The sequence below is a fragment of the Camellia sinensis genome, chromosome 4 (assembly GCF_055761805.1).
Source record: "Camellia sinensis isolate YWXY chromosome 4, ASM5576180v1, whole genome shotgun sequence".
Lineage (NCBI taxonomy): Eukaryota > Viridiplantae > Streptophyta > Magnoliopsida > Ericales > Theaceae > Camellia > Camellia sinensis.
In genome coordinates, this window is record NC_138964.1 from 35973842 (window position 1) to 36045930 (window position 72089).

The window sequence follows — 72089 nt, forward strand, 5'->3', positions numbered from 1 at the left end:
CCTAATCATGTCTACAAGTTAGACAAGGCTTTGTATGGATTGAAACAAGCCCCTCGAGCTTGGTATGATAGACTTACTACATTTCTTCTTGACAATGATTTTCAAAGGGGTAGTGTGGATAAGACTTTATTTGTGAAACATACTAAGTCTCATATTCTTGTTGCTCAGATTTATGTTGATGATATTGTGTTTGGATCCACTGCTGAACATCTTGTGAAATATTTTTCGGATTGCATGACACATGAGTTTGAGATGAGCATGATGGGAGAGTTGTCTTATTTTTTGGGTCTTCAAATTAAACAGTCTCCTACGGGTATATTTGTTTCTCAGTCTAAGTATGCGAAAAATCTTGTGTCTAAGTTTGGTCTTGAGTCTGCCAAACATGCACGCACTCCCATGAGCACCAGTCTTCACCTCTCCAAAGATTCCTCTGGTATTGATGTTGATCCTACCCTTTATAGGAGTATGATAGGGAGTCTTTTGTATCTCACAGCCAGTCGTCCTGATATTTCTTTCAGTGTCGGTGTTTGTGCTCGTTACCAAGCCAGTCCTAAAGAGTCTCACCTTCTTGCGGTAAAACGCATCATCAAGTATGTTAATGGGACCTTGGGGTATGGGGTTTGGTTTTCCACTGATACTACAGCCGAAATTACTGGTTTTTCTGATGCCGACTGGGCAGGGTGTGCTGATGATAGGAAAAGTACCTCCGGGGGGTGTTTTTACCTTGGGAATAATTTGGTTTCTTGGCATAGTAAAAAGCAGAATGCCATCTCTCTTTCCACTGCTGAGGCTGAGTACATTGCTGCAGGAAGTTGTTGTGCACAAATGTTGTGGATGAAGCAAATGCTTCATGATTATGGAATAGAACTGAATACCCTCACTCTTTTTTGTGATAACACAAGTGCCATAAACATTTCAAAAAATCCAGTCCAACACTCTCGCACCAAACATATTGACATCCGTCATCATTTTATTCGAGAGTTAGTGGATGAAGGCCTTGTTGTTTTGGAACATATCCCTACTGAGTATCAAAAAGCTGATATTTTTACAAAACCCCTTGATCTTCTTCGATTTGAGTTTCTTAGAAAGACCTTGGGTGTAATGCTCAGTAACTAGATTGTTTCCTGTGGTCGTGAGGTGAGTGTGAGTGGGTGACTTACTATTCTTAGATATGTTAATCTCATTGTGATTGAGTCCTGGTATCTTTTGCATCAAAATTTTAAATGAACACTGCTCATGATTCTTACAAGATTTGTTTTACATCTTTGTTCATAGCTCATTCTGAATGCCCATACTCATTTACTTCGTGATCTCATTCTGTACACATTCTTGAGCTAAACTGTTGCAGGGGTTTCCGCATAAGTGATCAAAGTTCTCTATGGACCACTGACAGTGTTTCTTGAACTTTTGCGGAGAAATTGACCTATACTAGTATATCATGGGTGATGTTAAGTTTCTTAACCATCTACCACCTTAGTTCACTTCCATGGTTTCTCCCTCAGTACATGATTTCCGGGCATTAGGAAAAGGCTACCTCAGAGGCACCAACCAGGCCATCATTTTGAATTCATTCTTCTCTGGTTGGAATCCATACTCTTTAGCGTGCATGCCACCAGTGAGTGTACACACAAAAAAAAAAAAAAAAAAAAAAACCGTGTCTGAGGGGGAGCTTCCGCATTTACTTAACAAATACCCCGTGATTCCTCGTGGTTTGACTTTTCTCTGTGATAGTCAGTTACTCGTGTCGGAGGTCCAGCCATCCGATCACTACTAGGATTAACTCTAGCTTTGTGGCTCTCAAGGATAGCACACACACACTTTTTTTTACATGAGTTCTCATGTGTGTTTTTGAGTTATGCATTCTCATGATGCGTGTGGCTTTGATTTAGTACTATTTGTGTTTTTCATGAGCTGGTGTTTCATCTCTTTTCTCAAAATTAGCAGGACTCATAATTTGATGGATTTTCTTGTCTTTGTGGTTTAGTCTACACTTGCTCTTCTTGCTTTTTACAGGACTTTCTAGGTGTGTTTTGTTATTTAAAAAAAAAAAAAAAAGGTTTTTCCGCTCGAGCGGAAGGTTTTACGCTCGAGCGTGTTTTTTTCTCTTGCCGCAGTTTGTTCGCGGTTTGGCAGTTCTGAGAGATGGTTTTTTGAGCTTGAGCGGCCCTTTGCATGCTCGCGCGGGAGTCTGCTTGCATTGTGTTACGCTCGAGCGGTACTTTGTACGCTCGAGCGGACATGTTTCATACTTAACTCCCTCTCTCGACTCTTTGAGTTATTTTTTCTCTTCCTGTTTCATTCTCTCGATCTAGGGTTTGTCTTGTGGCTGTATTGTGGTCGATTTTTCCTCACATCCATCATCCTACCCACCGATTTGCTCCTTGGTACGTTTTCCCCTCTTTTATTTTCGTTGTTGTTTGTTCTATTTGGTTCTAATGGTTGTTGGGTTTGTGATTTTGTGGGTTGTGTGTCGTTTGTGATCCTCTCTTTCCCACACTTTTTCCTCGTCCTCTTGTCTATTTTTTTCTGGGTATTTTCTTTATTGTGTCTGTGGTCTGCGGTTTTATCTGTGTATCTGCTGTCTTGTCGCTGTATGGGTTGCTTTCATGTTTGTTTTTCTCTGTTAAGGTCACTGTGCGTGCGTCTGATCTGGTCTTGAATTCTTGGCATTAATTTTCTCATGATTCATACTTATACTTATCAATTTCTCTCATATTGAGTGTATTCGTTATGAGTTCTTCAATACCATGCTCCTATTTGTTCATGCTTGATTTTTTGCATTGTATACTGAGGATTTCATGCCCTGTTTTGTAATTTGATTATTGAACTAATGATTTGTTTTGGTTTTGTTTTGGTGTGGTTTTGGTTTTGGGTTTGTTGGTTTGTTGGTTGTCATAGTGTCCTCTTCGGTATGTCTGCACCTGCTTCTAAACGCCGAAAGGCCACCGTTTCTCGCCCTACCTTTAACCCTGATAGGTTTCAGTCAGCCACACAATCCAAGTCCTTCCACAAATCTTTTGTGACTCGCACAGTTCATTTAGAACGGAATGTTCAACCTGATACTTTTGAGTCCATCCAAATTCGTCCATTGTTCGACCCTCTAGGTGGTGACCTTGTTTTATTGTTCTCTGGGCGTCAGAATCTCGATTGGGTTCGAGAATTCTATTGTAATATGGAGGGTATTCGGGATTATGAGCCATCTTTCACTACATGGGTTAGGTCAAAATCCATTTCTGTCACCCCTGCTTTGATTCGCCAACTTCTACAGATTGAGCAAGTTTTTCCCCAATACTATCCGTTTCCTGTACCTGATCGTCCTACTTGTGACTTTGATGATGTGTCTTTGGAACTTTGTGGTGTTGCCCGTCATTGGCCTAAAGGCGGTTTGATTAAACAGTTTGAACTTCTTCCGGAGTTCAGACTGCTTAATTTGATTGTCTGCGCCAACATCATTGTCACCACACACTCATCCGAGGTCAAACAAGACCAAGGATTCATTTTGTCCTGTATTGCCAATCACCGGTCTATTGATCTCGCATCTCTTATTATAAGAAAGATGATCGGTGCTCATGGGCATAAAAAGCTTGGCCTTCCCTACGGTTGCTTGATCAACCGCATTTTGTCTGACCTTGGGACCACTATCCTAGATGATGATGAGTTTGCCTCTCCTTCTCGCCCTTTAACAAAGAAAACTGTCTCACAGAGTCGGGCTCATGTTAAGGGGGAGTCCTCTCGGGCTGATCCTTCTGCAGGTACCACTGCTGGCCTTGCTGAGGAGGCTGAATATGATGCTGCTGCCGCCGGGGGTGAGGCGGATCCTACTCCACCTGTTCCACCTAGCTCGTTTCCTGATCAGCTTCGGCATTTTGAGGCGGCTATGACCAGGCGGTTAGACTTTCTCGATGCGCGTTTTGATGCCTTTGATGGTCGTCTTGGTCAGCTGGAGCAGACTGCTGCTCACACTACTTCGCAACTGGATCACATCATTTCCTTACTAACGCTTCAGTCGTCCCCTCCTCCACCTGGTGCTTGATTTCTTGCTTTCTTCATTCCCGGTCAAAAAGGGGGAGAGTTTGGTTCCTGCTGTGTTATTGATGGTACATGGATATTTCCTGCTGTGTTATTGATGGTACATGGATATTGATGGTATATTTTGCTTTGTTTTGTTCTTTTGGTTATGACACATGGATATTTTGATATTTTTGTTCCTTTGGTTCTATTGAATGGATACATTTTGCTATATTCTTATATAGTTCCACAAGTTTTGGTTTTTCTGGTATGTTGCTAGTCTTTTCACAGGTGAATGTTGGATGATGAATTGGATTGATGGATCGAAATATGGCAAGATTGGAAAGCTTGTTTGTTTATAGAGCTGTTTTGAGTGTTTTAGTATTTGTTTTTTAATTTTGTCTAGTGCGTGTGTTTAAGGACATTTGTTTAGAATAGTTTTGTCCGGGAATTGACAAAGGGGGAGATTGTTAGGTCCCTATGTTGTCAAATCCGGAGACAAAACCTTGTGTTGATTCAAAAGTATTTTTTTTGTGTTTTTGTACTGTCCACTCGAGCGGAGACTTTTGCGCTCGAGCGTAGATTAGCAGGTCTCAGTATTTTGACAGGGCAAGCACAGATACTGGTGGGTGCGATTTTCCGCTCGAGCGGATCATCATACGCTCGAGCGCATCTCAGCTTATTCATACGCCGTTTTTGGTCAGTCCGCTCGAGCGGGCTGTTGTGAGCTCGAGCGGAGATCGCGGATCCAGATTTCTATTTAAAGCTGTTAAAGGTGTTTTTGTGAGAGAGGTTTTCCTAGATCTGATCTAAACAAACTAGGGTTGTGTTTAAAGTTTTCTTTGGAGATTTTTGATAGTTTTCCTTGATATTCTTGAGAGAGTTATGAACTTATATATTTAGATTCATACATCAAGGAGGTTGCTTCTTAAGTTTCAAGTGAGTTCCCTTAGGTGGATTCCGAAGATTAAAGCGTAGAATTCAAAAGGCGTTTGATTCTACGTAGTCGTTAATTCGACAAAGTGGAGTTGTGGTGTGGAATCAACTTCAGGATCAATTCCGTGACGAAGGTGTGGTGAAAAGAATTACAGAAGATTCAGAGACAAATTGACTGGGTTGGGTAATTTGTATTGTTTCTTTGTAATCTTTTTGTTCTTCAGTAGTGGATTGATAGTGGCGTTTCGCCCGTGGTTTGTGATTACAATTGAAGGTTCTTCAATTGTGGTTTTTTCCACGTAAAAAATCGTTTGTGTCGATTTATTGTTTATTCTCAAAAACAAACAAACTAAAATCACTCTCGTAAGTGTTTGATGATTTTAGGTTGAGAGTTTTTGAATTTTTTGGGTTTTGGAATAAGTTAATTTTGATCTAATCACAAATCACGTAGGATTTTCATATATATAGTATACTAAATGTTATACTCTTTTTGTAGTTTTAAGATGCACATGGTGAATGTGGCATCAGGTAACATAGGCATGCAAAGGTCTGGTGTAGTTCGTGATTGTAGCTTTAGTCTATTAAATATATTTTTATAATTGTATTTTAATCTTAAATTTAAATAGTATTGCGATTATAATTATATTATAATCCTAACATTATTTACACCGTGCCTTCAGGCACGGGCATACGCTAGTATATATATATGGTGAAATATATTTATATTTAATTCACATTTCACCAATCTTTTTTCTTTTTCTTTACAAATGTATGATCCTCACATAGCCTATTGATTTTTCATTTTGTTACACCAAATAAATAACATTTTGGTTAGGCCTATGTCTCTTCTATATTATATAAGGTCTAGACAACAACATATCAATGATATCCCAATGTTAGAATATTCAAATAAACCTTTCACTTGCTTTTTTTAAATATCAATAATGTTAAATTTGCTGTCATTTTATATTACATTTAGCATCATTATCACGAATCTCGCATCACATGAGCTCCACATTTTTGAATGTATCATATAAAATGATAAACTTAATGTTATTATCACTTTGTTCCTTCAATTTTTGGCTACAAATGCAACCCTTCGATTTTTAGTCATGAATGCATCCATGATATCAAAGAGTGCCAATGTAGTGTCGATTTTTAAAAAAATGTCCTCAATCAAATTTGAAGAATAATCTCTCCTTATTGGAAAAATCATATAAATTTTATACAATTTACTAGGCAAAACAAGGGCATATTAACATAATGAAAATGCTCACAACACATCAATAAAACTCTTGTTTTAGCGACTTGTTTCGGGCAAAGCAAGGTTTTACTGCAAGAATTCAAAGGTGAAAATCTTTTGTTTTCTTGAAGACAAATTTCCAATTGACATGTGTTGACACCATAAATTAATTTTCTGCCAATTGTGGTATGATAATAGCCAAATCTAATTTAGTTGATTATGTCATGTCAATTACAGTATTGACAAACAGTAAACCATCTTTAATTAATAAATTTGGCCACATTTATTACTATTATTATTAATATTATTTTTATCCACGTTCATTGTCTCACCTGGAACCAACCCTCAAGCAACCCTAATCATGTTAGGCTGGTGAGTTTGTTACTTTTTATCATATAGCAAGAAACATTTCATACAATAAAAATTTATCAAGTAACTATTTTGTGATTAGTATTTTTTTTTTTTTAAATTTAATTGCTCTTGTCGTGTGTTTTTTTGCACATATGTTGGCCTCAACAAGAGAGAAACACTTACGCTGTGTTTGGTTGAGGGATTTGGAAAGGGATTTAGAAAGGAAAAGGGAAAATGTGTGTGAAACTAGGCGAAATATAGGTATGTTTTATTCACATTTCACATACCTTTTCCATTTCCCTTTCCAAATCCCTCCTCAAATCTCCCAACCAAACACAGCATTAGTGGAAGAGTTGGGAAAGTAAGGGTTTTCTTCTATTTTCTCACTAAGGCCAAGTTTGGCATTTCTAAAAAAATCTAAAAAGTCAAAAAGTCACTATCCTATTTGAGTCACATCATCTTATTTAAGTCACATCACCTCCCTATCACATCACTTCAAACCCAACCCATATCCAACCCATATTTCATAAAAAGTCAAAAAGTACACTTATTTAAGACACCCAAACAACCCTTAAAATAGACACTTTTGATTTTATGTAATGAAAACTTGAAAAGGGCTCTAATGTACACAAATAGTACTTTTGAGGCTCTTGCACCCTCAACTTATGTATTGTACTAAACATAACTTTCTTTGAGTGACCATATTACTAATATAAACTCCTCAACGTATGTTAAAAAATTTATTCTGTAATGTGAAAGCATGACTAAATATGTAAAAGTGGCAAAGTGTAATTGTAATGCATTGACAATAACAAACTCTGTTGTTCTCCAGTAAAAAATAATTGGACACTAATTTTTCCATTCAACAAATTTAAATAAATTAATTCCAACATGATTAAATAGATAAAACAATCATATTTATAAATAATAATAAAAACAATCATAGAAACGGCATAGGTTTTAATATTTACATACCTGCCTAATCATAATCACTTTTCCAACAACACCATCCTTAAATTATGGAGCGATGAAAGCCTCATTTAGGAATATGTTATTTTAGTAATTTTTAATTTTTGTACGAAAAAATATACAGAAAAATAGAGAAAATGATGTGATAATTTATAATAACTTTTACACTTTTTAACTAAAATATATAATTGATAAACGAGACCTAAATCTTGTGCTTAAGTAACCATTGTTCTTATCAAAACTAATTTATCATATCCAACAAATGAGACCTTGCCTGTACTCCCCTCGAAACCTGAGCTCATCTATGGCGTGTGGACGTGCTTCATTGGTGCCTCGGTGGATCCCTTTCTTTGGATTGGGTTAAATCAGGCAACCGACTACCCCTAGGCCTGAGTCTATGGATGCAGTGATGACACCTCAGAATATCTATTATTCTAATTCAAAAAAAATAAAAAAATAACGAAGTCCATACTTCCATTCGGTCTTAATTTTGAAATTGGAAACTATATCAGTTCAACAATGGCGATAGAGAAATAGGACAAAAGTGAGAGAATGCTTGATAGCCATATAGTGGGCAATAGGGCAACATAATCGAAACTTGTTCTTCTTCATTGATTGTCAAGTTCTAGTCAAATGAATTGATGATCGGGGAAAGCTGCAAATTGGGATCACATCGGGCTTACTTCAAGCATTAGTAAATTGTTTACAGGGTTTAGATTTTACAACCAAAAAAAAAAGATGTAAATTTAGTAGGTAGATGGTACATTCTTCAAATCTTCAAACAAAAGCCGCGCTTTTTAGCCGTAGTTAATTTTGTAACTGGCTTATATTTCTCTATATATTATTATATTGTGTATATTTCCTCCAAAAAAGAATAATAATAAAAACACTCATTAACAAAAGACATTATTACTTATCATTGATAAGGTAATGCAAAGTGAAGATCCTTGTACATATACAACATTACAATGGAAAACACACCTCCTTAGTTTCCTTATAATATCTACAAAATACATGGTGTAAAGAGGTTATATTTCCATTGATGACTTAGTTAATAACTATAAAAGTGATAAATTCTATTGGGAATAAAAAGTACAACTAGAGGTTGAGAAGGTGAAGGTTTTCCTTGGTTTCACCAATGAGAGACAAAACAGTGGCAGCAATGTGCTTGGAAGTGAGTCCAGCCTCTTCAATTTGGTCTGCTTGAGATCCATGGTCTATGTATCTGTCTGGTAGAATCATAGCTCTCCACTGCAAAATCAAAACATTCCAAATATATCTCAGCTATTTCATACATATTATTGATAGTCTTCCAAGTAAATTTTGCATAGAGGGACTAGGTCAAGCTCCAAGGATTATTCTCAACTGCTATTATGTTGATAGAACAAAATGTTATGTACTCAAAAAAAAAAAATAAAAAAAATAAAAAATGTAATGTTAAACTTCATGTGATGTGGGTTATCTCCAAAATGAATCAGATCCGCATATTTTAATTTTGGATACTTCTTTTTTTTTTCTTTTTAATTTTTTTTTTCTTTTGGGGCTACCAACGATGCTGCTAATCCAAAACCAAAAAAAAAAAAAAAAGAATAAATAAACCTCAGAAAAATTGCCTAGAAATCAAAGTATAGTATATATTTCAACTTGGTGTATAGTCACACCCAAAATGAATATAATTTACACATTTTAAATTTTAGGCACTTTTTTTAAAATTTTTATTATTATTATTATTATTATTATTATTATTGGCTATCAGCAATGCTACCAATCCAAAAAAATATCTAAAAAAAGTTCTTAGAAATTGTAACATGGTATAATTTTTAAACTTTGTGTGAAGTGATTCACACCAAAATGAATTTGATCCAAACATTTCCAATTTTGGACACTTTATTTTTTTTTTTTACTACCAAAAATACTACAAACCCAAAAAAGTGCCTAGAAATTGTAATAATTGTTTTAATATGCTGTTGAGGGTTATGAAAAATGATTACCTTGAGGTTTCCATCTAGTAATCCATTCAAGCCCAAGAAATGGGAAACATGAGAGCTGAAGCCACCAATAGATCCTTCTTCAGCAGTGATCAAAACCTCATGGTCTTTTGCTAGCCTTCTAATCAAATTTCCATCAAGAGGCTTGCAGAATCTTGCATCAGCCACAGTGATTGAGATGCCAAGCATTTGAAGAAGTTTTGCTGCCTCCACACAGTTTTGCACTATTGTTCCATATCCCAAAATTGCCACCCTACTTCCTTCCCTTATCACTCTTCCCCTACCAACCTATTTTTCCAAATTTAAGTTAGCAAAAATAATAGAATATTCAAATATTGTGGTTGGGATCTTCTGTCCTTATTTTCTGTCCCAACCCTGTGTCGCACTCTCCCAATGCTGCCACATCGTCTAAATTTAAATCCAAAACTAACTTTTAAAAGTTTTTAATTATTAAACCAATTCTATATTGAATTCAAATTGTGACAGCATGGTAGCGTTAGGAAAGTGAGACCAAAAGTTGGAATAGAAAATGCAAAGCTAAAATTTTAGAATATATATAGTCCATAAAATTTGTCTCTGTGTCCATACAACACTGATTGCATCAAATTTCTCTTTTTAAATTTTTCACTTTGTGTGAATTTAAATGAATTGGTAATCCCATTTGGGAATTAGATTAAAATGGTCTATTCCATTTTGAATGAGCCATTTTTCACTCTTTATTTTTTTTGGGGTGCCGGGGGGGGGGGGGGGGGGGTTGTGTTTGAATCATAAATTTGGATTGGGATTTAGAAAGAGAAATGAAAAGATGAGAGAAATATTAATGAAATATAAGATAAAATATTTTTCTTCATTTCTCTCGCCTTTTCTTATTCCTTTCCAAATTCATACCAAAATTTATGATCAAATACAGTCTTAACACAAATATTATCAATTTAACTAAATTGACACCATATTTAAAATTAAAAGTAAAATTTATACAATTGAAACTACATAAAAATTAAATTGACACAATAAACAAATTATAAGAAACAGACACATAATTTATTATATATATATATATATATATGTGGAAGAATGGCAAGTAGAAATAATGTACCTCAAGAGGGGTGCCTTTGTTGTTTGGTGGAAGAATGGAGCCAATCCCATTCCCTCTAGGGTACCTAAAGCAGCTAGGCCTATCATCAATGGCTGCAGCAGTGGAAACCATGTGCATGAGCTCAGTCTCACAAGAAGGGGCCATGACCACCATGTTAGGCAAACAAGCCATGAAAGTTGTGTCAAAAGCCCCACAATGTGTAGGACCATCTGCACCAACAAGACCAGCCCTATCCAGTGCAAATCTCACTGGAAGCTTTTGAAGATCCACATCATGAGCCACCTGCACCGCCCATCAACAATACCAATAGATATATATAGTCAGATTTACTATAATTTTTCGACAGTTATATTTTTAAATTTTATATTTGAGTGACAAAAATTATTTCATATTTTTAGAGTAAGACGATGAGGTGTCTTGACTTAATTTTTATTGGTTAAAACAATAGAACTCATTACTTTTATTAACAGGAACTAAGATTTTGTTTTTTTAAAAGATTTTTACATAAAACATCAACAAAATCAACTTACTATATGCATCATATCAAAAACACATAAATTAGATTGAATTATCTTATAAAAACAACAAAATAAAAAAAATAAATAAACTGAAGGATAGTTAGTTCACCTGATCATAACCTCTCTGTAGAAAAGAAGAGTAAATAGTGCAAAAAGGCTTGAGACCTTCAGTGGCAAGACCAGCAGCAAAGGTGACAGCATGTTGTTCCGCAATCCCGACGTCGAAACATCTCTCTGGAAAACGTTTTTGGAACAGATTCAGTCCAGTTCCTCCCCCCATTGCTGCATGGATTGCTACTATTTTCTCATCTCTCTCAGCTTCAGCAATTAAGGACTCTGCAAAGTATTGGGTGTATGACTTTGTCTTTGATTTTGTCTTCAATTGTTTCCCTGACTTTGGTTCAAACTTCACCACACCTATGAAGAAAAAACAACACCAATTTATTAGCCCCATGCTACAACCATAATTTTTCACTTTTTTTGTCCTTTGTCCTATTTTCATCCTTGTAGTTTAAATTATTTTTAATTTTATCCTCAAAGTATTAAATGTGTGTTGAGAGAGAGAGAGAGAGAGAGAGAGAGAGAGGTGCACCATGCATCTTGTCAGCTGCAACCTCAGCAGGAGCATAGCCTTTGCCTTTCTCAGTTAAAATATGGATGAGAACGGGTCCAGGTGCAGGGAGGGACTTGACATCTTTCAAGATATGAACCAAGTCTTCCACATTATGACCATCCACAGGACCAATATAGTACAACCCAAGTTCTTCAAACAAGCTTGCTCCTGAACCACCCACCATCCCTCTCATGTATGAATCCATTTTTGCTGCTATTTCATGTCCTTGGCTTCCCATCAGCTGCTTGGTCATGCCCTGTTTTTGTTTCAAACACAATTTTGTTTTCCTTTTAGGCCAAATTATAAGGATAGCAATTAGCACAATCTTTGCCTGAATTTATAATTATGTCTGGATTTAGTGTAATTAATGAAAATCATAAATTATTTTTTTTAAATGAAAAATGTGCACGTGAGCAACATACATCATATTATAAACTTGCTCGACTCAATGAATTAATCAACTCAGTGACCATTTATCATATTATCAATTAGACTAATTAATACAAAATTCAAAATTAAGAAAAAAAATTAAGTTAATTGAAAATATAGGAACTATTTCAATTTATCCTTTTTTTTAGTTACTATTAATTTGTAGTAAACAATGAACAGGATAGAGGGTAATCATTTAGGCCCGACAACCCACGATCCAACCTAACCTTGAGTAGCCCTCGGGCCATTAGGCCTTCTTCCCAGCCCAGTGAACAAGGCCTGAACTCATATATTTGGTCGAGGCTCAACTGGCAAAAAAGCCCGCCAAACTAAGCGTAAGGGCAAACTTGGACATAGCCGGGCCACTCCTCTTCATCAAATATTTTTCTATTTTTATTTTATTTATTCTTAAAACATGTATGTGTACCAAACGTGTTATTATTTTAAATTTTTGTTAAAAAAAATGAAAAATGAAAAATGAAAAATGAAAACATGTTCCCTAATGATTGTGAGCTCGGAGGAATCATGAAAATGATCATGAAAAATTCTCTATATTTGGATTACACTTAAAATAAAATACTACATACTAATTAAGGGATGAAAAATCTTCATAATTGTATTTCATGATATTTTTTTCATGACTCCTACTATTATTCTTACTTTTGCGGCTTCACGAAGTTGGCGGAACTTTCTACTTGACTGTAATCTTGTGAGGGCTTTGCTAAGAGCTCCGACAGGCGAAGCAGGACCGTCCACGGTGGCTGTGGGGAGAGAAACTTGGGCATTGTCGTTTAAGATGATTATAAGGTTTGTGTCAAGATAGCCTGCATTGTTCATAGCCTCATATGCTTGTCCTGCAGTCATGGCTCCATCACCTATTACCGCAATTACATGATTGTTCTTCCTTACCAAGTCTCTACCAACCGCCATCCCTGAGAAAATGTAGAAAAATATTATCATAAGTGTTGCTTGAAATTTTAAATAATTCATAGTGTAATGTATTGAATTGTTGACATTCATTTAAAAGATTAAATTATTAAAAGATAAGAATAATTTTATTATTTTTATTATTTATATTGTTGACGTGTAAAACAATGCTATCTAAGCGAAGGGAATACCCGCACACCCTTTTCCTAGTTGGGCTGCTCATTGAGGCTTAAATTGCACCTAAGAAATTGTGATATAACAATGCTATCTTGTCACAAAAAATTATTTATAATTTAAATTTTATGATCATATTCATTTAGTTATTATGCATATCATACCAAATTTTAATCAATACTATATATCCAAAAAAAAGAAAAAATAAATTGGGTGCCTAATATTTTGTTTGTAATGTGCCTACTTTCATGATAAAGCCTAAATAAAAGAAAATACCAAACGAAAAAAAAGTAAATTACACTTATCTCCCTTAAAGTTAAAAAAAATAAAATAAAAGTAGCCTCATAGTTTTAGCATAATCATACTAATCTCTCTTTTAGTAAGATTAAAGTGGTCAAAATTAATGTAATAATGTGAAGTCACAAAAATAAATAAAGAAAAATATATATTTTTGTATAAAAGATATGAAAATACTATTTTTTTCATCCAAATGAATAACAAATTGTTGATAAAAATGTTACTAAGTGTTACATGAATTAAAACGTTAAGGAAGTCTAATTTAATTATGCTAAAACTATAAAATTTACTTATTTTTTTCAAATCTCATGAACATCGGTATAATTTATTATTTTTTTCAAAAAATAATGATTCACAAAAACACAAAATACATAGTACATAGGTGAAATGTGAACCACGCATACTCCACATGAAATTTTATTAAGAATAGAATTGTCAATGAAATGTACAATCACTTTCATTTCATGGTACCCTACCAACTTAAATTATTGAAGCTAGCAATCAATAAATAAATAAATATAAAACAAAGTTGGTTACAATGCAATATATTACGTGTACACGCAATTACTAGTAATACTAATAATAATTTGAACTCAAATTATAAAAAAAATTTAAAGTGAATCCAGCATCATGTGCTTTGTTTGACATATGGGAGAGCAATCATAAAACAGATTTTGAACTTTTAAGTTTTTTATTTTTCGTGCTTTATTATTTCCAATAATTTTTTTTTATTTTAGTCAAAATTTTATTTTTTTACATGTACTTAATTTGAATATATGCTTAAAAATAAATATTTACAAATAAATCTAAAAATAATTCAATAAGTAAACAAATACAACAATATTCTGAATTTATGTATTTAGTGAATTAAAAAAATTATAAATTTTATACTTTTTAAGTCGATCTAATTTTTTTTTTTAAATTGACTATAATATTAAAAAAATTTACTAAACCCTAAAAAAAAAAGATTGAAAATTTGATTTTTTTTTTTTTTTTGAAAACTCCGAAACCAAACAAAATTATTAATTCAAATCCAATTTTTTAGTTAGTTTTATTTATTTATTTATTGGATTTTTATTTTAAAAATCAAATTTTGGAAGTGAAAATGGAATTTACCTAAGCCAGCTGAAATGCTAGTAGAACTATGGCCAGCTCCAAAAGCATCATAAACACTCTCCTCCCTCTTGGGAAAACCGGCAAGCCCACAAGTTTGTCTAATTGTATGCATTCTCGATCTCCTTCCAGTCAATATTTTATGCGGATATGTCTGCAAAACGCACGCAAATATGCAATTCATAACACAAAATCATATCAAAATAGTTTCTTGATTAGAAAAATGAGTTACATTTAAGTAGGTGTCATTCAGCGACGAAGATAAAAATTTTGCTTAGAGAAAGCCAAGATAAGTCTAACATGAAGTTATGTTTTTTACTCACATAAGTATTGAGAGGGTAATTTTTGGGAAAATTGGGCCGAGCTTCAAGTTGGGTTTTGAGGCCCAAAGCGCAGAGGACTAGGTAAAAAGGCCGTACTGAATACTCCGGCCTAGAGGGCAAGGTTACTCCGGTCTTGGGGAGACAAAGTTACTTCGGCCCAAGGAGGTGAGTTTATTCCAGCTCAAGAAGAGATAGTTGCTTCGGCCCAAGGAAGAGTAATTCTACTCCGGTCCAGAGACAACTCGGAGTAGGGTCTTAGAGTTAGTCCGGTCGCAGTATGCTCTGGGAAGACCGGCTTCGGAGCTAGTCCGGTCATGACATACTCTGGCTAGGTCAGTCAGAACTTGCTACTTGGAAGTTTGATCTAAACGCACCAAGGTTGAACAAGGGCAGCCGAAGTAATGAGTTAGTAGAGAAGACCGAGCTAAGGATAGTTCGACCTTCTATATGGCTCAGCATAGCCAGTGTTATTTCGGTCATGTGGTAGTTCGGCCATGGAGAAAACCATCCCACCTGGTTTAAGCAGTGGGGGAGGGTGTAAAAGGATAAGCATTATCCTTGGGAGTATGAATCCTAGGAGGACTCTGCATGGAGAAATACAAGTCCTACCAGGATTGTGCCACGGGAAACTTATAAAAGCCTACAAGCATCACCTTGGAGGAGGTAATTGAACATAATCTTTCTGAGAACTTAGAGCTTTGTCTACTTGTCAAGTTTTCTGACTTAGGCATCGGAGAGGTTTCCGGCACACACCCGCCGGCTAGCTCACGTTTGTGTTTTCAGGTGACAAAGCGACGTCGTACGGAGGAGCGTGGACTTGGTCAACAGGATTATACGAGGAGAATTATTTCCTCCCCGTACAAGTATTATTAAAAAAGAAATTAGTAAGAAAAATCAATAAATCTGTATATAATTTATTAATAGTTATCTGGTTATTTTATATAAGTTTTGAGCTTATAATTAGATTGTCACTATATAATTTATTAGACTTTCATTTTCAGGTGTTTTATTGATAAATATAATTTACATAAATAGAAGTATCACTATAATTTTTATAATTGAAAAAAAAAATGATATTTACGTATCAAATTAATCGAATTGGTGCTATTACATAATATGTGAAATAATTTGAGATCATGCCAATGCCACAACTAATGTTGTACAAATATTTAGGGTCAACAATAGAATTTTTACAAATTTAAGGGACCATTTTACATTCATTAATCACTAGTCCCACTAGTCCCAACAAAAGAATTGTCACTAGTCTCAATTTTTTGTGATTGATTTCTGTATAAATAAAATAACTGTATGTAGATATTATTATTATTATTACCTGGTGTCCAACATCCCAAATGATTTTATCTTCTGGTGTGTTGAAAACATGGTGAAGCGCAACAGTTAGCTCGGCCACTCCTAGGCTTGAGCTCAGGTGACCGCCGGTTTTAGACACCGTATAAACTATCTCTTCACGGAGTTCATCAGCCAACTTTTCAAGCTCCTGAAAATGGAAAACATAAATTTTACTAAAAACACATTTATAAAATCTCATTGGGTAATGCCCATTTCCATATCTTAGTTTTTTGTTTTCTCAGCTACCAAACATTGAAAAATCAAAAAAGGAAAAGAAAAATAGAAGTTTGACTACCTCAAGAGAAAGATTCTTCATGTGAATTGGGTAGTTAATGGTATCCAAGATTGGAGTGGAAGGCTTTTCCCCAGAGAAATTGAGGGTTCTTCTTGTTGTCAAGTGTCCATTGTGTATTGTTTGTTGATCACTCTTGACTATGATGTTGCTGTATTCATCACTTGTATTATTGTCCCCTGTAGCTGCTCTCACCCTACCAAACTGTAAATACCCAACAAAATATTTTTTTAAAAATATTTAAAATCCAATAATGACATTATCTGTGCGGGTCACCCCACTGCCATAGCTCGCACTAAGATATTGTCCGTTTTGTATCACAGAGCACACATGATTTTTGTTCTTCCTTCACTAGAAAAGACCTCTTGAAGGTTTGCGGGCATAATACACTTATAAGGTGAGATTCTAACAAACTGACGTGACACGAATTCAACCCCCCACATTATCCAAAACACGACAAGAAATTATTTAATACTACTAAAGCAAGTACAAGTGGTTCAAATTAATAGTCAATGGTATAAATTATAAGATCCATCACTTTTATGTTCGAGTATTAAGAGACACCATGCAAAGTATAAAAATTTACTATAAAAAGTGATTCGCAAAAAATAGACAGATCATATAGAAGTGGGTTAATGATATTTTTAAAATTTATGATAACAATAATGTGTTTAAGGATAATAATAATGTGTATAAATTGTCTTATTTGTATATAGTTACTTTTTAAGCTGAAAAAGAAGAGACTCATGAGTGAATGAGTGAGAGACAGAGAGATGGAAGACCTTGTGCTTCTTGTTGAAAAGAGAAGTCATGGTTGCAGAGGATGAATACCCATCTTGAGAATGGAGCAATGTGAGGAAACTGCTCTTGATAACACCACAAGAACCCATTCTCTCTCTCTCTCTCTCTCTCTCTCTCTCTAGATGTGAAGTGGTAATAGAATGATGCAAGTAGCAGCAGAGGAGTTGGGGAGATTAACGAGGAGAGGAGAGTACATTTATAGAGCACAAATACGCGCATTATTATTATTATTATTATAAAAAGAAAAAAAAAGAAAAAGAAAAGGATAAGAAGAAGGGTAATTTACAAATATACCTTTTGAGATTTGTTTAAAATACGAATTGATTCTTGTTGTTTGGAATATTACAAATATCTTTTTATTAAAAAAAATTTATTTAATAGAATTAATTAAAAAAGTGAAATTTCTAACTATTCACCTATATAATAATAAAATTATATGAATTATTAATTGAAATAAAATTTTAACATTATTAAAAACTGTTAACTAACTTGATGATTTATTAATAAAATGATTTATTTGTTATGAAATTAAAAACTTTAGAGGCTTAATGTAATTTTTAAAATTACAAAGAGTAATTTATAATTTAAATAAATCTCTGATGATGTGTTCGGAATTTTCCAAAAAAAAAAAAATTGCCGTCGTCCACACACACGGAAATAAGGTAACGGTATTACTAATAAAAACATGTCAAAAACGAGTCGGATCTGTCCATCCTAATCCATCTATGTAAGTACACACCTTTCGCATGTTCTTGCGTGGGTAATTATTGAATCCTTCCGTTGCTTTCTCGGAAAATTATATAATAATTTTGGAATATTATGTGTCATGCTCCTGCACTAATCATCATTTATTATATTATATTATATTTCTCAATCACCCAACATAAATAATCGATACTCTACATTTTTCACTAATTATCCTATTATGGAGTACCACGTAACCATACTCTCAAACTACCAAATAATCCCCGAACATTATGCAGTGTTGTCTCGTCTAAGTGATTCATTCTTATTAGTTAGTTAGGAGATAAAGGAAAATGCCCCAGACCCCTTTTCTCCCCCAGCCCCACCTCCACGTGGGAGATGGTGATTAGAGGGAAAAAAAAAAATTTCTTGACCAATGGGGTGCCAATGGGGGTCGTGGGGGTCTTTATCTGCGTCGGGAGATAAAATATAACTCATTTATTGTGAATTACAATTTCTCATTTATCAAGAATATCATATAAATAACATTACACCATACATTTTGACTATTTAACCATTTTTCAACTTGGATATAGCTTCCATCATATGTATTGTAGGACAAATTAATCCTTATGAAAATGAAGAGAAATTTTTATATTTCAATAAAGTATCACGTGACACTATTTTTCACCAATTACAAATATATATGTCCCCTATTATTTCCTAAATACCTAACATAAATATAATGAATCCTACTATTTACAATAATAAAAAGTATCATATGATATATATATATTATTCCCATATAAAAATTACTCAGCCCCGCCTGCACTACATATGGGAAAAAGGATAAAATATAGAGGATCCAAGGTGGTACTAATCACATTAGCATTTGATTTTTAGTCATTTTTTTCCCCGAGAAGTTTGTTTACTTTATTAATTTATCAATATTTTATCCTATAGTGTTTTTTTTGCCATCTTTCGAGTAATGTTTGAATGCACATGTGGTACCAATAATGTCACATTTTATATTTGGTTTGGGAATAGATTTTTATTTTTCCTAAAAGTTTGTTTATTTTATTAATTTATAAATATTTTATCCTATAGTGTTTTTTTTTTGCTATCTTTCGGGTAATGTTTGAGTGCACATTTGGTACCATTAATGTCACATTTTATATTTGGTATGGGAATAGATTATTTTAATAATTTTTAAATTTTTTTTGACTAAAATATAAAATGAAAAAAACTAATATATTGGAAATGATTTTTTAGCTTTTTACAAAAAAAAGTAAAAAGGAAAATAAATTTTTAACTTTTTTATATAATTATTTGACTTTTTAACCTTTTTTTTTTTTTTTAGTAATGGGAGCTCCCAAACTTACGGTACTAAAAAAATTATTTGATGGTTTCATAAAAGGCTTAGTTTGTCTAATGTACTAGACCATATAGTTGATAATTTGATCTATTCGTTTTACAGGTCTATATGTAAAAATCATTCATTAAATAATAATAATAATCAATTAATCAATCAATAAATAAAATCAATCAATCAATAAATAAATAAAATCAAATTAACCTGGTGTACGGGGAAGAAATAATTCTCCTCGTATAATCCTGTTGACCAAGTCCACGCTCCTCCGTACGACGTCACTTTATCACCTGAAAACACAAACGTGAGCTAGCCGGCGGGTGTGTGCCGGAAACCTCTCCGATGCCTAAGTCAGTAGGCTTGACAAATTGACAAAGCTTTATGTTTTCAGAAAGCAAAATTGTGTTGTGTTCTGTTACCTCCCTCAAGGTGATGTTTGTGAGATTTTATAGGTTTCGAGTGGCACAATCCTAGTAGGACTTGTACTCCTCCATGCAGCGTCCTCCTAGGATTCATTCTCCTAAGGATAATGCCTATCCTTTTACACCCCCTCCCACTGCTTAAACCAAGTGGGATGGTCTTCATCATGGCAGAATTACCATATGACCGAAATAACTTGTCTATGTAGGGCCACTGAGTAGGCCGAACTTCCTTAGTTCGGTTCTGCTTTTACTTCCTACTTACCTCGGTTCTCTCCTGTCAACCCATGGCACGGTTGGACCAGACTTTAAAATATTGCGACCGGTATAACTCCTAGGGCGGTCTAACTCAAAGGCACCGTCAGACTGACCTATTCAGGGGACATCACGACCGGACTAAATCCGCGACCGGACCTACTCCAAGCCACCCCGGACCGGAGTAACTTTACATCATCTTGGCCGAAGTAACTTTATCCTTTCCTGGGCCGGAGTAATTATACCTCTTCTGGGCCGGAATAACATTACGGCCTTTTAACGAGTCCTTTATACTTTGGGCCACAAAGTCCATCTCTTAGCTCGGCCCAATTTTTTCCAAAAATTACCCTCTCAATTGCCCCTTAATTCCACCTGCAACGCATGATTGGGATTACAAGTCCACCAACTGAGCTGAAGTTATTAAGCATTTCCAGCCGAGCTAAAAACCCTTTAGTCTCTCTAGCCGAGCTAATTTTACTTCAGGCTTTACTTTGTCCGGTCAAAACGTCTTTTCAATCACGACTGTAACGCTTCCCTTTCCGTATACACGTGGCACGCTCCCATTCGTAGAAGGCAGCTGTCAACGCCGTCTTCGTATTTCGCAATTTTTGAACAGTTCCCGCCCTTTCTCTCTCTTTTCACAAAACAATCATCCTGCCTTTGAACCATTCACCGTTACTATTCTTCATCTTCTTTCTCTGTGCCTCTTCCTCTTCATCTGCCAAGCTCGCATTCTTTATATCTGCGACTGTTTCCATCTCTAGTTCCCTCTTCTCCAATCTGGTAAGCAAATCCATTCTCCTTTCTCTATTTTGCTTTCGCATCTTGCTTTCCATGTTTTTGCAAAACACATTTGTACAATTTTTGTTTGGCTTCTATACTTTCATGGAAAAATCAGTAGAACGCATGTGTATGAACTATTCTGTAGAAAACTAGTCTTAGATCCAAAATCACATAGCAACCGAACTAGAATACTGTTTGTCCAGTATAGGTAGATTACTTCAGACAATAACCGAACTAGAACTTGTAGAAACAACAGCAGCTTCAAAAGATGTCCAACTTTCGTTTTATCTTAGCCGAAATAAGATCATCGAACGAAGTTTGAACAAATTGGACTAGGAACCACGGCCTTCAACCGAGTTAAGCCTTGGGGCTAAGCCAGCTTTCTTAGTTTCTAAACCAAACTCAGAAAGCTACCCCTAGTTGCTCAACCGAAGTAAAAAACCTACTGTTCAAACCGAGATAACAAAATTTATATGAAAAACCGATCTTGCGTATCCTAGGTTCAAACCGAACTACCAAGTCTTTTGCCGAACCGAGATAGAATTTGCCCACAAAGCCGAAGTAGGGCTTATTTACCTTGTTTTTAATTTGTAGCACGGTCCAACGATCTATGCTTAACCTCTTTGTTTTCTACCTTGCAGACTTAGGTTGCCCAGGCACTTCTTCGTGCGCTCAACCGTGCTACTGAGCACCATTTTTGCACCGATATAACTTATTCATAAATTATACAATAAATGGGTAAGTATAGATATCTAGTAGAGACCCCTGGTGGCATGGCCGAATTCCGAAAGGATTATGGCATTCCAGACGATGTACACCTTACCCTAGCCAAGAAGGACATCATACCATGGGGCGAAGCAGGCTTTGTACCTTTTACCCTGTTGTCAATAATAGAGACCGGACTAAGTTTCCCAGTCCAGCTTTTAATTTGTGAATTCCTTAGGCAAACCAGACTGTGCCCAACCTAGCTATCCACCAATACATACCGGATAATAATGGGTATAGCCGAGCTAAACCGCCAAGCAGGCCTGAACCTCGGTTTAGCCGAAATCTTCCACCAGTACTCCATAGGTTCCAAGGATGATGACTGGGTTTATTACCTTAGGATACGCCGTCGTAGAGAAAAGATAATAAAAGATACACCGGATAAGGACGTAAATGATGATGACTTCTTCTGGGTATCGGGCAATTTTGAAGATCAGCAAGCCCCAATCCCAGGCCGAAGTATAAATTGGAAGAAAGGAGAACCTGGTATAGTTACTTCGGTTTTATACATGTTTTTCTTTTACTTCGGTTTCGGATGTTATAACCGATCTAACAGTTGTCCTTTTTGCAGATTCAACTCATCTTGCTTCCCATTATAGTTACCCAAATCTGAACACACTCCGGGCCGCACTACGGTTTAAAGAAAGGAGTTGGACAAAGCTCCTAAACTTTGAGCCGACCTACAAATATAGAGGTCGTCGAAAAGCCAGAGTGTCACGACCCAAACCCGGCCCTATGGGTCTAGCACCGTAACCGGCCAGTAATCCGAGATTACCGAAGGCCTGCAGAACAGTAATACAGTAAAACAGGGTACAGGGCCTGGCGGAAGCCAATACAGTAAATAAATAGTGTCCATTGAGCTGTGACAGTCTGTATGCAAAAAGGCTTTTCATATATTATACAAAAACAGTACAGAACAGTATACACAATATTCACATCCATTTAACTAGGGACTCAACCCCACATAACAGTACAGAAAACATTCCGTCTGTACAAAACAGTACGGTCTATACAAAATTTACAGTCACACAGTACAGGGACCTAATCCCTTGATAGCAGTACGGTAAACAGTCAGTCTATACAGTACAGTTAGACAGTATGAAGACAGGCGGGGGAAAACAAACAAAACACCCCCAAGCCATAGCATGGCAACTCGGAACCTCGCAGTGAGGCACAAAGGCTGGCTTGACAAAACTGGAGTTACCCTGACGCTCCTAGCTCCGTTTTGGTGCCTGTACACCTACATATATATATGAGCAGTGAGCTAAAGCCCAGTGAATAACATAAAGCGTAAAGGGGTTTAGAATGAATGTCCTTACAGTAATGAAAACAGTTCAATTCAATCAGTATTTCAGTTGTTCAGTACAGTAAACAGTCATATGTGGTACATCCATTAGCATAACAGTAACAGTAGGTCTTGAAAGACCGAACAGTAATGATGGCCATTAGTCAGTAAACAGTAGTGGTTCCACGAGGGAACCGACAGAGAATTCTGTCGCAGTAACAGTAACAGTAAACAGTAAGTACTAAGGATGCCACAGTACAGTTCAGAAATAAAGGACATACATTCATTCAGTAAATAATACCAGTTCAATAAACAGTTCAGTTCAGTATTCAAAAGATAATCAGTTGAACATATCTTTACACAATTGTTACTCACAGAGTTTGGGCTACAGTATGCTAGAGCGTGTCTCCCCAGTTGCCAACCCTACACAGTTCACAGGTTGAACACACTAAGCTACACAGTTGGGAAATTTCATAACTTAATCTCTAATTTGCCTTGGTGTGTTCTACAATGATATCCTCATCAAGATGCCTTAAACTAGGCCTAAGAATGCCTAGGATGGGATGAGGATGCAGAAATACACTTAGAAAACATTTCGCAAAGTTTGCTGAAAATAAGAGCCTCGCTCGAGCGAGACTTTATACGCTCGAGCGTAAGTTCAAAATCAAAGGCTTCGCTCGAGCGAGGAATCCTTCGCTCGAGCGGTCTGCAAAACAGTAAAAGTACTGGATGCTGAAATTTTACGCGCGATCGTCGCTCGATGGTCGCTCGAGCGGAGCCCTGGACAAAGGTTCTCGCTCGAGCGGGGAATCCTTCGCTCGAGCGAGGAAGCCAAATCTGGAATTTCCAGATTTGCCTCCAAGCTCAAACCAAGCATTCAACCACTCCAAACTCGACCTCTTGGGCCCAAATTCTGGAAAACATCATTAAATTCAATGTATAACAAGTTTCAAAGCTCAATTTATGAATTCAAGCCCCAAAGGTGAGTCAATTAAAGCCTCATTCAAACCCATTTTCAAAAATATGAAGAACATGCAAACATGCATGGATTTAGACCAAATCAAAACTTCAAAGCTTGTTCAAATGAGCTCATTTCTTTTCAAATCAGTTGGAAACATGGTCTATAACAACAATATGAGCATGCATGTACCAATGTCCATGTAATCAACCTCAAAATGCAATAATACCAACATGCATGCAAGAAATGATCTTCAATCCATCATTTATGGACCAAATCATGACTTAGCTCTACAAATTAACATGAATCATGCAAGAATGAACTCAAGAACAGCAACAAGAAGATGGATGTCCTACCTTAATCTTGTAGAATTAGGAGTGAGGGAGCTCAAATATGCAAATACACTTCAATTACCAAGCAATTCTTCAAGTTTCCAAGGAATTCAAGGTGAATTCACTCTAACTCCCTACCTCCCTCTCTCTAGTCGGTGGTGTGCTCAAAATGAGCTGATGAAATGTGTATGTGTGAGCATAATGAGAATCAAAGATGATCCAAGTAGTGGGCCACTTAAGTGGCAAAATGGTAATTAAGTCCAACTCTTTAATTAGCTTAATTTAACCTAATTTAATCATACCTAATCAGTTTTCAGATAAATATACCATAAAATCGCATTAATTATGAGGGTCACGGAACATCAATCGGTTTCTAATTCGGCCGCCGATAAGGCCTTCAATTAGCAGTTTAAACATATAAACATGAACAGATAATCAGACAATCAAACAGATAGAATGCAATTAAGTAACATATACTCAGTTAATTCTGATTCCAATTTCAATCAGTCAGTTCAGTACTTTACTCAGTTCAATTATCAGTCAGTTATCAGTTCCGTTTAGCAGTAATCGGTAATTATCGGTAATCAATCAGTCCTTAATCAGTAAACAGTATGAGGGTTGTTACAGTCTCCCCTCCTTATAAAGAGTTTAGTCCTCTAAACTCGAGTTACCTTCATTCTGGAAGAAAACAGGATTCAGTGGAAACAGTTCAGGATATCGTTTAGCCATGTCATCTTCCCTTTCCCAAGTGGCATACACGCCACCATGGTTCTGCCAGTCAACTTTCACTAACGGGATCTCTTTGTTCCTCAGTTTCTTGATCCGTCGGTTTACAATCTGTATAGGCCGTTCCTCGTAAGTGTAGTCATCACTCAACACTACGTGGGTAGGCTCTATTACATGGAAGGGATCCCGGAGATAGTCTCTCAACATAGAAATGTGGAAGACGTTATGCATATGCTCCATTTCAGGAGGAAGCGCAACTTGATACGCCACCGGATTGATTTTCTCAATGATCTCGTATGGTCCGACGTATCTCGGTGCTAACTTGCCTTTGACTCCAAAACGAGTCTGGCCTTTCATTGGTGTCACTTTCACAAAAACGTGATCACCCACTTCGTACTCTCTGTCCCGCCTTCGGACATCGGCATAACTCTTCTGTCTGCTCTGTGCAGTTTTCAGTCTTTGTTGTATCAGTTTCACTTTCTCAGTTGTTTCATACACAATCTCGGGCCCAAGCAAAGGCCCATCTCCAACTTCTGCCCAGCAAATTGGAGATCTACATTTTCTGCCATACAATGCCTCAAAAGGCGCCATACCAATACTCGAATGGTAGCTGTTGTTGTAGGCGAATTCAGCTAAGGGCAAGTGACTTTCCCAGTTTCCCTGAAAATCAAGAACACACATTCTCAGTAAATCCTCCAGAGTTTGGATGGTCCTTTCATATTGGCCATCTGTCTGAGGATGGTAGGCACTACTCAGTCTCAGTTCAGTACCCAATGCAGTCTGTAGACTTTGCCAAAACCTCGATGTAAACTTCGAATCCCTGTCAGAAATAATAGACACAGGCACTCCATGCAGTCTTACAATTTCATCAATATAGATGACAGCTAATTTGTCCGCATTATAAATCGTCTTGACAGGTAAGAAGTGAGCAGATTTGGTTAGTCTATCAACAATAACCCAAATTGAATCCATACCTTTTCTGGAGCGAGGTAATCCAACGATAAAATCCATCGTGATATGCTCCCATTTCCACTCTGGTATGGGTAGGGGTTGCAATAGTCCGGCAGGTCGTTGATGTTCAGCTTTGACCTGTTGGCAATGAAGACATTTGGATACAAAATCAGCAATTTCTTTCTTCATCCCCGGCCACCAGAAATTCTGTTTCAGATCTTGGTACATTTTCGTATTCCCCGGATGGATAGACAATTTCGAATTGTGGCCTTCTTGCAGAACTCTTCTTTTCAGTTCAGTATCATTTGGTACACACAGTCTTTCTTGAAATTTCAGTACATTATTCTCAAATTTGAATCCCGGTCTCTGTTTGGATTCTCTTTCCTCGATGATCTTCTTCAAGAAGTCATCCAGTTGCTGTTTCTCTTTAATCTCTTCAATCAGCGCCGGTTGGGCAGAAATAGCAGCTAAGGTTCCACCTTGTTCTCTCAAAACAACTTCTATTTCAGATTTTTCAAGGTCACAAAGCAGCTCTTTCTGTCCTGTAAGCAAACAGGCTAAGTTTCCAATCGACTTCCGGCTCAATGCATCGGCAACGGTATTGGCTTTTCCCGGATGGTACAATATCTGTAGGTCATAGTCTTTAATCAGTTCCAGCCATCTCCGCTGTCTCATATTCAGTTCTTTCTGTGTGAAGAAATACTTTAAGCTCTTGTGGTCGGTGTATACTTCACATGTCACCCCGTACAGATAGTGACGCCAGATTTTCAGTGCAAATACTACTGCAGCAAGTTCCAGATCATGGGTTGGGTAGTTCTTTTCATGTGGTCTCAGTTGACGGGAAGCATAAGCAATAACTCTCCCATTCTGCATTAAAACACACCCCAGACCCTTATGAGAAGCATCACTAAATACAGTATAACCATCCGTACCTGTAGGTAAGGTCAAAACTGGTGCAGTCACAAGTCGAGTTTTCAATTCTTGAAAAGCAGATTCTCTTTGGTCAGTCCAGTCAAATGATATCCCCTTTTGTGTTAACTGCGTCAGTGGTAGGGCAATTTTGGAGAAATCTTTGACAAATCTCCTGTAATATCCAGCCAATCCCAAAAAGCTTCGGACTTCAGTCACATTTGTTGGTCTAGGCCAGTTCACTACAGCTTCAATTTTCTGCGGATCAACAGAAATTCCATTTTTGCTAACAACATGCCCCAAAAACATAACATGGTCAAGCCAAAATTCACATTTAGACAGCTTAGCATACAGTTTCTGTTCTCTTAAGGTTTGTAGGGCAAGTCTCAGATGATGTTCGTGCTGTTCTATGCTTTTGGAGTAAATCAATATGTCATCGATAAATACAACAATAAAGTCATCAAGGTACGGTTTAAAAATTCTGTTCATGAGGTCCATAAAAGCAGCAGGGGCATTCGTGACCCCAAAAGGCATAACCAAAAATTCGTAGTGTCCATACCTTGTTCTAAAAGCAGTTTTATCAATGTCTTCCGGTTTAACCTTCAGTTGATGATATCCGGATCTGAGATCAATCTTAGAAAACACTTGCGCACCCTGTAACTGATCAAATAAATCATCAATGCGTGGCAATGGGTATTTGTTCTTTACAGTTACCTTATTCAGTTCACGGTAGTCGATGCACAGTCTCAGTGAGCCATCTTTCTTCTTGACAAACAAAACAGGAGCACCCCATGGCGAAGTGCTAGGTCTGATAAACTTTTTGTCTAACAGTTCTTGCAGTTTCACTTTCAGTTCTTTCAGTTCAGTTGGAGCCATTCGGTAGGGGGCTTTAGAAACTGGTTGTGTTCCGGGAATCACGTCAACGGTAAATTCAATCTCCCTGTCAGTCAAATCTCCTGGAAGATTATCTGGGAAAACATCTGGAAATTCTCTGACTATAGGAATGCAATTCACATCAGTTTTAACGCTATCATCAGTAGACACAGTCAGTACAGAACACAGATATCCTTTACACCCCTTTCTAATTAATTTAACAGCTTTTACTGACGAAATCAAATACGGAGGAGGTACTACTCCACTCCCATTAAACACAAATGCAGGCAGACCAGGTGGACGGAAAACAACTTGCTTGGTCACACAGTCAATAGTGGCATGGTATTTTTGTAACCAATCCATCCCCAATATTACGTCAAAATGATCAATGTTTAATGGCAGTAAATCAATAAACAGATGCATATCCCCTACAATGATTTCACATGCGGGGTACATATAAGCACATGTCATAGATCCCCCTATGGGTGATGATACGGCCAGCAGATAGTTCATAGGTTCTAAGGGTCTATTCAATTTCCGTGAGAAAGCATGCGATACATAAGAATGCGTAGACCCCGAATCAATTAATACATATGCATTTTGTGCACAAATAGAGAGAATACCTGACACAACGGTCTCGGTATTCTGCACATCTCCCGGTACTAGTGCGAACACTCGGCCTTGCCTCATAGGCTCTTTTCCGGTAGCTTTAGGGTTAGGCTTTGGTGGAGCATTTGATGCTGCGCCGCTGGCTGCAGCTTTGCTATTGCCTTGAGGAGCAGAAGGACAATCTTTAACCATGTGGCCCACCTTGCCACACCTATAACATGCTCCAGATATTCTGTAACAGACTCCCTTGTGCTTCTTGCCACACTCAGGACAGGGTGGTATGAAACCACTCCCTTGGCTGGGGCTAGTTGTCAACCCCGTATTCTGTTTCTTGTTGGCTGGGTTGTGCTTGCCTTTCTTGAATTTGAAACCCTGCCTTTTTCCATGCCATTCGGTTATTGGTGTTTCAGATTGTTTCACTGCTGCAATGTTCGACTCGGCCATCAATGCCCGGTCGAGGACACCCACAAAAGTCGGTAATTTCAAAACATTTATCCGGTCAAGTATTGCCACATTAAGGCCGCCTTCAAATTTTCTGGCCTTCTTATATTCGGTATCCACCATGTGCGGTGCATAACGGGCAAGTTCAGTAAATTTTGTTTCATATTCGGCAACCGACGTGGTGCCCTGTTTCAGTTGTTCAAACTCAGTTACTTTCCTATCCCTGACACACTGCGGGAAGTACTTTTCAAGGAATGACTCCTTGAACTGAGCCCAAGTCATAACAGTAGTTGTTTCACGGATTAACATCCACCACCTTCTAGCCTCTTCTTGTAGGGTGAAGGTAGCTAACAATACTTTGTTTGCTTCTGAGCACGGAAACACTTCGAACAATTTTTCTGTTTCCAGAACCCAAGCTTCAGCTTTTAACGGTTCAAGGCCTCCATGAAAGGATGGCGGTTTCATTTTGCTGAACTTCTGGGTCAGAGCAATAATATCCCCATCATTCACATTAACATTAGGTTCCGGCTGTACCGGAGGAGGAGGAGGTGGGGGCGGTTGGTTCTGTTGTTGTTCAAGTCTAGCAGTTATCAGTTCTATCATTCTTTCCATTCTTTCCATTCTTGCCTCGGTAGACGAGGATTCAGGTTCATTTGCATTGTCCATTTCACTATAAGCAGTTATAACAGTTTTAAACATAAGCAGTCATTTGTTTACCAGTTTAACACATTAACAGATATTCAGTCATAACATAACCACACACTTATCATGTTCATGAGATGCCCTAATCACTTTTCTAGGACACCCTATAGCTCATTTGGACACGTGTGTGCGGTATAACTCGTGGTTAAGTATCGCTCTGATACCACTCTGTCACGACCCAAACCCGGCCCTATGGGTCTAGCACCGTAACCGGCCAGTAATCCGAGATTACCGAAGGCCTGCAGAACAGTAATACAGTAAAACAGGGTACAGGGCCTGGCGGAAGCCAATACAGTAAATAAATAGTGTCCATTGAGCTGTGACAGTCTGTATGCAAAAAGGCTTTTCATATATTATACAAAAACAGTACAGAACAGTATACACAATATTCACATCCATTTAACTAGGGACTCAACCCCACATAACAGTACAGAAAACATTCCGTCTGTACAAAACAGTACGGTCTATACAAAATTTACAGTCACACAGTACAGGGACCTAATCCCTTGATAGCAGTACGGTAAACAGTCAGTCTATACAGTACAGTTAGACAGTATGAAGACAGGCGGGGGAAAACAAACAAAACACCCCCAAGCCATAGCATGGCAACTCGGAACCTCGCAGTGAGGCACAAAGGCTGGCTTGACAAAACTGGAGTTACCCTGACGCTCCTAGCTCCGTTCTGGTGCCTGTACACCTACATATATATATGAGCAGTGAGCTAAAGCCCAGTGAATAACATAAAGCGTAAAGGGGTTTAGAATGAATGTCCTTACAGTAATGAAAACAGTTCAATTCAATCAGTATTTCAGTTGTTCAGTACAGTAAACAGTCATATGTGGTACATCCATTAGCATAACAGTAACAGTAGGTCTTGAAAGACCGAACAGTAATGATGGCCATCAGTCAGTAAACAGTAGTGGTTCCACGAGGGAACCGACAGAGAATTCTGTCGCAGTAACAGTAACAGTAAACAGTAAGTACTAAGGATGCCACAGTACAGTTCAGAAATAAAGGACATACATTCATTCAGTAAATAATACCAGTTCAATAAACAGTTCAGTTCAGTATTCAAAAGATAATCAGTTGAACATATCTTTACACAATTGTTACTCACAGAGTTTGGGCTACAGTATGCTAGAGCGTGTCTCCCCAGTTGCCAACCCTACACAGTTCACAGGTTGAACACACTAAGCTACACAGTTGGGAAATTTCATAACTTAATCTCTAATTTGCCTTGGTGTGTTCTACAATGATATCCTCATCAAGATGCCTTAAACTAGGCCTAAGAATGCCTAGGATGGGATGAGGATGCAGAAATACACTTAGAAAACATTTCGCAAAGTTTGCTGAAAATAAGAGCCTCGCTCGAGCGAGACTTTATACGCTCGAGCGTAAGTTCAAAATCAAAGGCTTCGCTCGAGCGAGGAATCCTTCGCTCGAGCGGTCTGCAAAACAGTAAAAGTACTGGATGCTGAAATTTTACGCGCGATCGTCGCTCGATGGTCGCTCGAGCGGAGCCCTGGACAAAGGTTCTCGCTCGAGCGGGGAATCCTTCGCTCGAGCGAGGAAGCCAAATCTGGAATTTCCAGATTTGCCTCCCAAGCTCAAACCAAGCATTCAACCACTCCAAACTCGACCTCTTGGGCCCAAATTCTGGAAAACATCATTAAATTCAATGTATAACAAGTTTCAAAGCTCAATTTATGAATTCAAGCCCCAAAGGTGAGTCAATTAAAGCCTCATTCAAACCCATTTTCAAAAATATGAAGAACATGCAAACATGCATGGATTTAGACCAAATCAAAACTTCAAAGCTTGTTCAAATGAGCTCATTTCTTTTCAAATCAGTTGGAAACGTGGTCTATAACAACAATATGAGCATGCATGTACCAATGTCCATGTAATCAACCTCAAAATGCAATAATACCAACATGCATGCAAGAAATGATCTTCAATCCATCATTTATGGACCAAATCATGACTTAGCTCTACAAATTAACATGAATCATGCAAGAATGAACTCAAGAACAGCAACAAGAAGATGGATGTCCTACCTTAATCTTGTAGAATTAGGAGTGAGGGAGCTCAAATATGCAAATACACTTCAATTACCAAGCAATTCTTCAAGTTTCCAAGGAATTCAAGGTGAATTCACTCTAACTCCCTACCTCCCTCTCTCTAGTCGGTGGTGTGCTCAAAATGAGCTGATGAAATGTGTATGTGTGAGCATAATGAGAATCAAAGATGATCCAAGTAGTGGGCCACTTAAGTGGCAAAATGGTAATTAAGTCCAACTCTTTAATTAGCTTAATTTAACCTAATTTAATCATACCTAATCAGTTTTCAGATAAATATACCATAAAATCGCATTAATTATGAGGGTCACGGAACATCAATCGGTTTCTAATTCGGCCGCCGATAAGGCCTTCAATTAGCAGTTTAAACATATAAACATGAACAGATAATCAGACAATCAAACAGATAGAATGCAATTAAGTAACATATACTCAGTTAATTCTGATTCCAATTTCAATCAGTCAGTTCAGTACTTTACTCAGTTCAATTATCAGTCAGTTATCAGTTCCGTTTAGCAGTAATCGGTAATTATCGGTAATCAATCAGTCCTTAATCAGTAAACAGTATGAGGGTTGTTACACAGAGTGACCGATTTCCTTCTCGAAGACGCACCTGAACCGGACCCAACCTTGCCCGAAATACGACTTGTCCCACTAACCGCTGAGGAAGAGATGGCAAAGAAAAGCAGAGTTAGGGCCCTTCTGACCGCAACAACCAGGGCTGAAGTACCACCAACAACCCAAACGCAGCCTGTCGTTGTGGCCCTCCCTTCTCAACAGCCTTCTTCATCTCGCCCTTCAAAACGCGCCCGATCTAAATCGACCGAGCAGCAACATGTTGATGAGGTTGAAACCATACCCCAAAGTCCTCAACCTACCCTTCAACCGGAGCAAACTGACCGAGCAGAATCTTTTAAATGGGCTCCGACGACCGAGATATCAAAGATTCTGATTCGGTCGTTGCTGAAAAAGATCATAATTTGGCCTTCAACCTGGCCAAGGGGGTGTGCCTCCCCAAGGATATGGAGCACCACCTTAAGCAATTAAACACCGAAATGAAGTCAATCCGGTCTACATCGAAGTCCATGATTTTGGTAAGTAGCTCTGTCCGTTTTTTCTGTCTAATTTTTCCAACGTTTACTTCGGCTCAGGGGAAATCTTCATTTTGCCAGGCCTTACAGAAAAACAACATTACTTACAAGAAAGTCCAAGAGCTTAGAAAAACCACAAGGCAAGCAGTGGCGGAAGCCGAAGCAAAGGTGGCCGAGCTAGAAGAAGCCGAAAAGAGAATGGCCGAGATACGAGCAGAGAACGGCCGACTTGCCGATCTGGTTAGTTCGGCTGAGACGGAGAAGCAGAAAGCTGCCATCGCTATGAAAGACAAGTATCTGCGTGAGTTGGTAAAGCTTGAGAAGAGAAAAGATACCGAAATAACTCAACTAAAAAAGAGTGTAAAGGGAGCCGAAAAGCTGGGCTATAAGAAAGCAGAAGATGCTTATGTAAAGCAGTGCGATGCTGCCAAGGAGCTGTTCTTCAAGTGCGGCTGGAGGGCAGCAATTGAGAAGCTCGGTCATGACCCACAGACCGAGGTTTTCAACCCTCCAGCTTACTTCATACCGAGCTCTCTTGGGGAGTATACTAATGCCCTGCAACAAGAGTTTCTGGAAGACTCAGATTCCGATGACTCCTCTGCTTCTGAAGATACTGTGCTTGTCAGTGCGGAACCCTCAGTTCGGTTGGAGCCCACGGTGGAAGATCTGACAATCGAACTACCAACTGAAACCGTGGTTCCAACCGAAACTATCCTTGCAACCGAGAGCGAGCTCCATCATGAAACCGGTCTTCAAGTTGATGGTGATACAGCCTTTGATGCCGATATTGAAGAACTTTTCTCTTTATCATGTACTTTTTCCTTTTGTTACTTTTTGTCCTTGTAACCGGGCTATGCCCCCTTTGTAATTTCCTTTCAAAGAATGAAAATTTTGTTTGAACTCTTATTCCGGTTTTGATTCGTATGCTTGTATTTGTAATGCCCTCTATTATTTCAACTGCTATTTTGGTTTTAGGTGGTCAACCTATGCTCTCTAGCCAACCACTCCTTAGCCGATATAATCACTTCGGCTGAGGAGTATACGGAGTTGGTTTATCCAGCCAACCATTCTTCAGTCATTCCCTTACTTCGGCTGAAGAGTAAAGAGAGTTGGTTTATTCTAGCCAACCATTCTTCAGCCATTCCCTTACTTCGGCTGAAGAGTAAAGAAAGTTGGTATTTTCCAGCCAACCATTCTTCAGCCATTCCCTTACTTCGGCTAAAGGGTAACAGTAGTTGGTTTAATCCAGCCAACCACTCTTCAGCCATACCCTCACTTTGGCTGAAGAGTAACAAGTGTTGGTTTATTCCAGCCAACCTCTAAGTTAGTTTTTCCAGCTAACTCAGAATAATGTTTGGTTATTCCGACCAAACGTCCTGCAGCCTGGATGCTTATCCTGGGCTTAGGAAGGTGTTGGTTTATTCCAGCCAACTTCTAAGTTAGTTTTTCCAGCTAACTCAGAATAATGTTTGGTTATTCCGACCAAATGTCCTGCAGCCTGGATCCTTATCCTGGGCTTAGGAAGGGTGTTGGTTTATTCCAGCCAACCTCTAAGTTAGTTTTTTCAGCTAACTTAGAATAATATTTGGTTATTCCGACCAAATGTCCTGCAGCCTGGATCCTTATCCTGGGCTTAGGAAGGGTGTTGGTTTATTCCAGCCAACCTCTAAGTTAGTTTTTCCAGCTAACTTAGAATAAAATGCTTGCAATGTACCTAATCTTTACTAAAGCTAACTTTTACAAAGAACAACTTGTGCTGAAAAGAATTGCTTGCTTTATTGAAGAAAGAAAAAATTACATATGTTTGAAAAAGAAAAGCTAAAAGTAAAATAACTTGAGATTGGCCGTATTCCATAGCCTAGGGATTGCCTTGCCATCCTTGTCTTCTAGGTGGTATGCCCCTTTGCCTGCTAACCCAACCACCTTGTAAGGACCTTCTCAGTTTGGCCCTAACTTTCCATCTCCTGGGATCAAGGTGTTTCCCATTACTTTGCGCAGTACCCAATCGCTGATCTTGAATTGTCTTGGATGCACCTTTTTGTTGTGTTTTCTGATTAACTCTCGTTGGTATGCGGCAATGTGAACTAGTGCTCTTTCTCTTCTTTCTTCTGCAAGGTCGAGTTCTAAAGCTATGGCTTCTCCATTTAAGTCTGGATCAAAATTTTCGCTTCGAATTGTGGGGAGGCCAACTTCTAGTGGGATTACTGCTTCCATTCCGTAAGCTAAGGAGAATGGTGTTTCTCCTGTCGATCGCCGAGGTGTGGTGCGGTAAGCCCATAAAACATGAGGAAGTTCGTCTGCCCACTTGCCTTTTGCCTTCTCTAGCCTTTTCTTTAGTCCATCCAAGACGACTTTATTTGATGCTTCTGCTTGACCATTCACTTGAGGATATGCTGGTGTAGAATTGTAGAACTCTATTTTGTACTCTTCACAAAAGCTTCTGAAGATTCTGCCGTCGAATTGAGTGCCATTGTCTGAGATTAGGGCCTTTGGTATGCCAATCGAGTGATGATGTTTTGCCAGACAAACTTCTTCACATCTTTTTCCTTGATTGATGCCAATGCTTCTACTTCAACCCACTTTGTGAAGTAGTCTGTTGCCGCGAGAAAGAACTTCCTACCGCCGGGCGCTGTTGGAAGTGGTCCTACGATGTCCAAGCCCCACATTGCGAAAGGCCATGGGCTAGTCAATGGTAAGAGTTCTCTGGCTGGTTGATGTATTTGATGTGCGAATTTCTGGCATTTTTCACACCTCTTCACATATTTCTCTGAGTCTGCCTGCATATATGGCCACCAATAGCCTTGTGAAATGGCCCTGTAAGCTAGCGACCTTCCTCCTTGATGGCTTCCGCACACTCCTTCGTGTATTTCGAACAAGAATGCTTCTACTTTGCTGGGATGAACGCACTTTAGGTAAGGCCCTGAGAATGACTTTTTGTATAATGCCAAAGATGGAGATAGCCAAAATCGCTGCGACTTTGCCCTTATTCTGTTGGCTTCTTTTTTCTCTTCTGGTAGGATGCCGTCTTTTAGGAACAGGATGATGGGATCCGTCCAAGAGGGGCCTAGTTCTGCGCAACATACTTCTTCTGTTTCGGGGTCTTCTATGCTTGGTCTTGGTAAGTAGTCGATGAGCAATGGATGAGGGGTGGATGTATCTGCCATTGAGGCAAAGCCTGCTAGTTCGTCTGCTCTGCTGTTTTCCTCCCTGCCAATTTGTTCTATCCTTACTACATCGAACTTTTTGATCTCTGTTCTGACCAGCTCTTGGTACTTGGCCATTATGTCATCCTTTGCTTCGTAGTTGCCAGAAATTTGGTTTACCACCAGTTGTGAGTCGCTGTAAACCATTAGTTCGGTGGCCTTCATGTAGTGTGCTGACTTGAGTCCTGCGAGAAGCGCCTCATACTCCGCTTCATTGTTGGATGCTGGGAAGCCAAGGTTGATTGCTTGCTCTACAACCAAGCCGTTTGGGGAGATGAGGACTATGCCAAGTCCTGCACCATGCCGATTGGATGCTCCATCCACAAAGAGCTTCCACATCTCTCCAACGAATAACTTCCAGCAAGTGGAGGGGTCAGATGATGTCGTGGGGTCAATGATGGTGTTTTCTTCAAGGTCCATGTTTGCTATCTGCCCTTCGTCCTCTGATTGAACTGTTGGTGAGCCTTTGTTTGTCTCTTCCTTGTTGTCCTTAGTATGGTCTGCCTTGGTGCTTGATTGACTACCCTCTACTAGGGATTGCGCTATTCCGGCGTCAACTTCCGTCCCTAGTTCGGTTGTGTCAGTTAGGTCGACTGGGCAGATATGATGACTTCCAGGAGTAAACTCTGCGACGAAGTCTGCCAAAGATTGGGCTTTTATTGCGGTCTTGGGTTGGAACTTGATGTCGAATTGTCCCAACTCTACTGCCCACTTCAAAATTCGCCCACTAAAGTTCGCCCTTTCAAACAGAGCTTTTAGTGGAAAGGCTGTGAGGACGACTATGGTGTGGGCATGAAAGTAGTGCGCCAATTTCCTGGAGGCCATCATTAAGGCTAATGCTAATTTTTCCAAGGGTAAGTACCTTGTTTCGGCTCCCAACAATGTCTTGCTGACATAAAAAATGGGCAAGTGTTGTATTCCTTCTGCACGAACCAACACTGCGCTTACTGCGTGCTGACAAACTGCTAGGTACAAAAAGAGTTCTTCACCAGGTACTGGAGTAACAAGTAGTGGTGGGGAAGACATGTACTCGTTCAAGCTTTCCAGAGCTTGGTCCCATTCTTCATCCCACTTAAACTTGGCTTTTAAAGCTTGGAAGAATGGTCGTAATCTGTCTGATGACCTGCTTATGAACCGGTTGAGCGCAGCCTCCATACCAGTGAGATGCTGCACTTCTTTGACTAAGTTTGGTCTCTCCAACTCCTGGATTGCTTTAATCTGAGAGGGTCTGCTTCTATACCCCGGTTGGTCACAAGGAAGCCCAAGAATTTGCCAGATCCAACTCCGAATGCGCATTTGGACGCATTGAGGCGCAACTTGTGTTTCTTCAAGATCTGGAACATCTCGCCTAGGTCTTTAAGATGTTCATTCTCATCCTTGCTTTTGACCACCATGTCGTCGATGTAAGCCTCCATTGTTTTGCCTAACAATGGTTCAAACATCTTGGTGACCATCCGTTGGAATGTCGCCCTTGCATTCTTTAGGCCAAAGGGCATGACCTTGTAGCAATATAATACCCTTGGTGTTGTGAAGGATGTGACCTCCTGGTCTGGTTCATGCATGGCAATCTGGTGGTAGCCTCTGTATGCATCCAGAAAGCTTAGTCGGTTATGCCCTTCCGTTAGGTCCACCAGTTGATCTATCCTTGGTAGAGGAAAGCTATCTTTTGGGCAGGCCTTGTTGACCGTTTTGTAGTCGACGCAGACATGCCATTTACCATTCTTTTTTGGCACTACGACTGTGTTGGAGATCCATCTTGGGTAGTGCACTTCTCTAATTGCTCCTGCCTCCAGCAGGTTGCCTACTTCTTCTGCCACTATTTCGACGTGGTGGAGTGCCGATCTGCGTGTGCGTTGTATGACTAGTCTGGCGGATGGGTGGACATTGAGTTGGTGACTGATGAAATTTGGATCAATGCCTGGCATGTCATAGGGCGTCCAGGCAAACACTTCGATGTTAGAGGTCAAGAATTCCAAGACCTCTAATCTCTCAGCGCTGGACAACGATGAGCCAAGCAAGAAGAACTTATCCGGGTTCTTCTCATCTGTTTTAACCTCCACCAAGTCCTCCACCGCTTTCTGATCAGCCTCTTTACCGACGTCCGCGAATAGTTCATTACTTTCTGGTTCTTCCACCGAATGAACATATCCTTTGGCAGCGCGGCTGCCATTCACCGTGGCGAAACATTGCTTTGACATGATCTGATCTCCATAGACTTCTTCAATTATACCGGTGTCGTTGGGGAACCTCATTACTTGGTGGTAAGATGACGCCACCGATCGCATGGCATGCAGCCATGTTCTGCCCAGGATGATGTTGTAAGTGGAGGGGACCTTCAATACCCAGAACTCCACTTGTTTTGTTACGCTTCCTGCTCTAACTGGAAGGATTATTTTGCCGACGGGCCACTCTGGTCAATCAGAATCCGCTTGACGTCAAAATCCTTGACTCGGAGAGTGGCGACCAGAGCGTCATTGTGAGGACAGTATATTCGATCCAAGTCCTTATCCGAAAAGGACATGACATTTGTTGCCTCTGTCTTTCCCTTCTTGACGGCAGATTGGGCACTTAGCACCTCTCTAAAGTGCTCAGCCTTCTTGATTGATCCCCTGAGCTCGCATACACGCTCAGGTTCAAAGACTCCATGTATTACATTGATAATGCCTTGAGGTGGGGCGTCGATTGGCATTCCGTTGGGGTTGTTGTGATCCTGGGGGGCTGGTTGTGTCCCTCCTTCAATGTATTTATCCAAGTGGCCTGCTGCCACCAATTCTTCCAAGTGTTGTCTCAATGGTGTGCAATTCTCAGTGCGGTGCCCTTTTTCTTTGTGGAAGGTGCACCGCGATCTTTCATCATAATCCTTCTGGGCTTCTCCTAGCTTGGCTGGCCACTTGACAAAAGGCTCATCTCTTATTTCGCTCAGGATCCGATATATTGGTTTTTTGAACACCGTTGTTATGGCAGTGCAGATTCTCAACCATCTTTTGTCTGGGTCCTCTACGTTATCTCGCTTGCCACGTCCGTTCCTGTTACTTCGGTCTACCGTGTTGACCTTTGCTGAGGTTTTCTTTTCTGGTACTGCGGTCGCACTAGATTTTGCTTTGGCACGTGCGCCATCCTCTTCTACCCTGATATGCTGATGTACTCTTTCCATCAGGGCCTCCATGGTGAGGGGTGGCGTCATGGTGATCTAGTCCCTTAGTCTGTTCCCGACTGGAAGGCCTCTTTTATACTGTGCAATGGCGAGATTGGTGGGGCAGTCTCCAATCTGGTTGAATGTCTCCCAGTAGCGACTGTTGTAGGATCTAAGGGTCTCTTTATCCCCCATGTCGATGGAGAGTAGCTGGTTGATCTCCACCGGTGTTTTAGTGTTTGTTCGGAACCTTGTTACGAACGCTTCTGCCAATTGGGCCCAGGAGGCTATGCTGCCCTCTGGGAGTTTTTCGAACCAAGTCAAGCCTAGGTCGCCAAGGCTTGATGGGAAGAGTATGCACATTAAAGCCTCGTTTCGTCTGTACACAGCCATGACTTGGCGAAAGTGGCTCAAGTGTGAATACGGGTCCGTCTTCCCTTCATATGTAGTGAATTTCGGCTGAAGGAAGCCTGATGGTAGGGGTGCGTTCTCGATTGCTGGAACAAACGGCGAAGTTTGTAGTCTTGCCAATGCTTTGTCCGTTGGTTCGTAGGCTGGGCGCGGTATTGGCATTCCAACCTCGACGCTTCCATGCGTCCGAGGAGCCAACCGCTGTAAGGCAGAAACTCTGTATGGATCCCTTGCCCTGGCATCCTCCTTGCATCGTGCTTTCTCTTCGAGCACGGTTCGTAAGTCGGATGATCTGGGTAATTCTGTCTGTCTAGATCTGGTTTGGTGCGAGTGCGAGGGCCAATACATGCTCCCTTCAGTGTATGATCTCTCAGATCTCGTCCTCTCAGACCTGGAGTGACGAGTTCTGGAAGAAAAGGATTGAGTGTCGCCTGTTCTGAGGCTTCTGCTCTCTCCTTGTGAGGGTGTAGTATCCCTACTACGATTTTCTGAGTGACGAGGGGGCATATTGTTTTTGCGCCCCTCTCCTGTCGCGACTTCTTTTTTCTTCATCTGGCGTTTTAAGGCCTCCATGTCCGCCGCCATCTTCCTTATCAATTCATCTTGTTCTTTCACGCGATCTTCCAGAGCTTGAGGGTCAATCCTCCGTCTTTGCCTGTCGGGACTTTGAGAATGGGATTGACGGGGGCTGTGAGTCCGTCTTCCCCTAGCATCCCTCCTGGAGGTATGTCGTTGGGGCTCCAAGTCCGCCATGGGAGGGACAGAAGGTAATCCTTCACGCCTTGTGCCCCCTTCTGGAGTTAGTCCGTCGACGGCAGATTGCGGCAATTCTTCAATGTGTGCCATTGAATGTAAAGGGGAGAAGCTTTAATCAAGAGGTTTTGTTCTGTCTGTTTTTTCCACAGACGGCGCCAATTGTACGGGGAAGAAATAATTCTCCTCGTATAATCCTGTTGACCAAGTCCATGCTCCTCCGTACGACGTCGCTTTATCACCTGAAAACACAAACGTGAGCTAGCCGGCGGGTGTGTGCCGGAAACCTCTCCGATGCCTAAGTCAGTAGGCTTGACAAATTGACAAAGCTTTATGTTTTCAGAAAGCAAAATTGTGTTGTGTTCTGTTACCTCCCTCAAGGTGATGTTTGTGAGATTTTATAGGTTTCGAGTGGCACAATCCTAGTAGGACTTGTACTCCTCCATGCAGCGTTCTCCTAGGATTCATTCTCCTAAGGATAATGCCTATCCTTTTACACCCCCCCCCACTGCTTAAACCAAGTGGGATGGTCTTCATCATGGCCGAATTACCATATGACCGAAATAACTTGTCTATGTAGGGCCACTGAGTAGGCCGAACTTCCTTAGTTCGGTTCTGCTTTTACTTCCTACTTACCTCGGTTCTCTCCTGTCAACCCATGGCACGGTTGGACCAGACTTTAAAATATTGCGACCGGTATAACTCCTAGGGCGGTCTAACTCAAAGGCACCGTCAGACTGACCTATTCAGGGGACATCACGACCGGACTAAATCCGCGACCGGACCTACTCCAAGCCACCCCGGACCGGAGTAACTTTACATCATCTTGGCCGAAGTAACTTTATCCTTTCCTGGGCCGGAGTAATTATACCTCTTCTGGGCCGGAATAACATTACGGTCTTTTAACGAGTCCTTTATACTTTGGGCCACAAAGTCCATCTCTTAGCTCGGCCCAATTTTTTCCAAAAATTACCCTCTCAATTGCCCCTTAATTCCACCTGCAACGCATGATTGGGATTACAAGTCCACCAACCGAGCTGAAGTTATTAAGCATTTCCAGCCGAGCTAAAAACCCTTTAGTCTCTCCAGCCGAGCTAATTTTACTTCGGGCTTTACTTTAGAACTTATTTCGTCACAAAAAAATGTTTAATATGACTTCGGGCTTTAAGAGTCACAAAAAAATGTTTTTAGCGATGATTTTATTAGAACTTATTTTTAATATGACTTTATGGGAATTAAATCCAACTATTATGACTTATTGGTAGCTTACCCAAAATATTGTATGTGTCCAATACTTAAAACATTGAAATTTCACTGTTAGAAAAAAATATATCATTGGGGTAAATCACACTTACCTCTCCTAAAATTTTTGACAATTATAGGGATCTCCCTTGTGATTTTAATAATTACAAAAACCTCTCTTACTTTTGCTAACATTATCAAGATTCTCCCAATCCGTCACTACAGGAAATCACACTTATACCGACTAAAAATTTAGTCAGCAAAAGTCCATTTTTATTTGGCAAATGTTATCCGCAACTAATTTTTTTGGTCGCCACAATTAGCAACTAAAAAATTTTTTAGTCAGGAAAAAGTTCTATTTGTCGACTAAGGGGTTGTTTGGGGTGTCCTAAATAAGTACACTTTTTGTCTTTTTGGACTAAAAAGTTGAAGAAGAAAAAAATATGAATGTATAGGTTAACTTTTTATCTTTTTACGGAAAAATGTCTAATAAAAAATTGTATAAATAAAGTGTATAGTGGAAGAAAGGTGATTGCTTGTACGATTGCCCAGCTGTGCCGCAGCAAGTCTTACAAAGAAAATAATTGCCTCCTTCGGGACAAAGTGTTTGGACAGTGATGGTTGGTCCATGGGGGGCACCATGGGTCCCATTTTAATAATTTGAACCGTTAATATGTACAACTCGTCGAGTATTATATGTCTGTAAAAAATCACGTTGATCGGATATCGATAGGTATATGATCAAATTAGTTTTTTTCACCAATTAACTATCACTCCATTTGTTTTGTTTGTACAAAACTGATTTGATCATATAGTTAACGATATTCGATCAATGTGATTTTTTATAGGCATATCATAATCGACGAGTTCTACATATTGAACGGTTTAGATTATCAAAACGGAGTCCTTAGTGGGCCCCCAAGGGCCCAACATTACCATCAAACTTCGTAACTTTACCTATAGAATTTTTTTTTACCCCAAACAAAGTGTATAATGCCTAGTCTCTATCACAAGTACGGCTGAGAACAGCTGTTCGGTCCATTGTATTATAAAAATATATAAATTATTTTTTTAATATTTTTTATTTGTAAATAGTAATGTCTTTTTTGCTTTTTGTGTAACTTTTTATTTTTTTGGATTATTTTTGGGTTGCCAAACCAGGCCTAAATATTTGGTTGCTAAATGTATATTTACTGTGACTAATCCATGTAGTAGCTAAAACACTTTAGTCGTGGAAAGTCATATTTTCCCAACTAAACATGTTAGTCGCCAATTGTCACATACCACGACCAAAAAGTTTGGTAGCCAATTGTCCAATTCCATGACCAAACATGTTAGTTGTCAATTGTCACATTCCACTACCAAAAAGTTTGGTCGCCAATTGTCACATTCCACAACCAAACATGTTAGTTGCTAATTATCACATTCCACGACCAAAAAGTTTGGTCGCCAATTGTCACATTTCATGACCAAACATGGTAGTCACCAAAAGGAATGTGTGCGCAACTAAAACTTTAGTCGCCAATAGACCTATTACCGACCAAATCCTCTGGTTGCCAATATTAATAATTTTAACGACTAATTATTTAGTCACCAAATGTACCCTCTCACATACCTTATTTAGTCGGCAAAAGTATTACTTATCTTTTCCGACTAATAACTTGCTCGCCAAAATAGGAAAAACAAAACCATAATTTTGTCGCCAACATCCAACAAAATAAACCTGTAATTCATAATAATCCATCCAATCCATTCAATACAATCTGTTGCAATAATCATTCAAACCAACAATTCACTAAATCATTCAAAAAAATATATAAATCATCCAATCCTGAACCTGTTTAATGAAAGTCAGCGTTTCGTTCTAATTGGAGAGGATCTCATTAAGTTTCACGATTGCTCTCTTTTTCTCCTACTCTTGAGGTAGGGATTTCTTCAAGCTTTGGTATGATTTCTAGCCTAGTTATTTTCTCATTGAAAGGGTTTAGTGATTTGGGGATTTTGGGTTAAACCTAGGGTTTGATTTTGAAATGTAAAAGAAAGGTTTTCAAATTGGTGCTTGAGAATGGTTGTGGGAATGTGTTTATGGTTGAAATATGTTGAAATGTTGAAATTTCTTTACTTAAATGTGGTTTGGAAAGTAAAAGGGATTTTTTTTGAAAATCATTGATAATTTGTTTATGGAAGAAAAGGGAAAAGATGTTGGGTTTTGAAAAGATGAAATGAATGTATCTGTTATTAATGAGGGTGGAGTTGGATATGTAATATTGCTCTCATTTTGAAAATGATGAGATTATATCTTTTGTTGAAAATTATCTATTGAATGGAAATATTTGTGTTGGACTATCGATGGAGGATAGCTTTGATTGTTGTAGAAATTACATAAGGATTAGGTTAATTGAAACTAATTAGTCATACATCTTGCATTGAGCATTGTTTCATACTTAAGCATTGAAAATGTATTGTTTTGAGAAAAAATAAGGAAACACCTTGGTGAATCTGGTTCGGGGATGCGGCTGTGGTTACTATGTTAACCTGTGTGTTCTTGGTGAAAGTTTAGAAACCTGTGCAGTTAGGTGTCAATCCTTCCAGTTAGTACCGGTAAAATGGCTTTAGTAGTGCATGTATAGCCTACTGGCAAGCACGTGCCTAAAGATTCCTAGTGTTTTGTATCCACTATCATGTTTTCTGATATAAAGGGATATTTTTCATGATTAATATATAATCTTGACATTGCATTATTTGAGATGGAAATGTAAAATGTTTGACAAATGGCATGCATATGCATTCACCTTATGACTTCATTAAGATTTATACACTGTATTAAAGTATCTCTACTAAGTTTTAGCTTACCCTATGCGGAAAATAACTTTTAGGTGCTAATAATATGCCTCTACCAAGGATATAGCTTGAGAGGACTTGGAGCCAAGAGTTTATTTTGTTTTTCTTTTGATGTAATTATTTTTGTAGAAGCCTTGGGCTTTAACTGTATTGATTGTTGTACCCAAGCATTGACTTGTAAAGATGTAGCTGTTACGGCATAAAATTACTTGATTCTCCTTTTATTTCAATTCATGTACGCATGTCATATGCTATAGATTTAGGATCTATGACTTATGAATGTATGCACGCATATGTCATCTTTTGTATGATCAAGGAGTATAAATGGAATATTATGATGTGGGGTTATTGTTATTATTTCGGAGTGTAACAGTGTGAAGCTTAAGTGGGCACTTTGCCTTGTTCTTCATCTTCTACTTCGGATTTTCTAAGGTTTGGATGTTGATTTTAAACACTATTCTCCCACGATCCATGAACCAGATCTCTTTTGTTTCAGATTTCAATCTATCTTCAAAAACAATTTGTTTATTTGAGTGTGATGATGGATTATTATTTATTTATTTATTATTCTTTTGTGTAGTTTGTTCCAAAGGGGAATGATATGAGAGTGATTATACTTATTATATACATGTTTATGTTAAAAACATGATTTAATCACATATGTATATATTATATACATATGTGGTTTGATTTATTTTGTAGAACTTTGTACATTGGGATTTTGTTTTGTAGTTTGTTGCTGCATCTAAAAATTACACAGATAGATATAAAAATTTCTATTTATTCTTTGCTGTTGTTGTTGATTATTGCAACAGATAAAAAACAACACTACCACCACCAGATTTTAAACATACACACACAAGGAGGGAGAGAGAGAGAGAGAGAGAGAGAGAGAGAGACCCACAGATTTCAACAGATAAGGAAAAATAAGTTTGAATTTCAACCGATAAAAAAATTACAACAAAAATTTTAACAGATAGGAAAAGATATGACAAGAATTTCAATAGATTGAATTTTTACACAGATAGAAATTTCAACAAATAGGACAAACTAAGACAAGAATTTCAACAGATGGACAAAAATTTGAAAAGATAGAAAAAAATTTGAACAGGTAAAAAAATAAATTGAACAGATAGACATAAATTTGAACAAATAATTAACAAAAATTCAAACAGATAAAAAAAGTCAAGGGATAAAATTAGAAACAAAATGTCATTCAGGACTTCTCACCAAATTACTTTACAAAGTGTGGACCTCTCACTAACCAAAAATATCCACTGAACCTAATGCCTTATACTCTCGTTAGATTAGATTTATCACCAATTTTCTCAACAAAAAAAAAGAGACAAAAAAAATTTGCTCTGTTTTTTTTTTTATATATATTTTTATCATATTATTTCCATCTCAAAATTAGCGTTTGAAATGAAGATAGCGAAATTATCCGATATGATTATGTTTGACTCAACCTGATTCTACTAGTAAAGGTTTGGGATAACATTGATAAGGTATAGTCAAGTATAGAGATAATTCCGTCAAAATTGTCGGGGTTAACATAAAATATAAAATATTAAAATAGTTGAGTTTAAAATTAAAATTCATGCATAAAACTCGAAAAAGCTTGACCCATTGTCATTCCTTAAAATTTATAAATTTTTGTACCAATTTGTTTATTTATTTTAGTTGTCTAATATTTCTATTGGACAAAGTTACAATTATTGCTTAAGTAATCATATTTGGGAGCTAATGTGGAAACTTATATGGTAGGAACTACAGTATCTTATGAGTTCGACTTTTATGTATGGAGATTAGTTTATATAGTGTATTGGATAATGATCTAATCTTTCATTTTATAAGACTCTCTGTGTAAATTATTCATAAAAGTAAAAATAAAAAAGTCAAATTTATTTATTAATCGTAATGACAATAGTCTTTTTAAAATATTTCTAATCCCTAAAATATGAATCTTTTGGGAAAATTTAATCTAACATCACTTTTTAACTTTTAGTAATAGGAAATGTCCGCAATATATTTTTTTGTGTAGCCTAAAATCCCTCCATTTATCCCATCATCTCTCATTCACTCTCCCAAACTCCCTCTCTCTCTCATGGCTTCTCAAAACCTTTTCTTCTCTCTTCCCCGTCACTTTATCAAGCCCCGAACACCGTCTCTTCCATCTCGCCCTTCTCATATGGGTTTTCTCTCTAATTATGTGGTGGACTATGCCGTTGCTATTACCGCTACCATCGCAGCTCCACCTCTGTAAGCATAACTCTACCTCCATCGCCAACAAAAAAGCAGGGGAGTGATGATAGGAAGGTGACGAGTGAGTTCATGTGTTGATTGTAGGAGTTGCAATAGAGGGTTGAGAGAGTAATTGAGATTTGGGGACCAAATGGAAGTCAACTATCAGAGATGGATTACAAAGAGGAGATGGGTATAATAAAAAAACAGATTGTCAATTTCCATAGTGAAATGGTGCTTTTAATGAACTACAACAATATCAACTACACAGGTACTCCTTGATGTTCAATTCTTCCTAAATTTGTGAAATCTATTATGAGATCATATTTGATAGTTTGAGCAAAGCAAGTTAATATTGTACTTGTTTGAGAACTGGTTTGATGGATGAAATTAGTAGAAAACACAATTTTTTGTGGTTTGATCAAAACACAAAGAAAATTGAGCAAATTAGAGAAATTTGTGAACATATCAGTGAAATTTCAAATTAGAGAAATTTCAAAACACAAAGAAAATTCTAAAACACAGAGAAAATTAGAGAAATTGAGCAAAGTAGCGAAATTTCAAACAAAAGAAATTTCAAAACATAGAGAATTTTGTTTGAAATTTCTCTATGTTTTAAAATTTCTCAGGATCAAAATTTCTCTTGAAAAATGTTGAGGACCCCAACAACTATAAAAATATTGCATGTCATTTATCCTATAAAATCTTAATACCGGGGATCTTAAAAAATATTCCCCAATCTTTTGTTATTTTGACCCCAATATTTAAATTGTGTCAATTTGGTCCCTAGTTGCAAAAAAGTATTTCAATTTGATATTCAATATTCAAATTGTGTCAATCTAATCTTTAACAAAATAACACAAGTGTGACAACCCCGTTATGTATTATGCTTTTAATTCCTTAATTGTGCATGAGCTTATGTGCTAAGTGTGAATTGAATGTTAATTATGTAATTAATGTGGTTTTTGACTACATAGCTGTTGATTGTAAAAAAATCTGTTATGATTTCTACTTTGATCTAAAAATTGAAGGCCTTAATGGCGTCAGAAACCGAAATTGGTTAATTTATTGTGATTAACATAATTTTTAGAGTCTAATGAGGAATTTGATTAAATTTGATTCTGTCCAAATTAATTAGATTAAATTAATTAAATTAAGCTTAGGATTAGATAACCTAAGCCTTAATTACTTAGCATAAACCTTGATTAGTTAATTAAGTTAATCCAACCTATATATATGTTAAGATGAGATTAAGCTCATTATTCTTGCACTCAAAATCTGTTGGAGCTCTAGAGAGAGAGGGATCATCTTATAGAGAAAGATAGGGCTTAACCTTGGAGAATTTGACAAAGTTATTGGTGAATTGTGTAGGAGAACTCAAGAATTTGCTAAATTGAGCTCAATTGAAGGCTTTAGGTAAGTGTTTATACCTTAATTCATGAGTTTAAAGCATCAAATGTGTGAATTCAAGAAGATTATGAGTTTAAATGTAAGAATTGAGCCTAATTAATACATGCATGCATAGTTTTGTTGAATTTCATCATTTATAGGTATGATTTTGAATTCCATGTTGAATTTAGAAGATGCATTATACATGCATGCGTGGTTCACAAAGTTTTGAAAGCAAATTGCACGTTTTGAAGCTTTAGAAAAGAGTTTAGAATAATTGATGTTTGTATGAGAGTTTTGGTTTCAATTATGAAGTTTTAAGCTTCAATTTTGCAAAATCATGAAGTTTGATTTAGTAATTGGCCATGTACTCATGTTTTGAAAGAGTTCCCATGGTTTTGGGTTGCATCATGCAAGAATCCATACTTTGAACATGTGTTTGAAGCTCAACTATGTTTTGGAATTTCTAGAATTATGTCTCACTGCTCAAGCAAACAATCTGTCGCTTGAGCTCACATTGCATACATCCAATATTTTTGCAAGCATTTACAGTTGGCTCGAGCGATCACCTTTTTATTTTGCATCTTGGTTCAACCGAACATCAAGCCTAGATTTGGACCATCCAGTACTTTTGCAGACCAAGTGGTCCGCTCGAGTGTTGCGCGCGAGCAGAGTGTTCTGTTTCAGCATATTTTGAAAAGACATATTCTGATCAAATGTGTATTCTCATTCCTTTCTGAGCTTTCTTAGGCATGAATTGAACATCCTAAATAAATTTAAGAGTTAGAATGAAGTCTAAGAGAATTGAATGAGTTAAAGAACAATTTGGTTAAGCAATGTGATTCAACGCATGTGTGTTTATGATTGTGTAGGATCATTTGCAAGGACGAGTCAACAACCGAATCACTGTGAGTAATATCTTAGTAAATATATTTTCTTACTTACTCTATTTTCTGAATGTCCTAACATGATAAGCTTTTCTAAAACTGTGCTTTTGTAAGTATGAATGAGTTTCTATTTGTTTGATCAATATAATGTCTGTAAATATGATTGATGTGACACGAATGTGTATGATGGACCCAAAGTCATTCTGTATATTTGAATTGGACCCAAGGTCATTCCGTATATTTGAGGTCGTTCGGTATATCTGATAAGTCTGATCATCTACTATGAGTTAACCGAATGGTCATTATATAGTTACAAATGAATGGACCTAAGGTCGTTCCGCTGTCTATTGGACCTAAGGTCATTTTGTAATATGATGGACCTGAGGTTGCTCTATCATATATTGGACCTGAGGTCATTCTGTTATATATTGGACCTGAGGTTTTTCCGTTATGATACAAAACTATTATGAGAATGATTTGTTTAATATTAGAACTCATTCATATAACCCATTTACTTTGATGTTATTCACTAGGCGTTAGGTCACTCCGTTTATATATATGTGTATGTAGGTGAGCAACGAGATGTCCAGCCCCAGCCTTAATGAATCTGTGAAGGATACCAAGTTTTTGTGAAGTCTGTCACGAGCGAGGCTTTTGTTTCTATTGTTTTTTTAATTTCTGTTTTCTTTTATTGGTCATGTTTGACCTTGTATATGTATATAAGTTTTGGTTTGCATGACAGTGATGGTTGAAAGATCTTAGATATATGAAACCCTTTTATGAATGTATGAGTGTGAGTTATTAATATATATATATATATATATATATATAAGAAGTGTTTGCTTATGCCATTTATGCATAGCTCATTGGACAAAACTTTATAATTTTGTTTCCGCTTCTGGCCCTATATGATTAAATATGATTTGATTTTTGTCTGAGACCATGGGTAATCTGATGATTACTAGCTGGTTATGATCCAAACCTTTAGGGGCGGGCTTAGGTCATGACAAAGTGGTATTATAGCACGAGTTAATAACTCACACACTTGTCCAAATGAGCAATAAGGTGTCTAGAAAAGACTTAAGATGCATTCATCTGATAAGTATCTGTTTGCGTGCATTGAGAACATGTAAATATATGGAATATGAACTCTGGTGCCTATATGTGTATACATACAATTTATGTGTCTATTATGATGAAAGTTTATATAAATAATGGTGAGAACAAGGGCTGATGAGATAGAAGAGGCAACTACGACGCGACTAGACAAAATGGAAAGAATGATCCATGATATGTTAGAAGTATTAAGACAATAACAGCAACAATGGCCTCCACCTCCGCCAATGCCAGTACTATCTGTACAAGACTATCATATTGATCACCATATAATTTCCCTCACTAAAGAATTTAAGAAGATGAAACCACCGTTGTTCCATGGGGGAGTAAACCCATTAAAAGCTGAAGCTTTGGTCCTTGGATAGAGAAATTACTTGAGGGATTTCCGTGTGCTGAGGCACAAAGGGTTTAATTGGCTGTATTCACTATAGAGGATGTGGCAAGAAGATGGTGGATGCTAATCCAAGAAGACAATAAGGGGATTGATTGGCACCATTCCCTGAAATATTTTATGAGAAATATTTACCACAGTGTGTCCATGATCGAAAAGTGTCTGAGTTTGAGGGACTTAAGCAAGGTAACATGACTTTTGCACCGCGTACTTTTACACGTACATTTGCAATGCACATGGCCGACACCGATTATAAAAAGCGAGAAAGTTTAAGGGCGTACTTCAGAATGCAATTTTATAGCAGGTAAATGTCTTGAAAATGCCAAAGTACGTGGATGTTCTTGACCGAGCTCTAATGTCTAAGGCAAATTGGAATCCCAAAACCGACCCTTTGGGATGCCAAATTGACTCTTAAATCAAGCAAATTCAAAGAATCAAAGTTCAATTCCATGAAGAGAGCCCATTAAACTTATACTTCAAAACCCTCACTCAATTAGGTGATTAATCTTTATCTTGAGTTTTGAATTCAAACAAATAATAGGTTAATTCCAGGAAGTTAAGTTGATTTCTACATACCTTGAGCCAATCTCTTGAATTCTACTTCAATTCTTTCAATTTCCCCATGTTTCTTCTTCAATCTTGAGCTTTTTCTTCTTTCTCTTTTGCTTCTCTCTCTTCTCTCCAGATTTTTCTTTTCCTTTCTTTTTGTTGAGTCTTGGACTCAACTAAAACTTATACGTACATATATAATATTTAATTAAATCAAATTAATTCATTATGAATCATATTTTTACAAAACTTCATAATAAGCTCTAAAAATTATATGGATCACAAATGTTCAATCAATTATGGTTTTTGACGTCTCTAAGGCCTGAAATTTTCAATCTAAAGTTGTAATTGCAACAGATTTTCCTACAAGTAACAGATATAATTTCAAAAGCACATAATTTAAACAATTAACATAAATTCATATCAATCACATAATCACATGTATAATTAAGTGTATTACGGGTTGGGTTATCACATCTAGTGCCTCTAATTCAACAAGAGATTCTGTACCAACCTGTAATATGTGTGGCAAGAAACATCGGGGAGTTTGTTATCATACTTTTGGGACATGTTTCCAATGTGGCAAGACTGAACACATGGTCAAAGATTGTCCCTAAGCTAAACATAGAGGTGGAAGGCCGATTGCTAGTTCGAATGGATTTATCCCTATAACATGCCTGTGGAGGGGGGTACCTGTGCGCTTTAAACAGTTTGAACTCTCGACTTTTTTGATCTAGTCTCACGAGTGCAATGTGAAACATAGATGAGAGTCAAAGTTTGGCAATTTTTATAGAAAATCCGTTTTAATACAAAATCTTTGTCAAAAATGGACTGCATCACCAGATCTTGGAGTCGCCACCTAATATTTTCAAAAAAATTAGGAAACCAGTGACTCGTGTCAAGGCCACTATTTGTTGTAACCAAGGATGCTTGGCTTGGAACCTTAAGTATGAGAGGGGAAGGTCATTAATTGAGCACCCCTACTCACCCAATTAAATCGGCCTCTACTAAACCATGATATAAGTTTTATTAACTTTATATGTTCATATTCCGATTATTAAATAAATCCTACAATTTACTATGTGAAGTATACAAGTATAGACTATGCCACCTACTTTGGAACAACTTGATTTCATGTAGTTTGAAAGAGTTTTGAAGATGTACAACTCAAAGAAATTGAGTTCACAAACATAAAAATCAACATCATTCCAAATTAAGCGACATAACCTTCATCCGCCGGCATTTATGTTGTTATATCAAGTAAGCAAATAGCCTCATGGTAGGATGCTAAACATAGTGTGACAACCTCGTTCCGTATTATACTATTAAGTCGTAATTATACTAGTAATTATATGCTTTATGTGATCTTGGATGCTAATCATGTAATTATGTATGTTTTTGAATTCATATATGTTCATCGTAGGAAAATTTGTTCGGTATTTTGTAATAAACTGAAATTTAAGACCGTAGAGGCAACAAAAACCAAAATTGACTTTATCATTGTGATTAGCATAATTTTTAAAGCCTACGGTGAAATTTAATTAAAAACTAATTTGGATCAAATTAATTAGATTGAATTAAATAATGAGCCTTAATTAATTAACTAACCCTTAATTAACTAGCACTCACTATATATATATATGTATGTGTGTGTGTTAACTTAGTGCCTAGGCTTATAACTTGAGCTCATCTTCAATATTTGGCTGAAAATATACACTATATATATATATATATATATATATAGAGAGAGAGAGAGAGAGAGAGAGAGAATTCAAAGGAGAAAAGAGGAGAACTTTGAGAATTGCTCAAGAAATTGAAGGATAGTGAAGCTAGGTACAAGAATTTGCTACACCTAGGCTCATTGAAGTTCAAAGGTAAGAGATTGAACCTCAATTCATGAGTTTTAGTCCATAGCTATATGAATTCAAGAAGATTATGAAGTTAAGTACATGAATCAAGCTAAGTTTGATGAATTTGATATCAATTTGCACATGCATGCTTGAATTTGTTATGAAATCTCATTGTAGAGCATGAATCATATAATCCATGTAGAATTGAGAATTTTTTGACACATTCATTCTTGAATTTTTATATTTTGAAGTCTAATTTTAAGTCTTGAAGCTTGTGAATGCATGATATAAAACATGGATTTTACAAACATAAAGTTGAATCTTGTTGAATTCATGGAGTTTTGAACTATGGATTGAAGTTAGCTTCAAATATATGTATTTAAGAGTGTTATTACATATTTGAGTGAGTCATGCATGAATTTGAAGCCTTCAATATGTGTTTGAAGCTCAAACAGAATTTTAGAAATTCCAGAAATTCGACAAATTGCTCGAGCCACCTATCCAATAATTTTACAGACATTAGAGAGGTTGGCTCGAGTAAACAAAGTACTGCTCGAGTGACTATCTTACATTTTGGGTCTTGGCTCGAGCGACAAGGAAGTTGGCTCAAGCCTAGATTTCAAGCATCTAGTATTTTTGCAGACTGAGGGGTTCGCTCAAGCAACTAATGTTGCGCTCGAGCGAAGTACCTTGTTTCAAGAAATTTTGAAAAGTTGTGTTATGTTTCAACTCCCGTTCTATTTCATTTCTGAGCATTCTCAGGCATACATTGAGTATCCTAAATGAACTAAGAGTTAGAAAAAAGCCTAAGAAAAATAAACAAATTAAAGAACGGATAGAATTATATTGTGACCCAATTTCTATATGTGTTACGAATTGTGTAGGGTCGACTTTGAGGATGAATTAGCCAACTGAACATTGTGAGTAATATCTTAGTAAAGATATTTTCATGTATATTAATTTCTGAATACAACCTACGTGTAAGTTTTCTAGACTTGTGAATTTAAATTATGAATGAGTATTATATCTATCTAATTCGTAAAAGCATCTATAAAGTGATTGATGAGTACGAATACAAAATGGGCCCAAGGCCATTTGGTATGCTTGATGAGAATATGAAATGGACCTAAGGCCATTTGATATATTTAACAAGGACACGGAATGGGCCTAAGGATGTTTAGAATGTTTGACAAGATAGACCGAAGATCATCTTATATATGAATTGGACCAAAAGTCATTTTGTATGTTTGTTAAATGGTCCAAAGGTCATTTTGAACACGGAATTGATTGGGCCAAAGGGCGTTTTGAATATGAATACGAATGTGAACATGATCATGACTATCAAAATGACTACGAAATTGATTGGACCAAAGGTCGTTTTGAATATGAATATGAATGTAAACATTATCATGACTATCAAAATGACCACAGAATTGATTGGACCAAAGATCATTTTGAGTATAAATACGAATGTGAACATGATCATGACTATAAACGTGCGCACGAATATGAATTTTGAAATGATAGACCTGAGGTCGTTTTGTACATGTGTTTTGAAGGACCGGATGGTCATTTGTGTATGGATCCATTAGACCTGAGGTCAGTTTATGAATAAATGTTTGGACCCAAGGTTGTTTTGCCCATTTGATATGCCTTGAGCATAATGAAATGGACCTGAGGTCGTTTTGTTTTGATAATAATCTACATGTGTTGCTCATGAGTATGATTTACCTGATAATGATCTGCATGTGCTGCTCATGAGTATGATTTATCTATTTAAGAGTCTCATTCATATAACCTCTTTACTCTGGTATTATTCACTGAGCATTAGCTCACTCTTTATCTATATATATGTAGATGAGTAACGGGATGTCCAACCCCAACCCTAGTGATCTTGTGGGAGAACTAAGTTTTGTGAAATTAACCCGGGATGCCTCACCCAAGGGGCTTTGTTTTTAATCTTTTGTTTTGTCCTTAGGTTACTTTTGTTGGTTACGTATGACCGTTTACATGTATAAGTTTTTGGCTGGGAAGATTATGTTATGAATGTTCTTGGGCATGTATGACGTTCATTTTGTATGAATGTGTAAGTTATTATTAATATGAGTAAAAAGTTTTTGTTCCATGTCATTTATGCACAAGCTCATTGGACAATCTTTACATTTTCCTTCCGCTTTTGGCCCCCTGTTATTAATCAAGCGGAATGCTAAAGTATAAAAACTCACATGTTTATCGACGTCCCGCAAGCAGTTACAAAACAAAGTTAGCGAAATATGTATGATCTTATATACAAAATCCTAATGCAATTCACTCATGAGATACAACTAAAGATTCGACTTCTAATATATAACATGTGAATCATCTCAAGAACGTGAGATAGTGCACATAATCACATAAGAATTGATTAAATCCACAAATGCAAACTTAGCCGAATTAAGATGCATGAAACGTGGATGCAAAGCATAGATATAATGAAAAACAATATGATGCATATTCATAAAGAAAAGCAAGTAAAATAATGGGATAAAGAGAAGTAGGACGGGAATTATTACAACACTTGAAGCAATAATTACAAATCAAATGTGTGCGTGCGTGTATGTGTGTGTGTGTGTGTATGTGTGTGTGAGAGAAAGAGAGAGAGAGAAAGAGAGAGAATATTACTACAAAATAAAATAAAAAACCTCACAAAACACTCAAATGAAAATAAAATAGAAGCTTCATATGTCTTGAAAATTACCAGAAACTAGTATGCTCAACCCCGGAAGACTACTCTGTTCCGTCTAAAAGAAGTTAATCAGCCAACCGTATAGGCCAGCCGACCAACTAGGCCTAACAAAACCTATCTTGTTGCAAAACTGAGAAAAGGAACAAACAAGGAATATGTAGGTGGCTTAATTAACCACTTTCGATTAGATTATAACAAAATTAATACGAAATTGTTACAACAAAACTAATATAAAATTAAAGTAAGAAAACAAATTTAAGATAGAAAATACAAGAAAATAAAAGAAATTAAAAATTCACCTTCCAAAGAAATAATGAACTTCTTGATTTCCAAACTCCCTTTTGACCACCCTCAAGGTTGTGAATTATGTTCTTAATCCTCAATTCGAAAACTTGGAATTTGACTAGAATGGTGGTTTCAGGCAAGTGTAGAAAATGAGTGCTCGGTTCTTCAACTTGGCAAAGACTACTATCTCTTTGATCAAAGCTCTAGAATTTAACTATAATAACATGACTTGGATGACTTTTCTAATAAGAGATGAGATATGGTGTATAGCTTGAGAAAATGGAAGTTCATAATTAACACTTAATTTTGGCTGACTCTTGAATTCAAAGCTTAAACTCTTTTCTTCTCTATCTCTAGCCTTCTCTTTTCAATCTATCTTCCTCCTCCTCTCAATGATCTGATGTATACATATAGGCAACGCAAGTGGAGAAATGGTGGAAGACAAGAATAGAGCATTAATGAAGATAATGAGACAAATGAAGCACTAATGAAAGGCAAAAGTGGAACATTAGCTTCAATGGATCAAGCACTAGGCAATAGAGGGTGAGTATACATGCATTCAATGCATGAATGGTTCAGAAAAATGGGTTTGGGAAATGCCCCACCCGAACCAACATAAAACTAGGCAATCTATCTGTGGACGGTCGATCATTTTGATCCAGTTAGGCTTCGTTCTCTCTAGTTCAATCCAACCTCGCTCTAGATGTCCAACGGGGCTTAAACACTTGACCAAAATAGGCTTAGAGTTAGGAACAAAACTCAAATTCCATCTCTCTTATTGAGAATTCTGTGAGAAACACATTCTGATTTTCATCATTGTGTGATAAAAAAAAAAGCGCTCAAGTCTTAGGGCCGGTCAAAATGGAGTGTCTACAGTTGCCCCACTTTAATAAAACTCGAAGTCATTTCATGACATGAGCGAATGTCAAAGCTCGAAAATGACCCTTTTAACAAAGCCGTAAGACTTGGGCAAACAAACAAAATGCAAATGCAGTTGGTTAAACCCGAAGGTTGCCTACGTATGCCTTTGCAAGGAATCAAACTAGTGTAGTTCAGGGGCAGAATCAAATGACGTACTCGAAATACAATTTGAAAGTTGGACTTACTTGCTTCACGTAGCGAAATTTTTTTTTTTCAAAAATTCGTGATTATGCAATGCAATGCAATGCAATGATGATAAGATGGCAACATAAAAGGCAAGCCTCGTGCAAATGATATGAAACATAATAAGAAGTGCATCACATATAAATGTGCCACAACACAAACAATAAAATGGAGTGTATCGCATACAAATGTGCCACAACACAAATAATAGAGGGAAAAGGTGAACTCAAAGTCCAAATGTGTCTCACGCGAGAGGAGGAATAGTGAACTCGAAAATTGGCGTCATTATCTGTATGGAGCGAAGTGTGAAGTCTATACTGATCACAAGAGTCTAAAGTACTTTTTCACTTAAAATGAGCTAAATATGCAACAGAGAAGATGGCTCGAGCTGATTAAAGATTATGATCTTTAGATTCAGTATGATTCGGGTAAAGCCAACATCGTAGTCGGCACTTTGAGTAAAAAGTCAATAGGGAACTTAGCATGTTTACTGAATGAACAGAAAGAGATATTGCAAGGCTTAGAAAGAGCCGAGATTGAAGTGGTGTTACAAGAACAAGGTGGGATGATAGCTGCTATTTCAACTAAACTGGCGATCATTGATGAGATTAAACAAAAGCAAAGGGATGATGAATTCCTCAAGAAAGTGATTGATGAATTTGAATCGAATCCGAAACCAGGGTTTAGTGTTGAAAATGAAGAGTTGAGATTTCAACGATGTATTCCGAACATTTCTGATTTAAAGAAGAAAGTTTCAGAAGAAACTCACATATCCAAATTTGCAATGCATCGAGATTTGAAGCAAAGCTATTGGCGGCCTAACATGAAGAATAAAATTGCAGAATATATATCTAAGTGCCTTGAATATCAGCAAGTTAGAATCGAACATCAAAAGCTGGCAGGATTACTTTAACATCTCTCTATTCCGAAATAGAAATGGGAGCACATAACCATGGACTTTGTTGGTGGTTTACCTCAGACACCAAGAGGTATGAACTCTATTTGGGTTATTGTAGATAAGTTGACTAAATCTATACATTTTCTAGCTGTAAGAACTAGCTATGATGCTTATGGATTGGCCACAATTTACATTGATGAAATTATTCGTTTACATAGAGTACCGGTATCCATTGTTTCGAATAGTGATCCAAAATTTGTGTCTAGATTCTAGAAAAGTCTTCAAAGAGCAATGGGAATTAAATTGAGGTTTAGTACCGAATTCCATGGGCAATCAAAAATAATTATTCAGACTTTAAAGGATATGCTTCGAATGTGTGTGCTGGACTTTCAGGGGAGTTAGGAAACTTATTTTTCACTGGCAAAATTTGCATACATTAATTGTTTTCATTCCAGCATTGGCATGACACCATATGAAGCCTTGTACGAAAGGAAATGTAGATCTCCGATATGTTAGAATGAAGTTGGGGATATGGTCTTGCTTGGACCTGAGATTGTGGAAACAATCACTGAAAAGATTAAAGTCATTCAGCAAAGGCTCAAAACAGCACAAAGCTGACAAAAGAGCTATGCATATAAGGAGAGCTCTTGAGTATGTAAGGGTAATTCTGATGAAGAGTCAATTGACGTTTGGCAAGAAAGGCAAATTATCACCTCGATACATTAGGTCATTTCAGATTCTGAAAAAGCTTGGTTTGGTTGTGTATCGAGTTGCTCTACCACCAGGATTGGAACAAATGCATAATGTGTTTCATGTGTCGATGTTGAGGGGCTATCTCCGAAATCCATTCCATGTTATTGACCATCACCAAATAGCTCTCGATGATGATATGATCTATGAAGAAAAGCCAATTCAAATTATCGATCGACAAGTCAAGCAGTTGAAGAACAAATCGATTCCTATGGTAAAACTAGAATAGAAAGAACACTGTGGAATAGAAGCAACTTGGTAAAAAGAAGATAAAATGAGGCAAAGGTATCCCGAGTTATTTCTGAATTAAGGTAAAGTAAATTTGGAGGACCAAACTTCTTAAAAATGGGAAGACTGTGATAACCCTGTTCTATATTATGCTTTTAATTCCTTAATTGTACATGAGCTTATGTGCTAAGCGTGAATTAAATGTTAATTATGTGATTAATGTGATTTTTTACTGCATATTTGTTGATCGTAGGAAAACATGCTATGATTTCTGCTTTGATCTGAAAATTGAAGGCCTTAATGGCGTTAGAAATCGAAATTGGTTAATTATTGTGATCAACATAATTTTTAGAGTCTAATGAGAGGTTTGATTAAAATTTGATTCAGTCTAAATCAATTAGATTAAATTAAGCTTAGGATTAGATAACCTAAGCCTTAATTACCTAGCATAAACCTTGATTAGTTAATTAAGCTAATCCAACCTATATATATATATATATATATATGTTAAGATTAGATTAAGCTCATTATTCTTGCACTCAAAATCTGTTGGAGATCTAGAGAGAGAGAGAGACAGATATCATCTTATAGAGAAAGATAGGGCTCAACCTTGGAGAATTTGACAAAGAGATTGGTGAATAGTGTAGGAGAACTCAAGAATTTGCTAAATTGAGCTCAATTAAAGACTTTAGGTAAGTGTTTATACCTTAATTCATGAGTTTAAACCATCAAATGTGTGAATTCAAGAAGATTATGAGTTTAAAGGTAACAATTGAACTTAAAATGAAGAATTAGAGGTTAATTCATACATTCATGCATAGTTTTATTGAATTTCATCATTTATGGGCATGATTTTGACTACCATGTCGAGTTTAGAAGATGAATTGTACATGTTTGCATGGTTCACAAAGTTTTGAAGGTAAATTGCACGTTTTTTAAGCTTTGGAAAAGAGTTTGGAAATAATTAATGCTTGCATGAGAGTTTTGGTTTCAATTATGAAGTTTTAAACTTCAATTTTGCAAAATCATGAAGTTTGATTTAGTAATTGGCCATGCACTCATGCTTTGGAAGAGTTTTCATGAATTTGGGTTGCATCATACAAAAATCCATACTTTGAACATGTTTGAAGCTCAACTTTGTTCTGAAATTTCCAGAATTCTGTCTCACCGCTTGAGTGAATAATCTATCGCTCAAGCGCACATTGCATGCATCCAGTATTTTTGCAGGCATTTGTAGTTGGCTCGAGAGTTTGGAAATAATTGATGCTTGCATGAGAGTTTTGGTTTCAATTATAAAGTTTTAAGCTTCAATTTTGCAAAATCATGAATATGTAGTCATGTTTTGGAAGAGTTTTCATGGTTTTGGGTTGCATCATGCAAGAATCCATACTTTGAACATGTGTTTGAAGCTCAACTCTATTCTGAAATTTCCAAAATTCTGTCGCACCGCTTGAGTGAATAATCTGTCGCTTGAGCGCACATTGCATGCATCCAGTATTTTTGCAGGCGTTTGCAATTGGCTCGAGCGACCAAGTGATCGCTTGAGTGACCACCTTTTTATTTTGCATCTTGGCTCGAGCAAACATCGAGCGTAGATTCGGACCATCCAGTACTTTTGCAGACCAAATGGTTCACTTGAGTGATCAATGTTGCGCTCGAGCGAAGTGCTCTGTTTTAATATATTTTAAAAAGACATATTCTGATCAAATATGCATTCTCATTTCTTTCTGGGCATTCTTAGGCATAGATTAAGCCCTAAATAAATTCAAAAGTTAGAATGAAGCCTGAGAGAATTGAATAGGTTAAAGAACAATTCGGTTAAGCAATGTGATTCAACGTGTATGTGTTTATGATTGTGTAAGATCATCCACAGAGACGAGTCAACAACCGAATCACTGTGAGTAATATTTTAGTAAAGATATTTTCTTACTTACTCTGTTTTATGAATGTCCTAACATGATATGCTTTTTTGATACTGTACTTTTGCAAGTATGAATGAGTTTCTATCTATCTGATCAATATGATGTCTGTAAATGTTATTGATATGACACGAATGTGTATGATAGACCCAAGTAGAGGTGTGTGCGGTACGGTTCAAGCGGTTTGAGACTAAAATTATAAACCAAATGGCGGGTTGGCGAATTAGTGGATTGACAAATTACGGTTTGAGTGGTTTTTAATGGATTGGCAGATTGAAGAATATTCTAACTACTTATCATACATTTGCATAATATATAACATTAATTTGTATAATATTTTTTAGATATATAACACAAAGTAATTTTACATAATATGTTTCATATATATAACTACTAATTCGTAATAAATTTAATATCTTAACTCTCTCTCACACTCATTTTTACATTGATATTTCATTAGATGTTAAAAAATATATATGTATTAACTATAGCAGAGCGGAGCGGTTCGGTTGGTAGATTATAAATTTTAAAGTTTAAACTACGGTTAGCAGTTAGAGTGGTGTAGATTAATGCGGATCGGTGTGGTTTTAGTGGATTGGGCAGTATTTTGCACAGCCCTAGACCCAAGGTCGTTCTATATATCTGAATTAGACCCAAGGTCGTTCTGTATATTTAACAAGATGGATCTAAAGTTGTTCTATATATCTGATAAGTATGATCATCTACTATTATACAGCTGTAAATGAATGGACCCAAGGTCGTTTCGCTATCTATTGGACCTGAGGTCGTTCTGTCATATGATGGACCTGAGGTCGTTCTGTCATATATTGAACCCAAGGTTGTTCAGTTATGATACGAAACTATTACGAGAATGATTTTGTTTAATATTAGAACTTATTCGTATAACCCCTTTACTCTGATGTTATTTACTGGCCGTTAGCTCACTCTATATATATATATATATATATGTGGGTGAGCAGCGAGATGTCCAGCTCCAGCCTTAGTGAACTTGTGAAGGATATTAAATTTTTGTGCACCTCACGAGCGAGGCTTTTGTTTCTGTTGTTTTTTAATTTTTTGTTTTCTTTTATTGGTCATGTTTGACCTTGTATATGTATATAAGTTCTAGTTTATATGACAGTGATGTTTGAAAGATCTTGAACATATGGAACCTTTTTATGAATGTATGAGTGTGAGTTATTAATATATATGTATATATATATATATATATATATATGAAGTTTTTGTTCATGTCATTTACACAGTTCATTGAACAAAATTTTATAATCTTGCTTTTGCTTCTGGCTCCACATGATTAAATATGATTTGATTTCTGTCTGAGATAGTAGGTAATTTCATGATTACTGACCGGTTATGAACCAAAATTTTAAGGGCAAGTTCGAGTTGTGATAACAAGATTCATATCTTGAAAACCAAAAATATAATTAACCCTTCTTTCTTTTTATATACATTTGATTCCAGAATTGTTTATTTTCAAAATAATTCTTATTTTGTCACCTTGCAGGACACTAACAACACTATCTTACGTGTACTATCATTTATCTAAAGGGCTTGGTTGTTGTGCGGGCTAGAGCGTGTATCAGTTCATCTTATAAGTGTTTAGATTTTTATTAAAAAATTAATTAATTTATTAATTCAATAATTATAGTCATATTATTTTACGAAAGTTATTATTCAGTGTGGTGGAGGAAAAATTACTTAAAGGTGAGAATCTTTTAGGGGGTGTATTGTGTTGTTTTACACCGAAAAATTAGTTGCACTCCCATAGTTTTGTAAATATTTTTGGTCAAATAGGCCAAATTTTAATTTTTCCTATTATTTTCATCATATTTATTTTAGTAATTACAAATACAACATCTGAGATTTACCTAAAATATAGATTACCTCCCGTAATTCTAGAAATTACAAATACCCTATTATCATAATTTTTATTTAGCAGAATTAAAAGAAAAAATAAAATTCATAACTACTCTCTTATATAATAATAAAATTATATGAATTATTAATTGAAATAAATTTCTGGTATCGTTAAAAGTTGTTAATTACTTGATGGTTTATTAATAAAAGGGATCAATTTTTATACAATTAGAAACTTGAAGGGGCGAGATGTAATTTTTAAAATCAGAAGGGACAAAATGTATTTTAAGTAAGTCTCAAACAATGTATTTATAATTTACCCTATTTATTTCCAAAAAAATGGACTATATGTTTTTAAAATTATATTGATGATTTATTTTTGTAAAACAAATATTATGTAACCCCAATCAGAATATACCACTGAAAAAATCTTAGTTGCAAGCCACTGTGATTACATAACAAACCAATATGGTTACATTATAAATGTTAAAATGTTACGAAATTTTATGGTAAAAAAAATTATTAACTATTGTAATTTATTACGAATCTATAGTTTTGAAAAGGTAGCAGGGACGTATACAATAACTTTTCTTTTCACTCAACTATTTTTCTCTTTCATTTGTTAGTATGAAACAACATCAAAAATCTATATACACAATTGGATTTGTAATTCATTTTTTTTTTATCAGCAAAATAAAATTTTATTGATAATAAAAAAAGTATATAATAAAGCCTGACTGAATTGCATCAGAGTTCAAGAATAAATTTCAATTAGGTTGGCATCTATAAAAGAGCCTAACCATGTACATCCACCAAAAAATTACCCATGACGCCAAACTTTGAGGCCTTTTAAGATGATGAATGAAATCATGCACTGTGTAATCTGGAATGTTGGTGGATTGTTTCAACCAAAATGCTACTTTATAATCTTTTATTTATTTATTTATTTGGGTGTGTAAAGTACATACTATATGTACTTGCGTAAATTCTTACAAATATATATAAGTTATTTTACAAAATCCAGTAAGTTCTCACAAATATACGTAAGTCGTGATTTCACAAATTTTTATGAGTTAACTTAAACATATTTGTAAAAAATTATGCTATTTTATGATATAACGTATATATATTTGTAAAAAATTATACAAATACATATAATATTCACTTACACACTAAAAAATTACCCTTATCATATCATCAAATCTGGTATTGAACCTGGTGAAACCCACAAGGAACCCCATCAATTAACTATGTGTCTCCGCACCTTCCAGGAGTGTGTGCAGTGTAGAAACGAGTTATTGTTTCTTCCTCATTTCCACACAATGCACATTGATTGGATGTGGGGATGAAGTTTCTCCTGAAGAGCAGATCAGAGGTGGCTGGCTATTCGACCCCATCACACAAGCCCGACAAAGGTTTGATTTTTGGAGGAGCTAGTGATTTTCTCACATATGCTTAATATGTGGATACATATATTTCAACTGTCTTAGTCTTGGACTTCATTATCTTATCTTACTAAAATATGGGTAATGATACATCTCACTAAAAGTGGTGCTCTAAAACACCACTAATGAGTTGGCAAGCACTTTAATCAAAAAAAAAAAAAAAAAAAAACACAAGACACAAGCAATGGGTCCCGTCCATTGCCACATCACTAGGGGTGCTTTTAGAGCATCACTTTTAGTGGTCTCAAGCATTATTGCTAAAATATAGGAGGGGTGCCATAGCATGGCTCTCTTTTTTCCTATCCCTTTTTTGTCCTTATCTTTTCTTTTGTGTTTTGGTCTTTTTTTTTATTTTTTTACTTGGACAATTTCATAATTTTTATATTTTGTTTATAATTTTTGTCTCTTTTGATAACGCTTATAAAAAAAATCACTAATTGTGTTTGATTCAATTTTAGATTATAATTTATTGCAATTTTTGAACTAATTTGAAAAATAAAAAAATGAGAAATATTTTTAAGTTATAAAATATATTTTTTTAAACTTATTTCAGACTCTTAATACATATGAACAAAATAATTCTTTTCTTTTTTTTTGTGTGTCTTAATTATAATTTTTGAGTTGATATTAGATATTTGCACATAACGTGTAAACAAACAAGTTTAATACTTTTCTTTTAAACAAAAAATACAAAGTTATATCAAACAAATTTATAACTTATTTTCATTATTTTAAACTAATAATTTAAAATGTTATAATCATAAAAACTCAGTTACAAGTGATACCAAATTGAGTCATTATCTATCAATATTCTATTCATAACAAATATGAGTACGTAGCCATGAAATCACTAAAATCATGACACATAAAATGATAATAAAGTATTGTACATAAATTTATCATATTAACATTTATTGTTATTCAATGATGACAAATAATATCCATTTTTTTTTTTTTGAGCTGCTTTCACAAATAATTTTAGTAAAGTTTTAAATTTTTTAATTTTTATCTAAGGTTATTATTGCTAGAAAAAACATTGTATTTGACAAATCTTTTTTTTTTTTTTTTTTTTGAGTAAAGTTTAAGTGAGTGTTGGATAAGACAATACTAAATGTTGCTTAAAGCCTCATTTGGGAACAGGTTTTTTTAGTAATTTTTTGGTTTTTTGGCTAAAATGTAATGTAAAAAAAATCGTATGTTTGAGATGATTTTTTGATTTTTTACAAAAAGATGTGCAAAAAGTAGAGAGAAAATAGAATTTTTGACTTTTTGGTATGGATTGTTGACTTTTTGATGTTTTTAGTAACTTTTTGACTTTTTGACTAAAAAAACTACTTGCCAAACGAGGCCTAAGTAAATAAGAATTTTATAGGAGTGGTTAGAGATTAAAAATGTCAAATATTGTTATTTAGACAGTCACCTAAAAAATAATTTGCTTGGCTTGAGTTTTCTAAATAATACTTTTCAGAAAATTCTACATTCTTGTTTTTCGTATTTTTTTGTTTGACTGAATGTTTTTAATATTTTAAGCAATATTTTTTTAATTTTTAGACACACTTAACGTAAATACACTTAAAAAGTACAATTTTTGTGAAAAAAATCTTTAAAAAATTCACTAAATACCAAAAATATAAAAAAAATGAAAATTCAGTATATTTTTTGTATTTTTGTGAATTTATTAATTTTTTGAAATATATTTTTCACAAATATTTTATTTTTTAGATACATCTGAGTAAGAAAAAAAAACACAAAAAGCAAAAAACTCAATTTTAAAAAAACTGAATTCAAAAACTCAAACCAAACCCACTAAATATATTTGTTGAAGATACTCTAATGCCACTTCAAATTAGTTTCCTTTTTCATCCAATTAACAGTAAAAAATAATTAAATATTTTTGTTGCAGCCTAATCAAACATAATGCAATAATCACAAATTCTTATTTAAGATTGATGATATACAAATAGAATTGGGAAAATTACAACAACAACAACAACCAAAAAAAAAAATTTATAGTTTCAACCCTGTAAAAAAAACTACATTCTGAATTTTTAATTTTGTTAATTTAAACTCTAAACTTTTGGTTTGCTTTTAATCTAAACCATTTGCTTTTAGTCATTAAATTCAATGAAAAATATCTAAAATATATTTTTTGTTGAATTTAATACCTAAAATACATTTTTTTTTCATTTATTTTACTTAATAAAAATAGACAAATGGTTTACATTAAAAGCAAATCAAAAGTTTAGAGTTTAAATTGATAAAATTAAAACTTCAGAGTTTGTTTTGTTACATGGTTTAAATCCCTTTTTCTTTTCTTTTTTTCAAATTTTCCCAGTAGAATTTTATACAAATTTAACTTCTTTTGGTTACTTCATTTTCAATCAAAATACAATCTATCAGTCTTCATAATTTTAAAAATGTTATTGACACTTCATTATAAATACTTTTTTCCTGTGTAAATTTTTTGTTGTAACAATTTTTCTTTTATATAATTTTTTAAAAATAATATTGAGTAATGTTTGGTTTATTTAAGAGTCTTAAATAAGTTTCAAAAATTATATTTTATAACTTAAAAATATTTCTCATTTTTTTGTTTTTCAAATTAGTTCAAAAATTGCAATAAATTATAATCTGAAATTGAATCAAACACCATTAGTGATTTTTTTAAAATGATTTATTTATACGCCTTATCAAAAGAGACAAAAATTATAAACAAGATACAAAAATTACGAAATTGTCGAAGCAAAAAAAAATGACAAAACACAAAACAAAAGATAAGGACAAAAAGGGAAAGGAAAAAAGAGAGCCATGCTATGCAACTCCCTCTTATATTACAGAAAAATTATTAGGGAAAATTATTAATAAAAAAAATCCAAGGGTTTGAACCCTATAATAAAATAAATTTTTAATTTTTAATTTTATCAATTTAAATTATAATCTTTTTATTTATTTTAATCTAAACTATCTATCTATTTTCATTACGTAAAATTAATGAAAATAATAATATTTTAATCATTAAACTCAATAAAAATAATATTTTAGATATTTTTTATACATTTATATTGAGTTTGATAACTAAAATATTTTGTTTCATCCATTTTACTTAACAAAAATAGACAAATGATTTACATTAAAAAAAATAAAAAAATAGAGTTTAAATTGACAAAATTAAAAATTTTTATTTTATAAAATGATGTTATCTATTTTGTAATAAATCAAATATTATCTTCAGTAAAATCAAAAGTATATTGTAGTTGTGAAATTTAAATTCATTACAAAAAAATTATTATCTTGTGAAACATAAATTTATTCCAATAAGAAAAATGCTTAGGAGCACTAATTAGTGCTCTCACTAATTAGGTGGCAGTAGGTCCCGTCATTAATGATGTGATATTTTGGTCTTGGAATTGTATTTTATTTTTATTTTTTTTACTTTTTTAATGCATTAATACTATTAGTGGTGATGTTTTTAATGGGATAAATCATTATTGTTCTAATAATGTCCGGTGCCGTGCACGGACATCTTTGTCTAGTACTAAAAAGTGAGGGAGTCAAATCGAGAGCTCTTAGGTTTGCTCAAGGTCACATTGGTGACTTCAATGATATAAACCCAATGGTTTACGTGATGAACGTTTGAATTTGGATTTTATGTATTGGGTAAAAAAATAAAAAATAATAAAAAAATAACATTTGAGTATTTATTTTATTTTTTTTGTGAATTATCAATAAAAGAAATAAAATTTTGACAACTATCATTCATTTTGATCTCATTTACCCATCACAACAAAACAAAAGAAAATAAATTAATTTATTTTGATTAATTTCTTCTTGTATATTTTTTCTTTTTCTTATTTGTTTTCTCTTCAAATTCAAGAAACGAAGATAAAATAATGAAAAAATTGTGAGTAATAGTAGAAAAATAGTTTGTGCAATAAAAGTAAGGGAAATGAAAATATTTGTAAAAAATAATGATTAAAGAAATGAGTTGTCATGCAAGTAATTCCTACTTTTTAGTATGTCTCAACTTTCTTATTGAATTACTTTTGATATTTTACAAATCTGTTTTTATTTTTTTTTCAAATAAAAACCCTAATTTTGCTTAGATATATTCTACCTTTTGATCGAGATATTGAACTGCCAAAATCAGGTGCCACGTGTCCCATTCAATCAATGTTGATTGAACTTTTAAATGTCGAGATAGAATTTTACCTCTCACAAATAAAGTAAAAATATTTTGAAAAATATAAAAAAAAAATTATTAATAATCTAATTATCTTAAATTATTGTCATCTTTAATGATAATAATATAAACTGTACGACCCTAAAGTCATGGTGTGGTTTTGAGGTACAAATGACATCAATCAAAACGAAATGATGAATTCATACCCTCCACTCATGTAAACTTTTAGGCGTCCGGATCCTCTAGAGTCATCCTCTAGAGTGATCCTCTAGAGTGGTCCCTTAGAGTGCAACACGTGTCCCATTAACGCATCCAACGGCTGAGATGATCCCTCACCAAAACGGCGTCGTTTTGGTGAGCCAGACCAAAAAAAAAAAAAAAAAAAAAATTTGCAGAGCTTCTGCAGATCGAGTCGAGAGAGGGGAGGAAGAAGAAGAAAATGGATTTGAAAGGAGGAGGAAGAAGAAAATGAAAGAAAATAGATTTGAGGAAGACGCAAATGGTCTGAATCTATTTCGGAGAAGAGGCAGAGAGTTCCATTTTTATTTTTTGGGTTTTGTTTATTTAAGAGAAATTGACTCGATCCATGGATTAGATAAATTACTGTATCGATCTGCAGCTCTGCAATTTTTTTTGAGAAAGAAAAATAGATTTTCTTCTTCTTCCTCTTCCCTCTTGACTCGATCTGCAGCTCTGCAATTTTTATTTTTTTTTTTGGTCTGGCTCACAGAAGAAAATGGAAGTTCATCCATGGTGATGAACTTCTTGAGCGACCAAACCAAACCCATTAACCTAACACAGCAAAAAAACTTTTCTTTCTTTCCTCAAATCCATTTTCTTCTTCCAGTTTTCTTTCATTTTCTTCTTCCTCCTCCTTTCAAATCCATTTTCTTCTTCTTCCTCCCCTCTCTCGACTCGATCTGCAGAAGCTCTGCAAATTTTTTTTTTTTTTTTTTTTTTTTTGGTCTGGCTCACCAAAACGACGCCGTTTTGGTGAGGGATCATCTCAGCCGTTGGATGCGTTAATGGGACACGTGTTGCACTCTAAGGGACCACTCTAGAGGATCACTCTAGAGGATGACTCTAGAGGATCCGGACGCAACTTTTAGGGGAGAGAGAGAGAGAGAGAGAGAGAGAGAGAGATTTAAGGGGGCAAAATGAGCTGTGCATATTATTTTACTAATTAATACATCAGTTTAATTGTTAATATTGTATTAAGAATATATGAATAACAAGACTAATTGCATGAATATTATGTTGGAAATAAAATAGTAAGCATAATATAATATAATATAAAAATATAACAACAATACTAGTGATCAAGAAACCAAACAAAGTGAAATATAAGGAAAAAACTATGCGATCCTGTGGGGATATATTTTCTGAGTACCAACACGTGGCAAAGTGACGCCGACGTGTCAGCCGAGGTGCCACGTGTCTTGGTCGTTGTGCCGAGGTCATCTCGGCTAGGCCGAGGTTGCCTCCGAAGATGTCGGAATCCAAGATAAGCGGATAAGGGACAAGAGTCCTAGAATGGAGAGGGAACTCAACTTGGATATGGACAAGAGTCCTAGATTGGGAGAAGACTTCAGTTTGGGTAAAGATAAGACTCTTAGAGAGTTTATCCTAATCCCACTGGGAGTCCCAGATTAGCAGTAATCCTAAGTCCATTAGGGCCAGGCTCCTATTGGGGCTAGGATTGTATTGGCTATAAAAGAGAGGCACCCCCATGGGTCTAAGGTATGCTTTTGATACTCAAGCTTGTGAGTTTAGTACTTGATTTATCTTTGAGAGATATACTGACTTGATCGTCGGAGTGCCCCCGGGTGGTCGAAACCACCGCGGGATTCTTATATTTTTGTTACAGGTCAGTCAGGTGCCATCTATTCTGCCAGTGCTCTCCAGCTGGTTACTAAGCGGGCAGTGTGGTCGGAAAATCACCCACACAATTTGGCGCCGTCTGTGGGAAAGAAAGAAGAATAGATGGCCAATGACGAACAGAAGGATCAGATTAGAGACAACGCTCCTGCTAGGAGTCGGAGGCCTATCAATCTCGACGTTGAAGGGGACAATAGCAACACAGAAACTCGTGACCAGAGTCACGGAGTGAAAGAAGCCGACCAGGAAGGTGACGCACCAAAGATAACAGATTGAAGCAACGAAGAAGACCTCCAGGTATGGAAGGATAGATACCTGCGGAGAAACGAAGACCCTTCCAGAAGGGATGCAAAGACAAGGGGCATGAGCGCTCCCAAGGAGATAACATTCAAGTATAGAAGAACTCATCCTGAGTGAGCAGATCCCGGATTTCAGATCCTGGATCCCGAATCCGAGAAGACATGATCTCAGCCTAGACAAGTAGGCCTGAGAAGACGAGAGCTCAACCTAAGTGAGCAGACCCCGAATTCCAGATCCCGGATCCCAGAAGACATGATCTCGGCCTAGATGAGTAGGTCCGAGAAAAAGAAGAGCTCAACCTGAGTGAGCAGATCCAAGATTGCAGAAGATAAGATCTCGGCACCTGAGTCCGAGAAGAGAAGAGCACAATGAGCAGATCTCAGATCCCAGAAGATAAAAAGGAAACACACAAGATCAGACTAAAGTTGGTCAGAATTGAGAAGTATGTTAGGGCCGAGGAGGATATGCCGGGAACAAAGGCGTCGGAACAAGAAAAGAGAAACGGCTCGCCGATGCGAGGCCGAAAATCAAACTCAGGTTGGAGCCAAGTAAAGATCAATAGAGAAACCAAGGCCGACAACCTCGGCTTGAATTAAACCTCGGCAACAAGGTCAAAGCTACATGTATGATGAGAACTCAAGTGGATTTTAAGTTCACACTGGGGGGCAGAGAAAAGAAGAATGCGTTTACCACTTGTTGAAATTTGTAGCAATTTACAAGTTGGTTAAACCAATATGATGCTTAACCGAAGTTAAGCCGAGATAATGCTTAACCGAAGTTAAGCCCAGATGATGTTTAACCGAAGTTAAACCAAGACGATGCTTAACTGAAGTTAAGCCGAGATGATGCTTAATTGAAATTAAGCCAAGATGATTCCTTGTCTCCACTTGTTGAAATTTGTAGCAATTTACAAGTTGGAGTCAAGCTGATTCCTTGTCTCCACTTGTTGAAATTTGTAGCAATTTACAAGTTGGAGTCAAGCTGATTCCTTGTCTTCACTTGTTGAAATTTGTAGCAATTTACAAGTTGAAGTCAAGCTGATTCCTTAATTCACTTGTTGAAATTTGTAGCAATTTACAAGTTGGAATTAAGCTGATTCCTTATCTTCACTTGTTGAAATTTGTAGCAATTTACAAGTTGGAGTTAAGCTGATTCCTTATCTTCACTTGTTGAAATTTGTAGCAATTTACAAGTTGGAGTTAAGCTGATTCCTTATCTTCACTTGTTGAAATTTGTAGCAATTTACAAGTTGGAGTTAAGCCGAGATTACTGTTTCTCTTCACTTGTTGAAATTTGTAGCAATTTACAAGTCGAAGTGAAGCCGAGGTTATAGTCTGCACACTTGTAGCAATCTACAGGTTGGTTAAACCAGAGAAGATGCTTAACACTTGTTGAAATTTGTAGCAATTTACAAGATAATGTTAAGCCGACATGTGATCATCTGTTCAAATTTGCAGCAATTTACAGGTTGAGGTAAAAGCTAAGTATATTGTTTAAACACTTGTTGAAATTCGTAGCAATTTACAAATAGATTATTGTTTAACACTTGTTATGTTAATCCTTGTTGAAATTTGTAGCAATTTACAAGTAGGCTAGACCGAGATCACCGTTTAAACACTTGTTGAAACTTGAGAAAAAGTTTGCAAAGTTAACATTGAGTAGTATATGTTTCACACTTGTTAGAATTTATGAAAAGTTTGCAGGTCAGTATCTTGCCGAAGTAAAAGTTTTGTAGCTATTATACCCGAGGTATGTAACCCCGAGAAGATTGCACAAAGGAGGCAAAGTATGAAAGGCATGCACAATATTCTAAGTATAGAATCTTGCAAGAGCAG

At 36.3% G+C, this 72089-nt stretch overlaps 2 protein-coding genes across 2 annotated transcripts; one reads left to right on the forward strand and one right to left on the reverse strand.

The window, feature by feature from the left end:
* Positions 1-8400: 8400 nt before the first annotated feature.
* LOC114275769 (1-deoxy-D-xylulose-5-phosphate synthase 2, chloroplastic) lies at positions 8401-17635 on the reverse strand. The gene is made up of 10 exons (XM_082924595.1): positions 17410-17635; positions 16631-16831; positions 16319-16483; positions 14666-14816; positions 12812-13083; positions 11702-11978; positions 11219-11526; positions 10592-10873; positions 9499-9783; positions 8401-8758 (listed from the first exon to the last, which is right to left on the reverse strand). The coding sequence occupies exons 1-10, from the start codon at positions 17515-17517 to the stop codon at positions 8606-8608; spliced, it is 2202 nt and encodes a 733-aa protein (XP_082780721.1). The 5' UTR covers positions 17518-17635; the 3' UTR covers positions 8401-8605.
* Positions 17636-58148: 40513 nt separating this feature from the next.
* On the forward strand, positions 58149-58655 carry LOC114275773 (uncharacterized). The gene has a single exon (XM_028217773.1). The coding sequence runs from the start codon at positions 58149-58151 to the stop codon at positions 58653-58655; it is 507 nt and encodes a 168-aa protein (XP_028073574.1).
* Positions 58656-72089: the final 13434 nt, after the last annotated feature.

Bases quoted from the DNA above. Each gene is read 5' to 3' on its own strand.
- LOC114275773 (XM_028217773.1), top strand. From the start codon at position 58,149: ATGAAGCCTTGTACGAAAGGAAATGTAGATCTCCGATATGTTAGAATG.
- LOC114275769 (XM_082924595.1), bottom strand. From the start codon at position 17,517: ATGGGTTCTTGTGGTGTTATCAAGAGCAGTTTCCTCACATTGCTCCAT. The intron at 16,484-16,630 runs GTAGTCAAACTT...TTCCATTTTCAG, and splicing joins TGAAGAATCTTTCTCTTGAG to GAGCTTGAAAAGTTGGCTGA. The intron at 13,084-14,665 runs GTAAATTCCATT...ACATTTTCTCAG, and splicing joins TAGCATTTCAGCTGGCTTAG to GGATGGCGGTTGGTAGAGAC.